Source organism: Salvia splendens, chromosome 6 (genome assembly GCF_004379255.2).
Source record: "Salvia splendens isolate huo1 chromosome 6, SspV2, whole genome shotgun sequence".
NCBI lineage: Eukaryota > Viridiplantae > Streptophyta > Magnoliopsida > Lamiales > Lamiaceae > Salvia > Salvia splendens.
Window position 1 is genome coordinate 11,052,536 of NC_056037.1, and position 54,658 is coordinate 11,107,193.

Here is a 54,658-nt window from a genome sequence, read left to right on the forward strand (position 1 = left end):
CCCGAATTCGATTATCCATTAATGGCAAAAGCCACATCAGATAGGTTCCATAGAATAAAACAAAACACGGCATGACAAATATTCATATCATTTTCACATAAAAATATACTTAGGGCATTGCCCTTATTTAAAAAGAAAGCCCACCTCAAGTTCTTAATCCGAAATTATTTCATTTCCCTTGATATCACGTCTCGCTCGCAAGGAATCACCTTTAGCATTTAAATTACACATAAATCAACACAATGAATCAAGTAAATAAATAAGATGCATGCACCCTAATTAAAACCGTTTATCTCGTTTCTCGGTTTTCGATTATTTGGCGGTCGCCTAAAGTCCCTCTGTTGGCTCCTCGTATTTCCACCACGATGTCGGAATAAATTTTCAAAATTTATTTAAGCGTATAATTAAATTATCACAACTATTTTCCTTCGCAATTATATTTATTTCATACTTCGAATTATTCCGAGAATTTAATAAATAATTCCCCACGATTAAATCATCGGCCCAAGGGTTTAATTAATCTGGCCCAAAATAATTATTTACTTAGTCCACCTTATTTCTCCACTTTAAATTTTCAAGCCCAACACAAATTAAATGGAGCCCAAACCAAACAAAACATCCCACTTAATTGCTGAGGCCCAATTTCTAAAAAAAACAAAGGCCCACTATACTCCCATCATCCCCACGCCTCTCTCTTTCTCTCTCCCTATCTCTCAAAATTCTCTGTAACTCACTTATGCAAATTACATCTCAAAACACCAAGCTCATCTCCCTCGTTCCAAAATCGTCCACCGCCGCTCCGTCGGCCAGCGCGCGCTGCCTCTGTCACGCTCGGCCTCCGTCGCCGAGCAGCCACTGTCCGTCGTTGCCATGACACTGCAATCCGGCCGCTGCCCAGCTCCTCCGTCGGCAGTGCCATTTCTCACAACCGGTAAGCTCTCTCTCTCTCCCTTTTCCCCAATCTAAATCTTCTATTAAGTTTTTTTTCTCATTTGTTTGACTCAAACGATATTTTTAGGAATTGAGATCAAAAGTAAGCATTAAAGAATTCAAGCTTTTTTTTTCAAAAGAATTTGTTCCCGTAAACTACTGTGAATATATGGGGCTATGTCATGAGATGGAATGAACATAGTTTCAGAAATTAAACGGTATACCTTTGGAAAGAAGAAGCTTACTAGCAACAGGGGAATTTGAGATCACCTCTCTTTCTCGGTTTCAACTTTGAATGGAAGAGAAGAAAAAAACTGCAATGGAATAGCGTTGAAAATTGGCTGAGATTGTAGGAAGAGATATATAATAATAAATTATGTGGAGATTTGGTTTGTTGGAAAGATTTTAGGGAAGATGGAGATATGAATAAATCTTTTGTTGATAGGTTTGGATAACTATATTTGACCAAGTCAACTAGGAAAAGATTTAATTAGATTAATTTGATTTTTTTTCTTGTTTTTTTCGGGGTGTTACAGTTCTCCTGCAAGGATGACAAATATAAATCGAGAGTAAAATCGAAGGGGCTTACCATCGGGTAGTTTCGGGTGCATCATGCATCACGGGGCGTGCAGAGCATGGGCGAGAAGGGCAAGACACCCGAGCAACAAAATTATTGACATAGCGTGTGGAGAGAGAAATGGAATTAGGCGGATTGATGTATAGTGAATTTTGGAATTATTAATAAAAGAGTGGCAATAAATTTGAAGTTACTAAAAGTTGTTGGAATTCCCGTTGCCAAAGCTGTTGAATGTACGATCACGACTTATCATAAGAAGTTGTATTTTGTGTCATGTAACATGTTACATTGATAAGATAGTAAGATAGTAGTAGTAGTAGTAGTAACTTAATTATTGAAGTCCGATTCAACAATAAGTATAAAGAGTTTGATGGCCACTTTTCATTAATTCCTTATAATCATATACCCCCCCCCCCCCTTAAATTCCTTATATTAATTCACGCTTTTTGAATAAAACTTTAAATGCTCCAGCTGAATTGGCAACTAATTTAATGGTGTCTATATTCATTTTCATTTTCATTTTTAAGTGGGGAGGTTTAAACATTTAGCGCAGCTTTAGATTTTCAGCTGTGATTCTCTAGTTTTTTTTACTGGGATGATTAAATGTGGATATTTGTAAAGATAACATGCTTAATTACAAATTACTATCGGATATGCACAAAATAAAATTAGGGAGCATTTCTTTTGTAGCTCATCCTAGCAAAAATTTAGTTTTATGCAGGAAAAAAAATCATGGGACTACATAGCTGATTTTCTGTTTTACTTGAGAAATTGGCTTTTCATAGATTTTTAGAAATAATAAATGATATGTGGGCTTAGTTTTCTCTTAAAAGGGCTACAAAGTTCTGGGCTACGTTTGATCACTTTGTTACGTGGAAATTGTGATGTTGAACTATACTCATTTGTTATATTCCTCTTTTTGTAAGCCCAATTCTTGTTAATTTATCTATGGGAGTTTCTATTTTTGCTTTTTTTCAAAGTAATAGAACTAGTTTCAGAAATAAAAGATAATAATAATAATATAAGAGGATGATTTTGTATTTTTTATTCACGCATTTATTTTTTAAGATTATTTTCACATTCAGATGTTGGTATCTTTAAGTTCAGTTTTTTATTAAATTATTGTATTAATGACAGATGACTATGAAACAAATTAACAATAGTATATTTTTAATTTGTATCATAATACTTCACCCAATTCACAATAGATCTTCCATCTATGAATTTATTTTTAATGTGCTCTCAGCTATATAACACACGCACTCCTAGAGAATGTTACTTTTCATAGATAACCATCGTTAGTTTGTTTCGTAGTAACCGTTAATTGTTGTTCATAAGTATTGATTTCTAAATGTTACTTTTCCATATATAACTATCGTTAGTTTGTTTCATAGTAACCGTTATTTGTTATTCGTAAGTATTGATTTCTATTTCAAAATAATTGTTACTTTCATTTATAACAATTTTACTTTTCTTATTTGTAGAAACAATTTCATTTATAACAAATGTCGTCATTTCAAACAATAATCACTTGTGCATGCCAAGAAACTCTTTATATTTTGATACTCTTTCCATTCTACTTATTTTAATAGGTTTTAGACATTTATTTCTATATACCAATATATAAAATGGAAATTCAATTCATTACAAAACCTCAACATAAATCATTATTCATCACTTTTTTTCTCACTCTCTCTCCAATTTTAATTATTTACATTAATATTAATTCTTTCCTATTTTATGATAAATACACTTTAAAAATAAGATACATTCTTAAATCATCTATGCCAGAACCTTGTAAATAGAGGAAAGGAAATGAATCATGCCAAAAGTGGTGTAAAAGAGTTTATACATAAGCAAGTGACCAGATTTTCAGCGTAACTGCTGCTGCTTAAACCACGTGATATGTTAACGGCTTTTACTATTCAATCTTATTTTATGACTTTATTAGGCGTATCTGTTTTCTTTCAATTCACGGAACACAACACACCAACTTCTACATCACTCTCCCACTGCCACATTGCCCAGATAATCAAATTATTTTTACTATATTTTCAATTTTCGATTTCCTTTTTTTAATTCATTTGGTCAATCAAATTAAGAAACGCAGGAATTTAAAACTGTTGTACGTTTATAGAATGAAAGGATTAAACTTTTCCTTGAATACATTTTAAATAGCTGGATATTTTTCTCAATCACGCGTTTTTTGTAAAAAGACAAAAAAATATGATATCCTTTAATAGAACGATATCATTAATTGTTTCAAAATTATTTATCCTTAAGCTTACTAAAATGACTCCACTGCTATAAAACAATAGCAGAGAGAGGGAGTACAACGTAAAAAGTAACATCTGATAAAAATATATATCCCACATTTGCGATTCATTTCTTCAACTCCTAGAATTACTCTTGGAAACTCTCTCTCCGCCGCGAATCGCAATGCAGCTCCACTACGCCGCCGCCACCCTCATATCCCTCGCCCTCCTCCTCCTCCTCCCCTCCACCACCAATGCCCAAAACATCACCCGCATCCTCGCTAAACACCCCGAATTCTCCACCTTCAACCACTACCTAACCGTGACTCTCCTCGCCCCGGAGATCAACCGCCGCAAAACAATCACCGTGTGCGCCGTCGACAACGCCGCCATGGACAGCCTCCTCTCAAAGCAACTCACCCTGGGCGCCATAAAAAACGTCCTCTCCCTCCACGTCCTCCTCGACTACTTCGACGCCAAGAAGCTCCACCAAATCACCGACGGCGCCGCCCTCGCCGCCACCATCTTCCAGTCCACCGGCACCGCCCCCGGCTCCTCCGGCTTCGTCCAGATCACCGTCCTCAAGGGCGGCAAGGTCGGCCTCTCCCCTCAGGACGCCGCCAACACCACCGCCGCCACCTTCGTCAAATCCGTCGAGGCCGCGCCCTACAACCTATCCGTGATCCAGATCTCTGCCGTGCTTCCCTCGCCCGCAGCAGAGGCCCCCGCCCCTGCTCCGAGCGAGGTCAACCTCACCTCCGCCCTGTCCGCCCGCGGCTGCAAGGCCTTTGCAGCCGCGCTGACCGACAACATAGCGGCGGAGGAGACTTTTAAAGGGAATGTGGAGAGCGGATTGACCGTCTTCTGCCCCGGCGACGCCGCGATGAAGAGCTTCATGCCCAAATTCAAAAACCTAACAGCGGAAGGGAAGCAGTCGTTGCTTGAGTATCACGGAATGCCGGTCTACGAGTCGCTATCCGGTTTGAGATCCAGCAATGGGGCGGCGAACACGCTGGCAACCGACGGATCGAAGCGGTTCAGCATCACGGTGCAGAACGACGGCAATGAAGTCACCGTCAAGACGCCGATCGTCACGGCGAAGATCGTCTCCACCGTTTTCGATAAGGATCCGTTGTCGATTTTCCAATTGGATAAGGTTTTGTTGCCGTCGGAGCTGTTCAAGTCGGATCTGGCGCCTTCTCCGGCTCCGGAAGGAGGTCATCATGCCAAGGCGCCGAAGCCGTCGAGTAGAGACGAATCGCCGCCGGCACCGGCGGGTCCGGCTGACTCACCGGTGGATGGACCCGACGGAGATGCGGCGGATCAGGATCAGCATTCCGATGGCGGTGCGCCTAGATTTGTCGGTTATGGTGTGATTTTTAGTCTTGGGTTTGCGCTGCTACAGTTGTGAGCTTTTATTTATTTTTCTTTTTTTATTTGTTTTGGTTTTCAGTTTCGTTTTGCCAATTTAGATGTGCTTTTTTTTTTCAATTTTTATTAAGGCCTAGAAAGTTGACAAGGATGCGTTACATTTAGGGTTGGAGAAAAATACCGAAATGCCGAAATACCGGCCTTATCGTACCGAAAAAATACCAAAAATACCGAATTTTCGGTATACCGTGATTTTCGATACGGTATGATACCTTTCGGTAAGGTAAAGGTATGAATTTTTATATACCGCGGCATACCGAAATTCGGTATATAACGTAATTTAAGGTATATACCGTAAAATATGAATATAATAATATATAAAGTATTTTATATATTTTTAAATTATAAAATTTATTGTAAAATATAATATAATATGAATAAAATATACTAGTATTTAATACCCCGCATTTTATTTAAATTACTATAAAATATAAATAATATTCTAAAAACTCAAATATTCAATTTTCATTGATATTGAAAGTAAGGTATACCGCAAAAGTATGGTATACCGAACTTTGGTACAGCATACCAAAAATGAAGTACGATATCGGTATGAAAATTCTCCATACCGAAAATAAGGTATACCGAAGTTCGGTATACCGAAAATTTTGGTAAGATAAATGTATGTTTTTTTCGCATACCGAATTTACAGTAAGGTATACGGTATGGTGGTTTCGGTAAGGGATACCGTACTATCTGATATGGTGGTTTCGGTAAGGGATACCGTACTATCTGAAATAGATTTGTGGACTTAGTATCTATTTATTGAGGAATTATGAGAAAAAAAATTACTGCCAGCTTTTCTTCTTCCTTTGTTGTAACTGGTGTGTTTGAACTCCTCAATTTGTATGATATTAACTGTCTGCATTAACAAATTATTCGTATCTTTGTGTATTACTACTATTTTGAAGTGCATTAGTATCAATAAAAGACCGTATTACCAATCCGAGTTCAAAAACCATTCCTTGATTAATGTAAACGATGTTTATTTTTCATTTTCCCAATTATATTGATCCAACATAAAATGTGGACATCAACTTACACAATTATGTGCTAAAATAATAGTAGTAGAATTAAAAAAAGATTCGCTGGGTAAGCCAATTTTCTGAGTCTTAGAAAGGGAAAAAAGTGATTTCATAATTTACATTACCTGTTCAATTTACAATCGGTTGGGTAGTTTTGCTCTGATAGCTTTCTCTCAACTTGCCATTTCTGGGTATGATGATTGCTCGGCTGGCATATGAAAATGACTAGCTTTGAACCTTAAAAACTTAAAACTAAAACAATAAAACTTCCTCAAAAAGGTAGGATTTGGCTTTTCATACTACTAATCTACTATAATATAAAATAGTCATATTAAGCTATAAACTTCCCCTTAAATGATAATCTAACTATTTATCTGGATCATTACATCTGAAAATGGATGATCCAAATTTATTTGCGATTTCATATCATTTTCATTTATTGTTCATTTTTGTCCATCATTAACAAAATGCAAAATCATTTTTTTTATCAAAGCATAGTACATTTTCCAAACAACAAAATATAATTTTCCCAACTATTGAATATAATTTTCATAGAAACTTCATTCTAATTTTCCCAACTACACATTCCACTATATGTTTTGAATCTCGTTCAAATAAACACTAACAATTTTTTAATCCAATGCAGCTTGAGTAATTCTTTAATAATTAGATATGTTTATAATTTTGACTAGTAATAAAAAAATAGAAATTCAAGTAGCTATAGTATATTGAATAGGAGAATAACTATACTTGAAGAAGCAATGGCTGTCCTTTTTGGTATGGGAATGGCATTCATATGCATGTCACATGGCTGTGCACATGGTCGATATATGTTCCACAATTAATACTAACAATTCTATGTTTTGACTATCAATTAATGGGTCAGCCGCATCGATGCCAATTTTCATTTATAACGACGCATCGAATTCGGAGAGACCTATTTCGAATGTACACAATCATTCATTAACCTATTAATTCCTCGATTCTATATAAACATTTACTACTATTAAACTTTTGGTCATTTCACTCCACAATAAACGTTTAGTTTGTGGGGTGATTATTTTGTTATTGGAAATTCATATTTTCACTAGCTATGTTTGGATTTTGTGGACGCAAATATTTCAACTAACAAAAAATTATAGTAACAAGCTTATAAAAAGGTTTAATTATCTCATAAAAAAGAAACGAAATGCTTATTATTCGAATTTGATGCTTTTTGTGGTTTACTAGTTTTGAATTTAATTGTGTGAATTTGGTGTATATATACTAAAAAAGGCATGCAGTTTATGTGCAAAAAAGGTACTCCTACTACTGTGAAAACATTTGGGTCTCATTTGTGTTCTATCTATGTGATGGGCTCCCAGTGGCCCATTTTGAAATTCTAACTACATCAGCATGTTTAATTTGAATCAAGGAAATTCTATTTAGGATGATTCTAAATTTCTAATAGTTCACTAACATTTTCATAAATATAGTATACTCATTATTTTTAAATAAGAAACTAAAACAAATTGTTGGAATTAGGAAATCAATTAATTGGAGAACAAGAAGGCAATAGATGAAATTATGGCAAGAATATTGAAGGAAATCAATTAAAGATTATGAAAAATCGAATATAAAGAATATTAGTATAATTATAATATATTTTCCATGTATAGCTAGAATTAGATCCTATAAAAGGTTGTGTAACCATTGAGATAATCAATTCAAGTCATTCACAATGTAGTCTTTAAAGTTCTCCCCGTCTTTTACTTTCCGCAATAATCTTATATTTTCCGCATTATATTTTCTAACATGGTATCAGAGCAGGTTCGATCACATGGATCGATCACTGTCTCTAAAGAAAAAAAAAACCATACCCCAAACTACGAATTCACCATTCGATTCCTTCAATGGAGGCTCCAGGCTCATCGAAGAAGATGATAGCGACGCAGGAAGAGATGGTTGAGGCGAAAGTCCCGCTGGCTTACAGAGACCAGTGCACCCATCTGTTCATCCCCCTCAACAAGTACCGCCAGGCAGAGCTCTACCTGCCATGGAAGTGCAGCTCAGAGCGCCACACCTACGAGAAGTGTGAGTACGAGCTCATCATGGAGCGGATGCTCCAGATGCAGAAGATCCGCGAGCGCGAGGCCCAGCTGAAGTCGCAGCCCATTCCGCTCCTCCCCAAAACCGCCAATGCTTGATTCGACATTTTGACCATGATAAATAATCTTTTTGAGGAAGAAGCTGGAAGTATTTACAGTGCCAGAATGTGGTGCTTGGTCTAACACTGGCATTGCAACCTCAGCACAATCAGAAACCCTATCAGAAAAACATCAAAGCAGGTGGAGGCTTCTGCGATTAGCAACGAGAAGTTCTTCACCAACAAAGTGACGGCATAGCAAGATTCGACGGAAACGGCGTCATAAGCAGCGGCAGCGACTGCCTCTATGGCTGGTGGCGGCGCTGTAAACGATGGTAGCGCTTGGCTGGACGGAGAACTATCCGGCCGAGGGGGATAGGTTAGCCTCAACTGGATAATTATTCGAGATGATTGGAGCAGCGCCTATGCCAGAGAAGAGAAGATATCTTCAGGCAGAAATGGTCCGGAGAAGAAGAAGCAACCGAGAAAGGAGAATCTACTGTCAAAGAGGTGGCAGCCGTGAGAGGTTGTGAACTCACGCTATAATGGATGAAGCGTTTGACTGAGGGGAGATATAACCACTGCCAAACGATTCAATCTCCGAATCAAGGAGAAACTTACCGAGGACGAAGGCGGAGCAACCAACGTATGCGCGGCGAGGGGGAGAGAACTAATGTCGCCACACAGCCGCTGTGAAGAGTTGGTGGGAATGGGATGTCGTCGAGAGGACGTTGAGAACCCATGGCCATAAGATGATGTTAAAGGAACGACCGCGGAAAAAGCCAAAGCCAATAAGAGAAGATGAGGCCTTCTTAAACTAAATGGGAGAAGATAGTGTCGCCACACAGAGATGGGGGACGCACAATGGCCGCGAAACGTCGGCTGTTGAAGAAATAGAAACTGGATTGAAGGAGTGACGGGAGAATTCTCACCGTCGAAGAGGTGGCAGCCGTGAGAGGTTGTGAACTCACATTATAATGGAAGAAGCGTTTGGCTGAGGGGAGATATAACCACTGCCAAATGATTCAATCTCCGAATCAAGGAGAAACTTACCGAGGACGAAGGCGGAGCAGCCAACGTCTGCGCGGCGAGGGGGAGAGAACTAATGTCGCCACACAGCCGTTGTGAAGAGTTGGTGGGAATGGGATGTCGTCGAGAGGACGTTTCACGACCATTGTGCGTCCCCCATCTCTGTGTGGCGACACTATCTTCTCCCATTTAGTTTAAGAAGGCCTCATCTTCTCTTATTGGCTTTGGCTTTTTCCGCGGTCGTTCCTTTAACATCATCTTATGGCAATGGGTTCTCAACGTCCTCTCGACGACATCCCATTACCACCAACTCTTCACAGCGGCTGTGTGGCGACATTAATTCTCTTGTCGAGGAGCCAAATTTGGACCATTCTCGGCCCATTCTAGCACATTGCCAATAAGAGAAGATGAGGCCTTCTTAAACTAAATGGGAGAAGATAGTGTCGCCACACAGAGATGGGGGACGCACAATGGCCGCAAAACGTCGGCTGTTGAAGAAATAGAAACTGGATTGAAGGAGTGACGGGAGAATTCTCACCGTCGAGAAACGAGCAGACTTCGGATGGACGACCAAAAGTATTGTCAGAGAATAATGACATACGGAGCAGAGGCTTCACAGAGTTCAGCGATTACTCGTCGGAGGTAGAATGGATTGAGAGTATGTCACCGAGAAAAGACCCATGAAGAAACATAAAGGAGGCTGATGGTTTCACGTCTTCATTGTTAGGGTCTTCAAAAAGGAGAAATAAATTTGGGCCTAGTAGTTATTAGGCTCAAGAAAGAAAAGAAATGAAAATAATGGACTCATAGTTTGAGTTTGGAATGGACCGAGAATGGTCTGAATTGGCTCCTAGACAAGAGCAAAAATTGTCTAGATTAGCTCTTCGACAAGAGTCAAAACTGTCTGAATTAGCTCCTCGACAAGAGTCAAAACTGTCTAAGATAGCTCCTTGATAAGAGCTTAAACTTTCAATGGAAAAAATGAAAAAAGCTACTTGAAATGAGTCTAAACTTTCAATGAAGAAAAAATAACTCCATGATATGAGTATAAACTATCATTGATGAATTGAAGAAGTTCTATGATACGAGAATAAACTGTCAATGGAAATTGAAGAACTTTTAAATACGAGTATAAACTATTTATCAAACTAAAGATCGCGCAAGTTAAGTGTCGAAAAATTCGATACTCAACTTGAGGGGGAGTGTTGAAATGAGGAAATCAATTAATTGGAGAACAAGAAGGCAAGAGATGAAGTTATGGCCAGAATATTGAAGGAAATCAATTAAAGATTATGGAAAATCATATACAAAGAATATTAGTATAATTATAATATATTTTACATGTATAACTAGAATTAGAGCCTATTGTGTAACCATTGAGATAATCAATTCAAGTCATTCACAATGTAATCTTTAAAGTTCTCCCCTCTTTTACTTTCCGCAATACTCTTTTATTTTTCGAATTATATTTTCTAACACTAATAAGTATTCTATTCACTTTATAAAACTAGTTTCCAAACATCTAAACTACGGATTTTGGTTATTTTTTCTGCTCGTCACTATTTAGTTAAAATACTTGTATACCCTCAATTTAACACCCTTTTAATTTAAGTACGAAATATTAGTGTAAGGGAAATTTAGATTTTGCATATTTTATCCATCTACTACAAGCAAAGTGCACAAGATAGAGATAATGAAAATGAACTAGTAAGATACTATATTGAATTTCTAAGCTAATTTTCAGCGAGATGATAACCAATACTTAGTTAATTCTATGCTGGATTAAAGATGCACTAATAGTTTATAGTTAGTTTTATTAAACAAATTAAATGGGTAGCTTCACACTAGAGCATAATCGTACAAATTAGGTAGTTATGGGGCCGTCTAGCTTTTCTTACTTATTTTCCTACGGCTCCATTGCATGTGATTTCAATATGCATTTTTGTTTAGATTATGACTGACCACAAGGTTTTTTTTTTAGATTAATTTTGTATAATCCAATTTAGAGTTTGATTGATAAATTATTAAAATAGAAAAATTAAATAGTGTTTGAGCATGACACATGGAATTCTGTGTGCTTGAAGAAGTCTAGTTTACAGTTTCCAAGGTTCCTGGATTTCAGTGTCTTCCTGCTTTCCAACCAATCATGCAACTCACCTCGTTGCAATTACTGATTTTCATGCTATAATAATAGGCATAAATTGTAGCATGAGCAGTGGGGCGCCGGCGCCCTAAAACCTGCCATATCCACCGCCACGTCAGCATTTTATCCTCCTACCCTTCCACCTACAGTAAGGCGCCCTAAGAGCATCTCCAGTAAAACTGGACATCAAATAGCCCTCACATAGCCTTCACACTGCCACATCATCAGCACTACAATTCTCCTGCCACATCAGCTTGCCACATCAACTGGACATCAAATAGCCCTCACATAGCCTTCACACTACCTATCCACATCACTAATAACAATTATATAATTTAATTTACAATCGTATCAACATACGGAATTTAATTTACGAGACAAATACGAGAAATTCGAATAATACTATTAAAATTTAGAAAGTACATTAATTTAAAAAAAAGTACAATAATTTTAAAAAAGTACAAAAATTAAAAAGTACAATTAAAAAAGTACAATATTTCTATATGGAAACATAAAACATTCAATGATATCTCTATAAAAGAGAGACAACCTAGAATGATTTTTGTCCCACATCGAATGTGAAACATAAAACATTCAAGGATGTCTCTATAAAAGAGATACAACCTAGAATGATTTTTGTCCCACATCGAATGTGGAACATAAAATATTCAAGGATGTCTCTATAAAAGAGATACAACCTAGAATGATTTTTGTCCCACATCGAATGTGAAACATAAAACATTCAAGGATGTCTCTATAAAAGAGAGACAACCTAGAATGATTTTTGTCCCACATCGAATGTGAAACATAAAACATTCAAGGATGTCTCTATAAAAGAGAGACTACCTAGAGTGGTTTTTGTCCCATATCGAATGTGGAACATAAAACATTCAAGGATGTCTCTATAAAAGAGAGACAACCTAGAATGGTTTCATAATTCGCAAGCCCATTAAATATATATGGGCTATTACGAATTTCTTGTATAAATTTATTTGTAAAAATTGTTTTTAAATATTAAAAACAATTTTCATAAATAAATAGTATTTTTTAATTTTTTTTTAAATTTGAATTTTTAAAATTCGAATTAAAAAAAATTAAAAATTTGACGCCGGTTTGACGCCGACCCGGGGCCTACAATGGCGCCGTGAGGATCGGCGTCAGAACCGGCGTCATCGCGCGAATCGGCATGGCCACGCCGATTTCGCCGACGCCGGTCACAATGGTTCGGCGTCAGAACCGGCGTCGGCGAAAAATCGGCGTCGCGGTTTTGACGCCGGCATTGGAGATGCTCTAAGGCGCGCCCTATATAAATGTTTTCAAATATGTAAATTGACAAACACAGATTTTGCATGTTTTTAAGGACTAGATTTGGCTTGTTTTAATTGTCAATCATGCAAAATATGTTCTTAAATTGCATATGTTATACATTTGGTATTTTTGACGTGTTTGTTGATAAATGATAGAAAAAGATAGAAAAAGGTGAAAAAAGGCCAAAGTGCAGCAGTCTCTGTTCGAGCCCATTCTTCCAGCGATTTTGAAGTCCAGCCAGTGCTTACTGCATGTCATTCTCTTCGTCTTCGAAAGAGCTTCACGTGGATATCTTGCATGTCTCAATCGGAGTTTTGTGGGGAAAGTTATGACAATTCTACGAACGTTGGGCAGTGTAGTCAAAGCTGGCGGAAATTTATGCGGAAATTCACGGAAGAAACGAAATTATTATATTGTGAAGCCAAATCTCTCCTATTTCTTGTAGGGCACGGAATTTATCAAAAATAAACCTTTTTTCCAGCCTATAAATACCTCTGAACCTAATTCATAATCTTTATCTCAAAGCCTCCAATCCTTCCCCTCTCTACACTTCTTCCATTCCATATTCCACCCTTAAATTCATCCATCTTCCATTGGAGCGAAGTTCTGCAGATCCAGGCAAGAGAAGACTGAAGATTGAAGATTCAACCTTGGGTTTTATCAACTTCTTTGACTGAAGATTGAAGATTCAACCTTGGGTTTTATCAATTTCTTTCATGTCTCGTACTTTATTTGTAGTTTTTACTTGTCTATGAGTTAAACATCAATTGTGGAATTTTTGATGAAGATATTCGATTGATTTTCCTTGTTAGCTCTTGTAGTTATTTGATTTATCCTTGCGCTTTCTATATTCAATTGATTAGCTACCTCTTGAATACATGTTAGAGTTGATTAGAGTACTCGGGAGACGAAATTGTTGACTTGGAAAATGGATAATTCACACTTTAATTCAATAGAACTCGGGAGAGTTGAGGTTTCACGTGAGGTCATTGGTCTTAACGATCTTTTAGGAGTTAGATGTTAGAGATTTAAAGGGGACTTTGATTTCAACACCTAATCTACGGATTTCTCACCTCGGGAGAGGGTTTAATCCAGTTAAGTGACCGACTTAATAACTCTAGAGACCGTAATTCAAGAAAGTCGATTGTGTTTTGGATCCTAATATTCTAATGCAAATTAATTAAAAAACACAACGATTAAATGAAAACGACAAATACTACATTGATTAAAAAAAAGTTACACGGATTAGAAATAAAAAAAGTTCTACTCTACAAAATTCCCAACTTCCGTCGCAGCTCATCGATCAACCCCTGGAGGTATTCGGCTCTGACTGGATCCGTACACTTCATGAGGGCGTTGTGCATGTCCAACAACGTCCGCGCTATCAAAGTCGTTGCCAACTCCGAGTAGGCAAGTGCCACCGGGGTCGGGGTAGGGGTCGGGATCGGGATCGGCGATGGGGAGACGGCTTGCGAGGAGGATGTCGCCTTCGCCTTCCCCTTGTTCTTCGCAGCCTTGACGCCTATGGGACGCCGGGAGGACATTGGTGTGGAGGAACTCTCTTCCTCCGTGTACGTCCGGTTGAGGTCCAAGGGATGAGTTCCGCTTTCGCTGCTCGTGTAACCACCAGCGTCGGTGGTCTTCGTCCTCTTCGTCGCACCAGTGTGCAGAATCCCGCCTTGGAACTTCTGCTTGTCCCTCAAGAGCGCCCAGATGCTGAAATGCATGAAGTCGCCGTATAGGGACTGGTACGACAACAGCGCTCTATCGCGCACATCGCTCAAGCTCTCGCCGCTTCCCTGCTCCCTTGAGCACTTCTCGTATTCTGCCGCGAACAGGTTGACTTGCTTCTTCACCTGATCCCAGTGCTTGCGGAGCTGCTCCCTATGGCGCTTATACGCGGTCGGGGGCTTCACCTCATTGTAGCGCTCGGCGATGCGCTCCCAGTACGCGAGCTGCTTTTGGTTGTTCGCGAATATCAGATCCTCCGATATATCCACCCAACACCTCGCCAAGACGAGGGTTTCATCCGGTTGGTAGTTCGTACGTCCGGGGGCGTACTCTTCATTCGTTGCCGGAGGTGGCAACTTGTACGCCCTGTACTTGGTCCGCTTCTTTCTGGCGGGGGCGGCAACGGCGAAGGGGACGGCGGTGCGACGGGAACGGGCGGCAGGGCGAGTTGGAGACGGCTCCATGTCAGAGTGACCGTACGAATTCGTACTGAAATCGGGATCGTACTGCGTGTTGGAGTCGAACGACCGATATTCGTCAGGTTGTGTATCCGGCCAACGTGCACCGTCTCCAAACATCGGGCTATTGGGACTTGAGTGTTCACCGGAATCCATTTTATAGCCTAAGTTGAGAGTGGAAAACTGAATCGAAAGGTTACAAATGAAATGTGAGGTAGGGGTATTTATATAAACACAATTTTCGAATTCTAAAAACAATAAAAAATAAAAAACGCGTTGCATCGTCCGCGTCGCCCACATCGGGCGGCCGATGGCGATGACGATGCCCTATCGTACGCGCTTCGTCCGCAGACTAAGCTTAGGGCGAGGACGACGCATCGTCCATCGTCCGCGCACCCACAGTGGCGGACGATGGCGCGCCCGAGGCATCGGGCGGCCTATCGTCCGCCCCACTGTGGATACTTAGTTTGGGAGATCAAGAATTTCTTTGTTGCTACAAATTTATACTTCCTCCGTCCCAAGGAAGATCATGAGTTCATAATCCTATCTTGGACGACATGGAATGTGGGTCCATATTATTAGTAAGAGAGAGGGAAAAAGTAAGAGAAAAGTAGTGTTAGTGGAATGTAGGATCCATATTATTAGTAAGAGATGGAAAAAAGTAAGAGAAAAGTGATTGAAAACTTTCCCTTTTTAAAATGTGCTTTATTTTTTGTGGATAATCAAAAATGACAAATGTATTATATTTTTCGTAGACGGATGGAGTACATGACTGACTGCGATAAAGGCAATATTTTTTGTTAGTGAAGGTAGAGGATGATTTGTAAACCTTCATAAAAGAGGGCGTAAAAAGCCACCATATATGTTTATTGGCAAATAACAAAACTTTTTAAAGGTTGTATTATTGTGACCTCAAATCCAAGACCTTTAGCACCATTAGGGATGTCAATGTAGCCTGTAACCCGTGGGCTGGCCCGAATAACCCGCCAAATTTATAGGGTTAGGGTTGGAAATTTCTAGCCCGATAAAATCAAAACCCGATTATCCCGCACCCGATTAACCCGCAACCCATTAGGGCCAGACCCGAAAACCCGATGGGCTGGCCCGAAAACCCGATAAAATTTCTATTATTCTATTTTTTACTCCTAATTCGACATTTCATTGATTAATACTCCCTCCGTCCCTGAAAATTTGTCACCTATTTCCTTTTCGTTCGTCCCTAAAAATTTGTCACCTTTCACTTTTACCATTTTTGGTAGTGGACCCTACATTCCACTAACTCATTCACACCCGCATTTTATTATAAACAAATATATAAAAGTAGGACCCACATGCCACCAACTTTTTCAACTCACTTTATATTATATTTCTTAAAACCCGTGCCGGGTCAAATGGTGACGAATTTTGGGGGGACGGAGGGAGTATTAACTAAAAAAATAACTTTCAATTTTATATTAAATATACAAATTATATATTGAATTTTTATTAATATAATAATTGATAAATAAATTAAAAACTTCAAATTCACAAAAAAAAATATTTAAAATTCTACGAAATATCTCAAATATTAGTATTTGATCATGTTTATGATTGAGTTTAAGCATATATCTCAAATATATCATAATTAAATGTTTTACATTGTATGAATATTAGTAATTTTAATCATTATTTATTGGATTGATCGCATGTTAATATTATCGATAGCAACCCGATTAACTCGCTGGGCTAGCCCGAAACCCGAGCTTTTAGGGTTAGGGCTGAGCTTTTATAACCCGAAAGAAATCACAACCCGATTAGCCCGCACCCGATTGACCCGCAACCCGAGTAGGGTTGGACCGAAACCCGACGGACCGGCCCGATTGACATCCCTCTGCACCATGTCTTAATTAATAACTTCTTTTACTAGTAGTACAGCTTAGGAAAATCCAAATCCATTGATTGTATCATTTCCCATTAATATATCTAAAACATATCCGCCAGTAGAGTGTGAATATGAGGATGATGAGCTAGCCAAATTAAGGCTTTGGAGTTTGGACATCTATCATTGACTCTCTGTATACTATGATTCGGTCGAATATTTCAATGCGCATAATAATTGTCTATAGTATAACGGCTTCTTTTGAATTTCTTCACTATTCTTAAATTTTCTTTCTTTACATCACCCACTCACTCTTAATTGCTTATACTACACAAGCATAACAAAATTATTTTTCTTTTAGAGAGAAACCTGATTCTAAGTTATACTACTACACTTTATACACAGCAATCACCCAAGCGAAGATCTTCTAATTTCCCCGCAAAAATAGAATTTGATACTCTACTAAACAACTCTACATTACATAATTTTACAATTTCATGTTTCTCCGTATTCATATTAAATTAATTAATCGTAAAAGTCTTTAATTTTTCCGAATAAAACATTATTTAAAATAGGAGTACTTAATTTGCAATTTTGGTTGAGTAGCAATTTTATGAGTGGAGTAGTGGACTTGGAGTAGAGACGGTGGCTATGCTAATTTTTAGACGTATTTAATTTAATTTACTTTTTATTCTCTTTCTTTTTTTTTAAGAAAATGATTACTCTGATGAATAATGAATTATTTAGGTAGGGATGTGATCAAATGAAAACCGTATATTTAATAAAAATTCAAAACTTTAATCCTAGTCACTAATTATATCAGATCGGTGGTTAATATGGCGTTCAATTCCTATGTCAACACGAGCATATATTTTGTCAACAGAGAGTAATTTTGTAACTTATTTGATCAGCTGTTTATGCGTTCCTAATTAATCTCCCACTTTCCAAACTGCAAATATTCACATCGCTGTTAATCTCCCACTTTCTAAACCTAAACCGCAAATATTCACATCTTTAGCGAGGATCTTCACCATTGTAATTGACGTCTCCTATTCTCAACAATTAAATTTTTCCAGTAAAAAAACCTGGCTAATTCCGATCATGTGTTGATTCGTCGAAAAAATTGCTAGAATTTTGCGTTGACACTGCGTCGGTGATTCCTTGTTGATGTTGAATTTTGTGTTGAAATAGCGTTAAATCTTTGTTAATGTTGAATTTCGTGTTGAATCCCTGACACTTTGTTGATGTCGAATTTTGTGTTGAAATGGCGTTGAAGCTTTGTTGATGTTGAATTTCGTGATGAATCGTTGATTCTTTTGTTTCGCTGTTGTTTTTTTGCAATGAAATTGTGTCGACTCTTTTGTTCTGCTGCTGTTGAATTTTGTGTTGAAATCGTGTTGATTCTAAGCTGATTCTAAAAACGTGAATAGTGGAAGGAGAGAGAACGATGAAATCGGAATTACATAATTATTCAATAATTAAATGATTCACTATATCATGAAAGTATCTATTATACCCTCTATTGACAGATTTATAGAAGTTATTGATATTTTCAAATGGAAACATTATAATCGTTGATTAGTAATATTTAGTAGCTAGGATTAAAATTTTGAGTTTGTATTAGATATATGATTTTCATTATATCACTATCCTATGTAGGTATGTATCAAACTGATTTCATGACAAGATGTATGCGGAAAAGGAAATTAAAATGATAAAGTTATCATCATTTAAAAAAAATTATGTTATCATCATTTCCCCAATAAACTGAGACCTACTCGTAAAACTTATTTTGATAAATGTACTACAGTAGTATAATTTTTGCAATGCAACTATGGATGATGCATGAAAAGTTAATACTTGTACTTACAACATTTTACGTTTCATAATTTAATTTTTCTTACTCTGTCTTTAGCTGTGATTATCTTTTCGTTTTTATTTAAGCATGACAATTGTTGTGCATCGCACTTCACATAGCTAGTAAAAATGAGTAATAGTACTATTAATTAAGTATGATATAAAAACGTTTCTACAAAAATAGTCTAAAATATATGGGCTTGTGATTGAACATGTTAAATTCGAATACCACCAAATCTAATATATGCCGTACCATCATTGCTCTCGATTTATCATGGAATATGATTTTAATTCCTACCTAGTAGGGATGTCAATCGGGCCAGCCCACCGGGTTTCAGGCCAACCCTATTCGAGTTGTGGGTCAATCGGGCGCGGGCTAATCGGGTTGTGATTTTTCCGGGTTATAAAAGTTCAACCATAAACCTAAAAGCTCGGGTTTCGTGCTAGCTCATCGGGTTAATCGGGTTGCTACCGATAAAATTAACATGCGATCAATCCAATAAATAATGGTGAAAATTAGTTATATTTATAAAATGTAAAATATTTAATTATGATAAATTTGAGATATATGCTTAAACTCAAACATAAATATGATCAAATACTAATATTTGAGATTTATGCAAAATAAAACATAAACATCAAGAAATTTTAAAGCATGTTTAGAAATTTAAATATATTTTTTAGTGAAAACTTAATATATAATTTATATATTTAATATATAAAATGAAAAGTTATTTTTTCAGTAATCTATATTATAAAATAATCAATGAAGTGTCGAATTAGAGTCAAACAAATAAAACAATAGAAATTTTATCGGGTTTCCGAGCCAGCCCATCGGGTTTTCGGGTCAGACCCTAATAGGTTGCGGGTTAATCGGGTGCGGGCTAATCGGACTGTAATTTTATCGGGCAGGAAATTTTCAGCCCTAACCCTATTAATTTGACGGGCTATTCGGGTCAGCTCACGGGTTGCGAGCTAAATTGACAACCCTACTTCCTTAGTAAGATAAAGATAAAAAGAAAATAATTAATTCCAACAGTTAAGAGTAGTTCGACTTATAAATAAGTGAATAAACAATTGGAATTCATACAGATTAATGGGAAATAAATTCCTCCTGATCTGACCACATCTAATAATGAAAAATTAGATAATTATGTAGTAGGGGTAGTATTATTTTAAAACGCCGCCGTTTAAGGGGAGGAGCCCACCCCAACTCCCCTCCAAATCTATATTACCGTTACAAATCTATCATAATGCAAAGTCTGCTTTCCATTAGATTCCTGTTTTATTTTTTATTTTTAAGAGAATGTTTAATTTTATCGAAATTTTTAAAGTGAAATCCTATATATCTCCTTCAACAAAACGACCACGCTCCCATTTTCCCACAACCGTTTAAACCCCATTTTCCCACCCATGAACTCCATCACAATTTCTCCACTCCTCCTCATCTCTTCTCCCACCATCAAATCCAATCAAAATCAACAATCCCACTAACCAAAAAAATTATCAATCCGAATGAATCACGCGATGAATTCAAGAAACCTCCTTGGTTCCTTGATCAGTTTCTTGATCCTCTGCAAGTGCTACGCATCGCAGAATGTGAATCTGGAATTCCCTTACTTCACCATCCGCAACCTCAGCCTCCTCGGCGACTCCTACATCCGAAACGGCGTCGTGGGGCTGACCCGCGAGCTCCAGGTCCCGTCCTCCAGCTCGGGCTCCGTCATCTTCAACGACCCCATCGCCCTCTTCGACCCCGAAACCAACGTCACCGCCTCCTTCTCCACCCGCTTCTCCTTCTCCATCCACAACCTCAATCCGGCTTCCTTTGGCGACGGCCTCACCTTCTTCCTCTCCCCCAACAACCAGACCTCCGGCAGCCCCGGCGGCTTCCTCGGCCTCGTCAACTCCTCCCAGCTCACCAAGAACCGCTTCGTCGCCGTTGAATTCGACACCAAACTCGACCTCCACTTCGACGACCCCGACGACAACCACGTCGGATTAGACGTCGACAGCTTGATCTCAATCGAGACCGCCAATCCCCTGACTTGGGCAATCGATTTGAAGAGCGGCAACGTCATCACCTCCTGGATCGATTACACCAGCCCCGCCAAGAAATTGGAGGTTTTCTTGAGCTACTCCAGCTTCAAGCCGCAGCAGCCGTTGCTCACCGTCGACATCGATCTCTCCGACTATCTAAAAGAGCTCATGTTTGTTGGATTCTCCGCCTCCACCGAGGGCAGCACGGAGCTCCACTTCATCGAGAGCTGGAGCTTCAAAACCACCGGTTTTCGCCCTTCCAAGCCAAGATTCAACCCTCACAACGTCTCCGACAGCACTGTGCCGTTGAATTCTCCGTTGCCGGTCTCAGATTCTGGGCGTAGGAGTCACAAGAGGGTTGGACTAGCTCTCGGCATTGGCTGCCCTGCTTTCTTCTCAGCAATTCTTGGAGTTTTCGTGTGGTTTTCCATTGCGAAATGGAGGCGTATCAAGGCAGAGAATGACTTAAAACCAGAGGTGATGAGGCCAAGACAGTTTGGCTACAAAGAGCTGAAATCAGCCACCAGAGGGTTTCACCAGAGCAGGATTCTTGGCCATGGCGCGTTCGGAACTGTGTATAAGGCCTGCTTCGTTGAAACCGGGGCAGTCTCTGCTGTCAAGAGGTCGAAGCACTCGCACGAAGGTAAAAGCGAGTTCCTGTCCGAGTTATCGATAATAGCATGTTTGAGGCACAAGAATCTGGTGCAGCTCCAAGGCTGGTGTGTGGAAAAGGGTGAACTGCTGCTTGTGTATGAGTTCATGCCTAATGGGAGTTTGGACAATGTGTTGTACCAAGATGCCAAAAATGGGACTGTCTTGAAATGGCAGTACAGGTACAAGATTGCTGTGGGGCTGGCTTCTGTGCTCACCTATTTGCATCAGGAATGTGAGCAGCAGGTGATCCATAGAGACGTGAAGACGAGCAACATAATGCTGGACGCCAACTACAACGCTAGGTTGGGGGATTTCGGGCTAGCTAGGCTGATGGATCATGACAAAAGCCCTGTGTCGACTCTCACGGCTGGGACCATGGGGTATCTGGCTCCCGAGTATCTTCAGTACGGGAAGGCGACTGAGAAGACCGATGTGTACAGCTTTGGGGTGGTGATACTCGAACTGGCCTGTGGGAGGAGGCCGATCGAGAGGGAGGAGGAAGGGCAAAGGATGGTGAACTTGGTGGATTGGGTGTGGAAGCTGTATAGGGAAGGGAGGATCGCTGCAGCTGCAGACGGGAGGATGAACGGGGACTTTGAAGAGGAGGAGGTGAGGAAGCTGCTGCTGGTGGGGCTGAGCTGTGCGAATCCGGATGGGGGGGAGAGGCCTACTATGAGGAGGGTGCTGCAGATTCTCAACAATGAGGCTGACCCTGTGACTGTGCCAAAGACCAAGCCCAGCCTTAGTTTCTCCAACACTATTCCTTTGAGTATTGATGAGATTGTGTCTGATTGTGGATCTCCTGGCTCATCTCATGTTGACATCATAGTTGATTGAGTTTTTTCTTGTTTTGGGAATTCTTTTTTTTCTTTCTTCATTTTTTGTGCATATATAGTGCAGTGGTGGCCTTTGTTGATTTGATAAACTCATTACACAAAATGAATAGTAGTAATGAGTTTGCAACTCATATATGTAGTTCATTCATTGTTTGCTGTTATATTTGATTGAACTTGATCATTCTACACTAAATCAGTAAATTTATGTGGATTTGTTCTATGTAAAATTTTCACATGGTCTGAACAGCTTTTGATACTCCTGAGTATATAACCTGTCAATACCTCTAGAAATCTCAAATGTTAGACGACATGCAAGAGATTATTAAAAGCTGAATCATAATAAAATTTGCCTCAAAGATCAAGTGAAAATATTAATGCTTATAAAAAGATAAATGGAAAAGGAGAAAAGTGAAATCCCGGAAATAGCTAACTGAGTGGAACATCATATTTTAATTAAAACTTGATAAAATACAATTACAGTATTTATATAAAATAAAATAGAAAAATATTTGAATAAAAAAGAGAGAAATTTGCAGAAGTATGTTGACTGTTTCCAAAGAAGAAAATCACGTTAGTCTATAACTGATTCACCCCACTATCTTCCATCTTCCCCCACTCTTCATGCAAACGCTCTCTCTCTCTCTCTCTCCCTAATATATATACTCTACACATAATCATTTACTATTTCACATTCTGCAAAACCAAAACACATTTCTCCATTCTCTCTACTATCAAATCCATCCATCGCCAACACCTCCGATCAATGGCTGCTCTCCTCCTCTTCCTCCTCGCTGCCGCCGCGGTGGCCTCAGCCCACCAGTTTGAGGTCGGAGACGAAACGGGATGGATAAAACCTACCGGAAAAGAGCGCCACTCCTACAACGACTGGGCCGCACAGAACAGATTCCATATTCACGACACACTTCGTAACTTCTACTTCCAAATTAACATCATTTCACAAAAATCATGATTTCAATTTTCACATACCTATTTTTGACTTACTAGATTTCAAGTATGTCAAAGACTCGGTGATGGAGGTGAGCTCCGCCGACTATCTAACATGCAACACGTCGAATCCCATCGCCAAGTTCGAAGACGGCAGCACTGTCTACGAATTGAGCAGGCCGGGCTTTTTCTACTTCATTAGCGGGCAGCCCCGCCACTGCAAGCTGGGCCAGAGGCTCATCGTTCGCGTCATACATCCTTTGCAGCCTGATCTTCCGCCAGCTTCGGCTCCCACTGGTGGCGATTCTGGCTGGCCGGAGTTTAGTTCGACTGCAAAACTCTCTGTTGTTCCCTACTTTGTTGCTGCTTTTGTAGCCCTTGCTGTCACCTTTTGGTTCTTCCTCTAGGATTCAATGCTTTTGTTTAGCTTTGTTTTATGTTGATTTCAATATCTCGTTTCTAATTTTTGCTTAGGTTATTAGATGATGGTAGTTGTTATGGATTTTTTTTTATTTGTTTGCTCAACCTTAGCACATCATTTTGGTTTACTTATGAAACTGCCATGTTTATTTAGTTTGGTTCACCAAAAATTATATTTAAATATCACTATTACAGTAATTAAATTAGTTGCCTGAATATTATTTGAAATCGAACTATTTTGCATTACATTTACGCTTGAATGATAGGTCAAATCTTGGGTGAAAGAACCTGACACAGTTTTTTACTACTCCTAAACTGTAAAAGCTAAGTAAATAATAGTATATCATAGTATGGATCATAACTAAGCTATTTCACATCACAAACATTTAATCATATATAAGTTAATCATGAATACCGAAAACGCAAAATAAATTTTATCTGCTCACTGAGCTGCAGAGCGGCACAAAGAATCCATAATTCGATCAGTTTGAAAATTTCTGGTTGTAACACTAGCACTACTCTGCTGCAGCTCTCGAAACGTAGGCATAGTTATTTCGCCTTCTCCCTCATGGCTGTCTTCCCCATCGACATCAACAGAAGATTGCACAAGTCTGGCTTCGCCCTTCATCCCAAGTCTCTCAGCCTGGTCCGCGAACAGCAGTTCTGAAAGAGGTGAAAGACAAACCTCTTTGTATGTCTCGTAAGTGGCAGCTCGTACACAACCTGTCTCAAGAATTCTTGACAAAGGATGCACAACAGACATTGGGTTGTTATTATCTCTATCTAAACGATCCTTCAGTTCAAGAAAGTCCGAAACCAGTTCTGCACGGCTGAACTGAACAAAGGCCGCAGTTTCATCCATTTGGTGGACTGAGGTGATAGAGCCACTCCCAAAAGCTTTGTAGAAACACTCTCTAATATCTTTTGCTTTCAGCTTCGTGGGTAGTCTCCACAACAGTATCATGTTCGAGAACGTAAATTTTGCAAGCCAGCGCCGCCTCCCAATCGCAGAACCTAAAGTGTCTGGACCACACTTCCCCGTTTTCAGATCAATAATATCTCCATTCGCCCAGCTTAGATATAAATAATTGATATACTTTTCGAGCTTCTCATTGTGTTGCAAAATCGAGCCTGGTGCAAGTGGGTTGAAATCAATTCCTAAACGGAAGCATGCCTCAGAGAAAACACATCCCGTCATAAAAGCATCGTATCCAGCTTCATGCTTAGCGCCAGAGTTCCAATTTGAGAACCTGCAGAAGTATTCTACTTGTTAGTGACAGAGGTCCCTGAAACAGGCGATCTGTTGTTCTGTTTAACGCATAAATAATATTCCTTCACTTTAAAGACATTTTAGTTCTTCTGTCAAACCTATCCATAAACAAACCATGTCATGGGAAGCATATGACATTTAATTATTTTATACTAATCTGAACGGAAAAGGGAGGAGGAGATACGACATTGCACCAGGGAAAATGCATCAATCATTTCAACTCATGTATCTATTCTAGTTCGACTTATCAAACATATTCTGAAAGGTGCAAAGTCTTTAACATTTAGAATACCTGGATAATCGATCGCTACCTTCCTGAAATAAGTTAATGACTTCACTAACATACTACATCTCCCTTCCTGAAATAAGTTAATGACTTCACTAAAATACTACAGCGCTTAATTTGATTCCACAAGCATCATAAGAATACATATACTAATGATCACAAATATATGTCTATTTATCTGTGGAGGTTACTTTCAATCTAAATCAAGATATGCAGTTGTTAATTGGCACATGTCTTCCTTGTTCTAATGATATCCTCAAGTGGTCTACAGAACTAATACCTTACTACTAAAAAAATAATTTCAAGAAGCTAATTACTTTTGACAATTTGTAAAATTATACTCAACCCATTATTGTCATTAGAAGGCTTGGCATATAAAGTGGGGTAAGAAATTTCATGCACTTGGTGATATCACTTTGCCTCCAAGATTCAAGTATGTTCAGGCCAATACTTCAGACACCCTTTTTGACAAAAAAATTACATACTCTCCTGTTGAGCTATAAATAGCAAAATTTACATACTGCACTACTTACAAACATTTGTTGTTAATTTAATAGTAAATTCAAAGCAAAGGAAATCAAACCTCTGATCATCCACTTGAACGTCCACTTTTACACGTGGTATGTCTGCCGACCCATTGTTTGTACCAGTTGGAGCAACAGGTGGCAGGCAGAGTAAGTTAAACGCATTGGAAAGTGACGTGCTGCTTTTATTCATGATATGCGATAACACATCATCTGAGTTTAGCAGCACCTTAGTATCAACTATGCTAGGGAAATATGTCTGAACAGCTGAGACAAATTCTTCAGCAGTTGAAGGGAGAGGACCAATAAATTTGCTGTAAACATGTGCAAGATCTGCTCCAGGCATTAGCAAAATGACAATTAGAACAACAGAAGATGATAACAAGTGGGATTTATTTACTATGAATCTCAATTGGTAACATGGATAATTTACCAAGAAAACAATTATGACCAACAATCAACTTTCTTTCTGATGAAAGCAGATCAATAACATGTCGGAACCCAATAGCAGATTTAATACTTATTTCTGCTGCTTTTCTTTGACAAGCTTTGACCTCCCCCTACATGATGCAAAGGTGATATTAAATCCTGATCATGGTTATTTGACAAAAGTGGTAAGCAAACTGAGAAGCTTCTTAAGATGTGTATCATTCATACTGCGAAGAATAGTAAATGCATGGTAAATTTTGAGAAAGAGAAAGATAAATGAAAATTTTGTAATATTAAAGCCTCCGTAAAAGGTGCCTTATTTTCATCTGCAGTTGCAAAGTTGAAAGATGAAACAAGGAACTTAAAATAAATAAAACAGAGATAATCCTTCCTAATAGGCATTTGTACTTAGTATCACCTTCAGAACATCCCTGTCTTTTGCAGAATCTGTATAGACTATCAGTGGTAGCCGACTAGAACTTTCACCAGCTACATGGACATAAGCAAGATCACTGAAATGTTTTTCAGTCACCTGTGTTCATAAACATGAAAATATTCAGTAATGGGTAAATTGTTTAATAAGCAAAGTGGAAACTGTAGTGTCCTGGTGGAACCAACACACACAGAAAAAGGTATAGTTATCATCTATCATACTATGTTCTTCCATAAAGGTCACTAGATGTCAAGAAGAAGGTCTTGTGAAACTATAATTTTAACAAATGGAAAACCGAAAACTTGAATGATGCTTGGATCTAGAAGGTCAGCTGTAACTGTAAGTACTCGGTGTTTTAAATTAAGGTTGCAGAGCATCTTGTCATTTAGAAGCTCGTTCTTTCCAGAAAATGTTATCAGGGTTAAGAACCTAAGAATACATATATACATACACATTTGATATTCAAAAACCTTTATATAGGAGTACATGTATACAAACATTCTTTTATGCATAAGAACGCATAATCATAGACAAAATAACATTTTATACTTAAAAAAGCTAATCTCTTTGAAAATAATATTGACCATCTGAGTCAAGATCTATTGACTAGATTGGTTTCTAGTTAGCAGAGAAAGGATATTTTCTATCCTTCACCTGAAACCAAATCTATGAAAAACATAAGATGATAAATGATCATACCATCTATTATAGTTGCACATATTGATAGAACTAAGTTCATAAGGGGGGCACTCTTAACACAATCAATCTTGACAATGGCGAGAGAGATGCTGAAACAGTTAATACTGAACAAAAGCCTATAAAAGTGCCAAAGTTGTATTACCAACTTAATTAGCTTCAGCTGGCGAGAAGTCAAGCCATTCACTGCAAGGGCGGGCCGTGTTTGGAAAAAAGTAGTCTGAAATTTCTGATTCACATCGTTTAAACTTCCTTGAGATTCTGGTCCCCAACTTCCACCCTGTAACAATCCAGCACGCCATTCACCAACTGCGTTTTTCATTCTCTCAGCAAATAGAATATCTGCCATCCTAACCAGCTGCGTATCTGAAACATTTCTCAAGTTGGAAGATACATCCAGGATCTCATCCTTGTGTATTGAATCTAAACATTTCAATGCTTCCTCCTCTTGGCTTCTGGATAAATAAGATATTCCTGAGATTTTTAAGCGTGTAAAATCTCCAAATAGTGGTGACAGAAGACACTGGGTCAAGACATGATCAGTAAATATTGGAGTTTGAAATTAAATAAAGAGTATTAGTTGCAAAATACAGTGTAAAAGTGGTTCCATGACATGCTAACAGAAGGAACTTGAACATAATTAGGCAATCTAATAATACTAGCAGAAACACGGTCACGCAATAATGGTAGTTGATATCTTAGATTATTAAAGCCCTAGCCAAACAGAAAAGACACATCACAAAATCAATTAGTGTCGCGGATCATGATAAACCAACATAAAGGCTATCAATCTGTTCGTGCAACTCCAAAAAAAATTTAGCAGTCACAACTTGCCACATACATACTTAATAGCAGACGACATAAATCACCAATTGGCGCATTATATTTAGAGAACACAAAAACATGATGCTTAATGCTACAACAGAAACCACAGATGTGATGAACACTGTCAAACGTATCATATCAATCAGACAATTCGATCAATAAAATTTCCCCCATCCACAACCTCCATAAGAAGGATAGAGTAAACGTGAAACTAAAAGTCCACCTTCATTGATGCAGGTGTTGAAATCAAACTGGTATTTAGCCAAGAATTCTAATGAGCTTGTCTGGCATAAGAACTCATACGATGAACCATCACCTGCAATTTCTTGCCTAGGAAATACATAGAAGTTGTGCCTGCAAAAAACAGTAAAACAAAGCTGATTCATCACTCCTCAATCCAAAAAAAGCCCGAATCAATTTCTCATTTCATCAATTCCACAAATGCAAAATCCAACCTTGCATAGTTCAAAGTGCAAATATACAAAGACTTCCACACACGCACACAGTGGCTTACGGATGAGCAACAAAGGAGGTGGAATGTTGGTCCCATCGAAAGGGGCAAACGCCGAATTGAACGACGGCGAATTTGTGGGCGGAATCTTTGACCTTCAAATACTGGATATCTGGGCGGTCAAATTCGAAGATCTCGCGCCACGGCGCGCTGGTGATCCCGGTCATCTCCAAGTCGATGGCGACGAAGTCTGCTTCCCTGACGTGGCGCCGCAGCTCTGCCAGCGCAGGCTCAAAATTCGCCTTCGTGACATTCTTCAGCTCCACGTCGGCAGCCGACGGCGCGGAGCAAAGGGAACGTACTGGCTGCAGTGCCCGGGTTAGGACCCGAACCATGTAGGTATTTCTCATCCTCTGCTCATTTTAGGGCTTCTTCTATTCACTGTGTTGCCTCGGCTTCCAACTGAAGATGGCGATGACGTGTGCCAAATTATTGGTTGCTATACTTCAATTCAATTTTGCTACACCAAAAACTGGTTTTTAGCATCGGCCCCACCAATGAGGCAAAAAAACGATACCAAATTTTTTATAAAAACAAACAAAAGGCATAATAGACTGAGAGAATTGCACAATTTTTTAATTTTACTACGATTTTTATAACCACTTACAAAATTTGTGAAAACAACCGTAATTCTTATAAAAATAGTTTATGATTTTTAAGACCAATAAAATGAGTTTGAAATGTATACATAAATGAAGTGTTGCATTGAATACAAAGATATATATTGATGAATTTCATGAAAACTTAGTATCTAAAGTAGTGATCACACCCGCACTTTTGCAGTTAAATGATGTAAAATCAAAAGGCATGTAGAGATAACAATATGTGAGTCCATTACAAATGAGAATGGTTTTCTACAGCAAAGAAGACAAGCTACACAAAAACAGAGCCATCAACGTACTTTTAAACGTGACAATACTAGGCAAGCTCCCCTTATCAGATCCAACAAAAGCAGCATTGTAAAGGGGCAAATTGATCAAAACCAGAACTCCACACAAAATAGCCTGCAAAACCAAGGTCGACTTCGCCTGCCCAAATCACTCTCATATCACCGTGCCAACCAAGCAAAACATATTCAGCATTGCTAGAGCTGCTAATATGGTGAAAGCTGGAGTAGTGGCTCCGAACTCCATCTTCTCTTGTTCGTATCTCTCCAATACGTCCGCATCAGACACTTTGGCTGAGATCACAAATCCTGAATCAGAATATCCCACCACCTTCAACAAGGTGTCCGTCACTGCAAACAGATACGAGCTTGTTCTCTTGTACAGCCACATCCTCTGCTTGTTCCACCACCCTAGGACCGTCCCTCCAGAACAGAGATACTCGAGAAAGCTGTACACGAGCTCAGCAGTCACCACGTAGGCGATTGGAAGAAACCACATGCTTGACACCTATTTTGTTTTTTCATAACAAATTACAAGGTTGTTTTTGATACATGCATGAAAATCTTAAGCATTGATCATAACATGTTGTGTACCTGTGGAAACGAGGGGACTCCCTTGAGTAGATAGAGAGATGGTATAATGGAGTAGAATAACGTTGCGAAGCAGTTAGCTGACCAGAAGCAATAGGTGCAATATCCCATTATTTGGCCGACGTTTATCCTTCCAAGTCCATACCATATGGGGCTGTATTTCGACAAGAGAATCTGCAGGTCTCCTTCTGACCATCTCTTGTGCTGTACAAGATTTTGATCGAGGGTCGTTGCTGCTAGACCCAAGAAAGCAGCTCTTTCAGGGTTGAAGAAAATGGATTTCCACCCTCGACATTGGATAGAAAGCCCGGTGATCACATCCTCAACCGGACAGCCATACTTCAAGCCCATCTATACAGCCATGGAACAATCAACATTGTCATATATTTGAAGAAATCACACACAGAGAGAGGGAGAGGCGGGGGGGAGAGAAACCTCGTGGCCCCATTAAGCAACCTCATGGCCATTGCCTTCGTCCAAGAAGAAGCAGAGTGCATCTCGAATGGATTGTGAATCATTAGAGTACATGTCACAGTCAACATTAAGAATTATAGGTCCATTGCTGATCTCTGATGATACTCTTATCTGCTTACAAGAAGAAGAATTACTAGTATATTAGGACTCACACATCTCCTCAAAACATAACATTTCAGGCTCACGTGTCTAAAAATGAATGATGAAGCTCACCAAAGCGTTCATAGCTCCGGCTTTGAAATTGTGAACATGGCGGGGGCGCTTCTCACGAGCCAAATACACCAAAGTTGGAAGTCTGCAGCCTTCAACGTCCGTTGCTTCTCCATCCCTGTCGATTAGTATCTGAAAAATATGAACCAGGATGTCATCGTCTAGATTCTTGAAAGAAGGAACATGTCAAATAAAATTATCACCAGCACCAAGTCATGCTTTTAGAACTGAAGGAGCAGTTACATGTAGTATAGCATCATGATCTGTTTTCGGAGTATAAGAATCCCAGCTAGAAAATCCTGTGTGCTCTATTAGTGTAGATTTGGAGACCGTCCCAAGTTTCTTTGCTAGCTCAATCCTGTTCTCCATGTCTTCATACAATTTCTGCGCATACAGTTTGCATAAATGATTAGAATATCTGGCTTTCAGTGCTTGGGGTGAAAGTAATTTACTACTCCAATATTCAAAACTATCTATGTATATATTCGATATTTTGCCAATTAAAAAAAAACACAAGTTATAATTTACCAAAAGTGCTCTATAGTGAGATAATTTACCAAAAAAAACACCCCAAAATTGCTTTGTAGATGTAGTTTGGATCTGAAATCTAAAGTGACAAGTTGGATTTATTGATAATAAAGCATGGAATAGTAGTGTACCTTGATTGATTCGAAATGTTGTCGTTGCTGCGGTTCCAAGTGGGCAGGGCAGATTAATCGTGTGGTAAAATAAAAATAGGCTTGTGGCGAGCGCGGTTCGACTCTGAAACTCTTACAATACGGCCAGCCAATGCTTACTTAGCAAAGGCAGATGCTTCCAAAAGAGCATAAAAGGTGAGGTCGGAAGCAGCATCGTCGGAGAGATACACCGCCAGTTTCTCCGGCGGATAATCATAAGCCATCACTGATAAAACAGTGTTGATCACCAGCATCGGCGGCTCTATCTCTGGATCGGCCGTGCATACGAATATGTTCACACCACCCAAATCATTCTCGCACCTATTCACAATCACAACCCCCAACCAGCTAATTCAAGTCCATTATTACACTGAATAAACTAGTACTAGTACTAGTACTAGTACATATTAAAAGTAATCCAAGTGCAGAGCCTGTCTTTGAAGGTGCGGCGATTAACGCGATTCCATCGATGGGACTGACTCAGCATCCAGTAGAACCCGAACCATATTTCTGCTCCAAACAATCCTCCCATTTTCGATTATGTGACTTGCTCTGTAAATCCAAATCAGAATCATTCCTGCAAATATCGAACTGGCGAACACCTTGTAAACTAGATCCCCCTTCGCTTTCTTCGTTTCGAACAGTGAGTTTTCGGACATGATTTGTTAGCCAAAGATAAGATGTTCATTTTTTAGCATACGGCTTCCTGGATGAATATGATTCATTCCGCCGTAATAACGAACAAAAAAGTTGACCAAAATTAGATTTTTTTATTCCTTCTGATTTGTTCTTTCAGCTGTGAACAAATTACGCTCAATATATTCATATAATAATGATGGCAAGAGAGACTCAAGAATCCATCCTCATGTATTGTTTAATTAGTGTGTCAGTAACTCATCACCAGAGAGAGAAGTTGGAGTATTAAGAAAGTGATAGAAAGATATGAAGACGTTTTTAGGTGGGCCTGCTTTAGGCCCAATGGACTGTCCCATAAAACAACGGATAAAACTATCTAAAAAATGAGCAAAACAATGGGCTCAAATGAAAAATTAAACTCCCTTTAAAAACCTAGTTTAGTTATCACTGCAGCGTTGGAAGACTGAACAACCACTGCTGCAGCAATGGGTAATTCAATTCTCGTCTCCTTCGTTCCTAATCTGATTGATTTCATACTTGTACCAAAATAATGGTGAATTTGAGATCGCAGGAGCGTACACGTACGTGTCGGAGCTGTGGAAGAAGAAGCAATCGGATGTGATGCGGTTCCTGCTTAGGGTCCGCTGCTGGGAGTACCGTCAGCTTCCCGCTGTTGTACGCGTCACCCGCCCTACCCGTCCCGACAAGGCCCGCCGCCTCGGCTACAAGGCCAAGCAGGTCTTCTTTTCTTTATTCTTATAGTGCCAAATTTTTGTTTCTGGTTCTAATCTGCCGAATTAGGGTTAGTAATTTGACACTTCACTTCTCCTAGTCAAAGTGAATCTCACATATGTCAATTTTGAGAAACTCAGCGTCATTATATTTTCTGGGTGGATTTTGGTTGTGAGCTATCTTCTTAGGATTAATTACAGTGTCGATAGGCTGAAGAGGTCTCACTGCCTGATTTTTGTGTTATCATCTGTACATTTTTGTATTGTAAATTGTTGATGCACAATTATTTATTTAGTTATTTGTTATTCTTGCAGTTATAATTTTGCATTTCGTCTGTGCATCACTGTGAAATTAATTAGTTAGATACGGTCATTATACTGACCACCATACACTAGTATACTCGAGTGTATATACTAGGGGTTCAACATACTATTAGATTTTATTTTGTTGCCAATGCTACTTTTACAAGTCGATCATCCTGAGATGTGATCTTAGAATGCATAGTAAACTATCTTAGCCGTTCAATTTTCTATTAGTTGCAAATTGCACCTTATTAAAACAGATTTTCATAATTCATATACATCTTGCTTCAGCTTGCACGAGTGCACTTTTTTGAGTTTTCTTTTTTCTATGATTACCAACTTAATTTACTTTCTAGGGTTATGTCATCTACCGTGTCCGCATAAGACGTGGTGGAAGGAAGAGGCCAGTTTCCAAGGGTATTGTTTACGGTAAGCCCACCAACCAGGGTGTTACTCAGCTGAAATTCCAGCGGAGCAAGCGATCAGTCGCAGAGGAACGAGCTGGAAGGAAACTCGGTGGCCTTAGGGTTCTGAGTTCTTACTGGATTAATGAGGTCTGTTTGTGCGTTGTCTCATTCTTTTATCTTGCTAATGAACAACTTAATCATCAGCCTTCATCTAGAAAACTCGAGAAGCAGATACTTACTCAACTAAAGTGGTTCTGATCCTAAAAGCAAAACTACTGATAATTCTTGAAAATTGCAAGATGCTCCTGAATGTGTTGATTTGGACTATCAAATTAACAGCAGGATATCAAAAAACAAGACTGGCAATTTGTGCTTTTGAACTTGAAATTAGTTGAGTTGACTTCTTTGCAATTTAATCTTAAATGCAGTGCTCTTAACTTGCTGTCTAAACTTCAGGACTCTACTTACAAGTACTTTGAGGTGATTTTGATTGATCCGGCTCATACTACTATTCGCAACGACCCAAGAATCAACTGGATCTGCAATCCAGTCCACAAACACAGGGAGCTTCGCGGACTCACTTCTGCTGGAAAGAAGTACAGGGGTCTCAGGGGCAGAGGGCATTTGCACCACAAAGCACGCCCCTCGAGAAGGGCTACCTGGAAAAGGAACCAGACCCTTTCCCTCCGTCGCTACCGCTAAGCTTCGTGATAATTTTGATGTTATCATAATAGAGGATATCTTGCTACAAGGATACTTTTGTTGGAACATGTTTTTTTTTCTTTCTATTTTCTATTTTCTATTTTCTATTTTAATGAGGATATCTTGCTACTTATGTTTTAAAGTCAACTGGCATTCTTGTTTGTGTTACCTAGGTTTATTCATGTTTGTTAATTAGAAATCTGTTGCATGAGGTTACCTTTACCAGTCAATTTCTTTACTCCATTATTCAACATGCTTCTTGGTGGGAAATACAAAAGATACAAATTTGAAATATATGCATTTTGAATTTTTGATATAATAGGATAAGAAATCAAAAGAAAGAAATATGCATGCAATAATGGGTGAATATGCATTCTATTATTCTATGTAAATTCAAGAAACAACCATATTATATCCACTCCAATACAACAATACACTACACAACAAAATCATCGAACTCTGCATTTTCAAATATTGCAGCATTACACTGACCTGATGATGGGAAGCTCAGCCCCCCAAAAGAACTGCATCGAATGATCGAATTCGAGACAATGCCAAAATTCTATGACGATCCAAGGCTTCAGCTACTAACAGTAGTGTGGTTGCGCCAAATTCAGTCACCGTTTACCTTAAGCTCGCATGATGACGAGTGGGAAAGGCCATTTTGATTCCCCAGTCTTTGAAGCTCGCATTCTATAGTTTCAGCAATTTTTACATCAGCTGGATCAGGCACTGGACAATCCACATGGAACGAACCGTGTCTCAGTGGCGTAGTGAGGCCAACTCGTGCAGCTTGCTCCTTCACATAGTTATAGAGCTGCTGATGGAAGGGGTGATTCAAGGAAAAACAATCACTAACTTCTCCATCAACTCGAGATGAGCCCGAGCCTTCTTTTCTACAAAACTGTGGGAGAGATTCATAGTCCATAATCTGCATATAGATGATAAGGCTGTCAAAAGATTATTTCGAAATTTAAGCTTTTAATATCCCTTCTCTACAGAAGAGTCAAAGCTTCGATAGATAAATCCAAGCATGATATCAGCCTACTTTTAATAATTCGTCTTGCACCTTTTTCCCTGTCCTCTCCACAGAAGGGGTTCTACATTGAATAAGTAAAATACCAATTATAAAAGTCGGGATACATATCACAAACCTTCCAACATGCTGAGAATATATATGGAGCGTTGACTATGTATTAAGTTCCCGTTTTCTCAGGGTAGCTCAGGTCATCGATGGTGGATATTGCCGACAATAACTGCATCCAAAGGTAATAAATTTGTTCCCAAGGGTTAGGTGAGATAGATAGTGTGCCGCGTTAACAAAGTGTTTTCACAAAAACACAAGATAATCCGCTGGTGCTCTCTTATAGATGAAAGTTAATTGAAACAGAAGAAGTCTCCACTCAGCCATATCACCAACTATGAAGCCACAGCATGCTTCAGTATGCATTCTCCTTTTTTGCATCTTAATATGCCATTATTAACTGGTGGAAACTCCCCCAAAGCAATCTCCATTGTTTTGTCTCCTTAATTAAAAAATGACTAGAAATCGAGGAAGTCATTCTATTTCAACCTATCCATTTACCTTAATCTAACTAGGTGAGAGCTAAAGCCAGGATGCAGGAATAGTCAAAGCTGAACAATCAGAAGTTCCAATTTTCATTCTCGCAGCTCAAAAACAATACAATAAGGGAGACAATCTCATATGAGCAAGTTCAAGAAGAAAACCACAACAGAAGAATGACAGATTGCAGATTTCCCAGCAAAGTTTCCTACTTTTTATCACCAAATTACTCCTCACATTTCCAAGAATGACAAAAAGTCTGAGATCCACTCAGTATTTAGGCTCCACATTGGCAGAAATAACACCCCAGAAAAACACAAATACAGAAAAGAAAATCTAAGTAAAAAAGAAGGATCAAAGATGGAATCTTCAAGATCAATCTTTTCCCAATCAGATTAACCCAACACTGAAAACAGATCAGCAACAGTTAGTGCCAAACCTGGAAAGGTTTCTTCAATAGCTCATCAACTGCAAACACAAACATCAAATACATTAGCAGACACAAATGCAAACAGCAACACAACGACAAAAAGACAAAAGAATTAATGCGACGGTGAAACCAATAAAACTTGAATGAAGGCCACCTTTTTCCATGAGGACTTCAAACTGTTGGATAATTTCTTCGGTTATGAGCACCAGTGTGCCTGTGATTTTCTTTCTTCTTCAGACCAACTCAAGAAAATTCGGACCCAAAATTTCGAACGCGAGCTCAAATTGTATTGAGTTCACTCTCCCTTCCCTCTGTTGGATAACAAGCAATAGAATGAAAATGAACAAGAAATGAAAAACCGAGATGAAGAAGTTTTGGAGAGTGAATATGAGAAAACTTAATCAATGGATGAATCAAGTGTTTACACTCTTTTGAATGAATCTCTACCTCAATGAACCAACTAACAAAACTATTTATACAAGCAAAGAAGAAATCAAGTGAAGAAGACTTCACTTCTACAATCGGTTACAACTAACTAATCCAACTGCTACTAGACATGCCCACCGGTTCCGGTTCCGGTTCCGGCGGTTAACCGCCGAACCGGAACCGGCGGTTAACCGCCGAACCGGAACCGGCGCAATATTCCCGAACCGGAACCGTCGCAATTCGGTTCGCGGTCCGGTTCAGGTTCAAGATATTTCGAACCGGAACCGTCACCGAACCGGCGGTTCGGGACGGTTCGGAACCGGCGGTTAACCGTGGAACCGCCGGTTCCGGCGCTTAAATCGAGGCAGAGGGATGGGGGCCGGTGCTGATCTTCCAAACCGGTCGGAACCGCCGGTTTTTCGGCGGTTAACCGGCGATTAACCGGAAAAACCGGCGGTTAACCGCCGGTTTAGTGGCTTTCGAGGCGGCGCGGAGCACGAGGCGACAATGGAGCAGCTTTTGCAGACGGTTCGTTGACCGAACCGGCGGTTTTATTTCGGAAACCGGCGGTTTTGGCCCGGAAACCGGCGGTTCCGGCGGTTCCGGCGGTTTTTCCGCCAAAACCGTCGGTTTTGTGAAATTTCAAAAAATTTTTTTTTTAAATTTCAAATTCGAATTCTTCCATTTTCCCCCTCATTTTTTTCTATAAATACCCCCCCCCTCTATCCTCATTTACATTCACCCCACTCTTGTGTTAATAAGAGTTTCTCTCTTCAATCTCTCAATTCTCTCTCTTTGTCTCCAATTTCTCATTTGTGCTATTGTGCTTCCATTTAATTACGCAAGTGCTACTCTTATTACGCATTGTTATACACTTATACAGTTATACTTGTTCCCGTAGTTCTATAAGTTGTCTTTCTTTCTCAATTACTAAAACAAAAAAAAATATATTATTCCATATTTCTACATTTCTACATACCATTCCAATATGTCTTCATCCTGAGAAGGTCGTGTTGATAAGGGAAAGGGAAAGGCCAAGAGGCCATCTCGGAGATCCGTTATTGATGAAATTTCTCAAATGAACATGGATGAGTGGCAGGTTAATATTTATTATCTACTAATTTCATTAATTTTGAATTACATTTCATTATTGTTCATAATTTTATTTTGTATTTACAATACAAATATTATTTTGTAGGCTCGAGAAGAGCAAGATGTGGCACATGCTATTGCTCTCTCTCGCTCTCAATACCAAGGCGATGCTTATGTTGGTACCGGTAGTGGTGCTCCCGGTCGCGGTGCCTATTCCCAAAAAAGTCCAACCCCTGTGAATGTTGATGAAGACGATGATGATGATGACGACGAGGAGGAGGGGGAGGAGGTAGAAGAGGTTCAAGAAATGCCACCCCCACCACCACCAAGGAGTCGGCGTGGTCGTAGTCGTGGTCGTAGTCGTGGAAGTTGCATGGTGTTTATAAAATTTTAGACATGTACTATGGTTGTTTGCACGCTTTGGATTTTTCTCAACTCCGCGAAATGGGCTTGACAAGAGGAGAATGCTTCGAACTAAGTATTCCGGATGTTGATGAAATCAAACATAGGTTAGATAGTGCACTTCGTTCTCTCTACGCGGAATATGAAATGCGGTATAACACCGCTCACCAGGTACGTGCTCCTCCTAGTCCTTCTACATTTGATTTTGGTGGAGGGGATTTTTCCAATGTCATGATCGATCCCGACGTAGTATCACAATTGCAAGATCTATACGGTACTACAACCAATAGGACTAGAGCGACTAGTGAATTAGATATATATTTGGAATCGCGCTCTATTTTTCAAGATGCAGGTCCTCCTACTCAACAAATTGACGTCCTTAATTGGTGGGGAACACATGACAAAGAGTTTCCGATACTCTCCATCATGGCTAAGGAGATATTCGCCGTTCCCGCTTCCACCGTCGCCGTTGAACAAGCTTTTAGTGTCGGCGGTTGTGTCCTAGACGACAAAAGGAGCAATCTCTCCGCCAAGAACATGGAAGCCACTATGTTACTTGACGATTGGGCAAAGGCGGACATGAGAGCACAAGAGCCGGATTTCGACTTCCGTGTAGAGAGTGATGGTGAAGAATTTTCTTCCGATGGCGATGACGAGGTCAGAAGCGATAGCACTCAACATTAGCAATGAGTCGACGGGGGCGGTGAACGGCGAGCACTGCCGACCAAAAAGGTAAGCAAGGTAAGAGAACTACGTGGGCTTTGATTCCTCAATAAAATTGTGGATACGTAGGCACCTCAACTTAAATTTGAAAAGTTTAACTTCGAAAGTTTAAGTTGAGCTCAAGCCCTTTTCAAAATTTTTTTCCCCCCTATTTCATAGATCATTCAGGATGCGGCTAAGTTGTACTTGAAGATCATTAAAATATATTCCCCATTTGATAAATATCAAATGCGGAATATATTTTAATGATCTTCAAGTACAACTTAGCCGCATCCTGAATGATCTATGAAATTTTTTCTCGGAATCAACCTTTTTTTCTTGCAAAATGTTGCCCATTTTCTAAGCAAACACATATCAGCACGCTATATACACATTGCTGCATTTCTAATAGGGGCAATTTGATCTTCCAAAGCAATCAATGCATCTCGAACACACATAGTCAGAACATTATTCAAGCATCTAGCATGAAAAAAATCAGAACAAACTATCTATTAGTACTAATTTTTTCCATGCTAGATGCTTGAATAATATTCTGACTATGTGTGTTCGAGATGCATTGATTGCTTTGGAAGATCAAATTGCCCCTATTAGAAATGCAGCAATGTGTATATAGCGTGCTGATATGTGTTTGCTTAGAAAATGGGCAACATTTTGCAAGAAAAAAGGGTTGATCCCAAGGTAAGAGAACTACGTGGGCTTTGATTCCTCAATAAAATTGTGGATACGTAGGCAACTCAACTTAAATTTGAAAAGTTTAACTTTGAAAGTTTAAGTTGATCTCAAGCCCTTTTCAATTTTTCCTTTTTCCCCCCCATTTCATTTTTTTTTAATTTACCTTCCGAGTCCGACGAGGCGACGAGCCGACGACACTTGTAAATTATATTACATTGTTGTATGTTGTTGTATTGTATACTTATGTATTGTAAATTGTAATGTATCGTTGTCCGTTACAACTCAAAATCAATAAAATTTATTTCATTTTCTCCTTATTCGTCTTATTTGTGCTTGAATTATGCATTGTCTTGTTCCGATTTGTTGTATAAAGCCAAATTTCAAATTTAAAAAAAAAATAAAAAATAATTGAACCGGCGAAACCGCCGGTTCAAAAACCGGAACCGCCAAAACCGCCGCAAAACTGGCGGTTCCGAACCGGAACCGGAACCGCCCGGTTTTCGAACCGGAACCGGAACCGTGAAATAGCCTCACGGTCCGGTTCCGGTTCCGCTTCCGCCAAAACCGGAACCGGCGGTTCCGAACCGGAACCGCCGGTTTTCGAACCGTGGGCAAGTCTAACTGCTACTAGTTCAACAACCATTTGAACTCTTTGCTTTGATGTATCATTCTCCACCTTAAGTTCCCATGCATCCGCATGCACACGGCTCCATCCTTCTGCTCCCATGCACACGCGGCTCTGCTGTGGCCAACCATAATCTCAACAATCTTCACCTTGGTTACCACAGCAGCTCGAGAACTAGAAATCAGATTTGAGCAAGTTCACAAGTCTGCAACAATAGTCGAACTCTCCTTACTCAATGCCTTGGTTAGCATGTCTGCTGGATTATGAGCTGTATCTATCTTCACCACTCTTACCCTTCCACTTTCCACTTCATCTCTGATAAAGTGCAGCCTCACATCAATGTGTTTACTACGTTCATGAAACATCTGATGTCTAGCTAAACAAATGGCTCCATTGTTATCACAATGGATTGAAACTATGTCTTGCTTCATTCCAAAGTCAGATATCAGCCCCATTAGCCACTTGCTCTCCTTCACAGCTGAAGTAAGAGCCATATACTCAGCTTCTGTGGTTGACAAAGCTACCACATTTTGTAAGCTTGACTTCCAACAAACTGTTGAACCATACAAAGTGAAAATGTATCCAGTTTGGGATCTCCTTGTGTCCAAGTTAGTTGCGTAATCTGAGTCACAAAATCCCAACAATGGCTCTTTCTCATCTCTGTTGCCTCTTGTGAACAATATTTCCAGCTTATCAGCAGCCTTCAAATACCTCATGGTCCATTTCAAAGCACTCTAGTGCTGCTTTCCATATTCTGTCATGTATCTGCTAGTGGTACTTATTGCATGGGCTATGTCTGGCCTTGTGCAGATCATCATGTACATCAGGCTCCCTACTATGTTAGAGTAAGGGATCAGCTTCATTTCCCTCTCCTCTTCATCATTTTTAGGCCTCTGCTCCTTTGAGAGTTTGAAGTGAACTGCCGGTGGAGTAGCAGCATCCCTCGTGTTGTCCGCCTTGAATTTGCTCAATGTTTTCTGAATATAATCAGTTTGAAACAGCCACATCTTCTTATTCTCTCTGTCTCTGATTATATCCATTCCTAGAATCCTTTTAGCAATTCCTAGATCCTTCATTTCAAGTGTTGAGCCTTCACCTTATTGATCTCACTGATGTCTGCTCCAGAAATCAACATATCATCTACATAGAGTAGGAGATACACATGATCCTTTCCTTGCTGTCTCTTCATAAATACACAGCTATCATATAGTGATCTTGTGAATCCCAGATTTGATAAGCTTTCTCCAAACTTCAAATACCACTGTCTGCTGCTTTGCTTTAGCCCATATAGGCCCTTTCTCAGCAAGCACACTTTTCCTTCTGAGCCTGGAACCTCAAAGCCTTGAGGCTGTGACACGTAAATTGTTTCTTCCAGATCCCCATTCATCATTGTTCTTGAGTTCTTGCAAATCCTCATTTCACCATTTTCTGAAGAGAATGAGAAACCCTTCTTCTCAAGAGTTCCTAGAGATATCAAATTCCTTTTCACTTGTGGAATGAATCTCACATCAGACAGCTTCTTTACAGATCCATTATGAACTCTCAAGAAAATACTTCCAACTCCCTTAATAGAACATGTTTGATTGTTGCCTAGCAGCACAGTACCAGAGGTCTCACTTAAGTCTTGAAACCAATCTTTGTGAGGACACATGTGAAATGAGCAGCCTGAATCCATGATCCATGAGCCCTTCTCGTCCTTCTCCATCACATTCATCAACTCATGTGTTTCATCAGCATCACCACTGACCACATTGGAGTGAGACACACCCTCTGCTCCCTGCTTCTTCTTCCATGCAAAACAATCACGTTTCAAATGCCCTGGTTTCTTACACCAATGGCAGCTCCGAGTCTCTTTGATTCCAGAATTCTCAGCCCTTGGTTCCTCACTTTTCTTCTTAAACTTCTTCTTGCTGAATCTCTTGATATTCAGATATTCTGGTTGTGAGTCTTGCCTTCGGGGTGCACCTTTCTGTAACTCTTTTGCCATTAGTGCAACATGCACCTCAGCCAAGGAGATCACCTTATCTCTCCCATACAAGATTGCATCACGCATTTGATCATATGAGTTAGGCAGAGCATTGAGGACAAGGATTGCCTTGTCCTCATCACTAATCTTGACATCGATGGCTTCAAGATCATCAACTGCTTTGGAGAAGTCCTCTAGCTGCTCCATTACGGACCTATCTTCAGAGAAGCTATCCGAATAAAGCCTCCTCTTCATGTAGAGGCGATTAGCAAGAGACTTATCCATATAAACTTTATCCTGTTTAGCCAAGATCCCAGCCACCGTAGTCTCACTCTGAACCTCCCTCAAAACCTTATCTCCGAGGCATAAGATGACGACGCTATGAGCCTTTAATTGCATCTCATCAAGCTTCGCCTGAGCCTTCTCATCAAGGGCAGGCTCCTTCCCTTTATTCGTTGTGTCTACTGGAGCAATCACAGCCGCGAGGCCCTGCTGTATCAGAACCGCTCGCATCTTCATTTTCCATAAGCCGTAGTCATTCTTGCCGGTAAATTTTTCTGCCTCCAAGCGTGCGGCCATCTTTATCAACTTCTTGATCGATTCCCACTGGACGGCGCCAATTGTTGGATAACAAGCAATAGAATGAAAATGAATAAGGAATGAAAAACTGAGATGAAGAAGTTTTGGAGAGTGAATCTGAGAAAACTTATTCAATGGATGAATCAAGTGTTTACACTCTTTTGAATGAATCTCTACCTCAATGAACCAACTAACAAAACTATTTATACAAGCAAAGAAGAAATCAAGTGAAGAAGACTTCACTTCTACAATCGATTGCAACTAACTAATCCAACGGCTAGTAGTTCAACAATCATTTGAACTCTTTGCTTTGATGTAGCATTCTCCACCTTAAGTTCCCATGCATCCGCATGCACACGGCTCCATCCTTCTACTCCCATGCACACGCGGCTCTGCTGTGGCCAACTATAATCTCAACACCCTCTTTATTTTTTTGACTTCTGTTCTTTTCGAAGAGATACAATGTCAAAAGTAAAGAGTTTTGCGATAAATGGTAAAAGAGTAAAATAGACTGCATAAGAAAATGGAATGATAATAATAGTACTAGCAAAATGCATTGATGCATAGGGATTGCACTTGTTTAATTAATCTATGTAAATAAGTGGAGCCACAGCTACTACTATTCCGTTGACTTTTATGCCAATGATTTAAGTTTTTATGAATTTCAAAACCATTTAAAACCGTGTTGTTTGTTAAGAATATAATTTTGAGGATTATAAATCTTGATAGATTATTACATTAAGGTGACGTTCGGTTGTCAGGACTAATATCATGAGACTATCCATCTAGGATTAAGTTGTGGGATTATTTTAGTTAGAAGGGGAGGCTATGACTAATTATCATGAGACTATCCATCTAGGATTAAGTTGAAGAGTTCAATCTTATGAACCAAACATGATACGTATTTAATCATGAGATTTAATCTTGCCAACCGAAAATGTTGATCTTATGCTAATTCATTAAATTCAATCATGCAATTTAAATAATAACTAAATTAATTAGTTGATGTTGGAAATCGAGATCGGAGCAAAAACGAAATGGAACAACAAGAACACGAGGATATACGTGGTTCGGCGTAAGCCTACGTCCACGGGAGAATAACGATTCGATTTACTTCAATCACGATCAAGAACTACAATCATACAACAAGATCACACACTCAAGAACAAGCTACTCTCTCTTCGCATATGAACTCATATCACACCGAAGACTATACAAGCTAATTCCTCACAAAGATAGTGTGTATCTCTCACTCTAGCTATTGGTTGTTGTTATGATCTCTCAGCTGATTTCTCTCTCTCGTTTCTTCTTAAATGAACTCCTTGGATTGCAGCAATATTTATAGGGATTGTATCATGCAGTTGAAACTGCCATGAATGTGTAACAGCTTTAATAGCCGTTGCATAACAGAGTTTTGAACTCAAACTTCTTGACCATGTGTCGCACACTCCACGCTTGGTTCCGATGCACCCTCACTCGTTGTTATCATCACAAAACTCCTAACAGTTGACGTAATAATAATTAAAACTTTTATTAGTAAAATTACATTAAGATTTTCATAATAAATTATTAATATATAATACATAATTTTTATAATTAGATTAAGATATTCTTAATAATACTTTAACATAATAATAATAATAGTAATAATATTATAATTAACACAATTTATTACTATTATTATAGTTATCTTATTAAATTATTAACTATCATCAATTTAATAATAAAAACAATCATAAATAATGTAATACATGTGGGGGTGTTCGGTTGGCAAGATTAAATCTCATGATTAAATATGTATCATGTTCGGTTCATAAGATTGAACCCTTCAACTTAATCCTAGATGGATAGTTTCATGATAATTAGTCATAGCTTCCCCCCTCCAACTAAAATAATCTCACAACTTAATCCTAGATGGATAGTCTCATGATATTAGTCATGGCAACCGAACGCTAATAGTATAACTCTTAATAGTCTAGTTATAGTTATTTACTTATTATTTTATAATTTATATTATGATACATAATTTTAACTCTATTAAGATTTTTTATTTAATAATTAATTTATAACTTAATAGTAAGTATTATTATTATTATAGTTGTATAAAATATTAAAAAAATATAAGTATTAAAAATCAAATGTGTAAGAATGCTAAAAAGTGGGAAATGGAATATTTAGAAAAAGTCGGGAATCAAAATCCTATAAAATTTTACAATTAATTTGTTTGTTTTTGGATTTCTAATTATTTTTCCAGACACATTAAAAATTACATAAACACTTGGAATTTAAAAATTATGGAATCATATTATTTTCTTAGACACATTCCTAAAAAGCATGCCCTAAAAGGACTTTTAAATTTTAATGGTAAGAAAGAGTATATACGTATGATTTAAGACAGATTATTTAGACAAAATATGAGTACTGTAAAAACATATGCACACATATTGTTGAGCACAATTTGCAGGGTATAATCTATAAGACAAAAAAACGGTTGGTGATAACTGATGAACTATTATGAGGTGGATTGGATTATGATTGACTAATTTGACTTTTGTAGTTTGAGATTCATTCAAACAGAAAAAACAGAAAGAGGAAAGTATTAATGACAAAGTTTAACTTATATTTTGAGTTATAGAAATAGGATAGTGATTAAAATCTGAATGATGAGAATAAAAATAAGGAGGTTATGAATGAGATGAATTCGTATGAACTAAAATGATCTAAAATTAATTTTTATGACTTTTTTATTTAGTTATTTAGATATGTATCTAAGATTTGGTTATTTTTTAGAGTGGACTATAAAAATGATCTCTGGACTACTAGATTTATTTTGAAATTGGTCCTTTTGATAATTTTCCACCCGAAAATACCCTTTTGGCTACTGGACAATTTTATCTTTTCATATTTTTAACTTTTTCAATCTGATATTATTTAAATGATGTTCTAAATCTGATATTATTTCAAAATTATCTTCTTCTTCCCTTTTTTCATTCTTCATTTTATTTCATTTTTTAAATATTAGATTTTATTTTATAAAATTAAATTTCAAATTAAGATTTTTAAATATTAATAAATTATTTTAATTAAAATTAATAATTTATAACTTTGATTTTCAACCTTTCTTACAATTGAATGTATAACTTTGATTTTCAACCTTTCAATTATTTGATAGTACTTTCGAAAAGTACCACTTGATTTTTTCTAGCCCTTATAATTTACACAACTTAGTAATGAAAGTTGATTGTTGTTTAACTTATTCGTATTTTCTATTTATTTATGATTAGAAAAAAGACCAAATCAAAAATTAACTATTGATGTCAATTTTTACCTTTAGTGCTAAAAATATTAATAGCTACTTAAATCACAATATTTAATCGAATTTTAGTTCGTTTCATAAAATTTAAGACAAAATAAGAATTTATAAAATATCAATTGTTTTCAATTATCTATACAAAACTAATGTCTCTAATTAGTGATGTTTTTATTAAAATAAAAGAAAGGAAAACCAAAGGAAAAAAATACTTATTATATAATTATACAACATCGATTTGAACATCACTGGAAGAAGTTTTTTTACACAGATGAGACACTTATGACAGTTATGACAAATTAAAACTCCATAATTTCATATTTTACTTTCAAAAATCGTACAAGACCACATAAATAAAACTATGCAGCTAGCTCACACAAAACTCTTTTATACTCCCTCCGTCCCACAATAATTGTCACTCTTATCGTGGGCACGGATTTTAAGAAATGTAAAAAAAGTTAGTTGGAATAAAATGTGGGTGAAGTGAGTTAGTGGAATGTGGGGTCTACTTACCATTTATGGTAAAAATGAAGTGTGACAATTACTGTGGGATCAACCGAAATGGAAAAAAGTGACAATTATTGTGGGACGGAGAGAGTAATAAAATACAGTACATTAATTAATAATTTTAAGTAAAAATAATTCATTGGCATTTAAAAATCTAAATTTTAAATTTAATTTTTTGAAATTAAATCTAATATTGAAATAAAAAAATAAAGTGAAGGTTGAAAAAAAGGAAAGAAGATAATTTTGAAATAATATCAGATTTAAAACATCATCGAAATAATATCAGATTTAAAAAGTTAAAAATGTGAAAAAGACAAAATTGTCTGGCAGCCCAAAAGGGCATTTCCGGGTGGAAAATAGCCAAAATGACCAATTTCGAAATAAACCCTTAGTCCAATGACTACTGGCGATATTTTTAAAGTTCAAGGACTATAGGCGAGATAAACCCATAGTACATGGACCATTTTTGTAGTTCACTTTTTTTATACTATCCTTTGAAATATTTAGTTATAAAACAATACGCTAGGAATGACACTGAAAATTTAATTTCCATTAATTAATTTTTATCACCCAATATAAATATGTTGTTAAATTTTCATTTATTTTTTTTCGTATTTTAAATTCCTAACCCTTTTTACTGCCGTATAGTTTAGTCCAATATATCGAAGAATAATTATAGGTTATGAATACAATAAATAAACCGTATCTTAGAATATTTTATTTATTACTATACTAATAATAATGACTGCACCGATACCAGTAAATTAAAATAAGTATGATTCATAAATATTAAATATGTATTAAAAAACAATTGCGGGGATAGCTCAGTTGGGAGAGCGTCAGACTGAAGATCTGAAGGTCACGTGTTCGATCCACGTTCACCGCATTTTTTTGTTCATATTTCTCCTAATTTCAAATAAAATCGATATTGCTTATTTTGAATTACTTTTTACTTAGCATTTCGATATGGTATCACTCACTATTTCAACTTTTGACGATAAATTTTAATAATTTTGGAGAGCATAGTAGTAACAAATTTCACCTACTTTTTACGGTTACTCATTTCTCATAATTTTCGTTTTTACTTTTCACGAGAAATTTTGTACGGAGTACTCCTTATAAGAAGAATTATATTAAGAGTCAATGAAATCAATACTTTTAACCAACTTTTTTTAACTTGGAAAGTAAAACTTCTGTTACTATTTTAATTAATTGTTTTAGTTCTAAAAGCCAAATCTAATCTCAATAATCTAGATAGTGTTAGAAGTATTATTGCAATACTTAGAGCATGGAGTATATTTCAGTCTTAGTTGATATACTATAAATATAGAATAGTTAATTATATAAACCGTGATAATTCAAATCCTTTGACTTATTGGTTGGAGGAGGTTGGAGGAGACTGTTACCAACTGAGTGGCAATTCATCATCCTCACACTAAAATTGCACTCTCCACTTGTAGTCAGCTATTAATATTAATAAAAATAAAAATTGCTTCATAATCTGAAGACGACTAGATTTTCCTTTTCAATGATACAATCATGCACTAAGTTCAAACCAATTCATTTTAAAGGTATCCGCCTGATGCATCGGGCGGGATATCGTCCTCCATTGTAGCCATGGGGACGATGCCCAACCCATCGTCCGCAGACGACGGGTCTTGGAGCACGCATCGTCCGCGGTATCATCCCCCCACTGCTGGTCACGCGGAAAATACCGCGGACGATGCAATGCGTTTTCCTTTTATTTATTTATTTTTTTATTTTTTTCGAATTTCTTATCTATTTAAACCTCATTTCTCATTCCATTTTCCACACCAAATTTTCTCTCCGGTCTCTCCCTTTCCCCACACACCAATATTTCTCTCCCAATCTTTCTCACGGAAAAAAAATGAGACCCTGCGACGACTGGAGTACCTCGGAGGGCATTACTTGGGCCTTATTCGATTGCGTTGATGAGGCTGCGGCGGAATGCTTGGCCAAAATGGAGCGCGAGCGTGAAGCGGCGGCGCAGGTCCAGGCGGAGCAGATCCCGAGGCCGATTCGACGTCAGACGTTTGTCCGCCGCGAGCACGACGTGACTCACCAACGTCTGTTCGCAGACTATTTTGCCGAGCAACCACGGTCGGGCCCGACGGTTTTTCACCGCCGTTTTAGAATGAGGCGAGATCTTTTTCTCAGCATTGTCCAAACGTTGGAGGCACGTGATGAATACTTCCAGTATCGGGAAGATGGCATCAGCAGACCCGGACTTACGCTGTTGCAGAAGTGTACGGTTGCGCTCGGGAGTTGGCCTACGACACCACGGCGGTCATGTTCGATGAGTACCTTCACGTCGGGGAGACAACTGGACGCGAGTGCCTGAAGAATTTTTGTAGGGGAGTTGTGGAGGCTTATAGCAACACATATTTGCGAAAGCCGACTGTTGTGGATTGCCAGGCCCTGATGAAGATGCACGAGACGGCGCACGGCTTTCCTGGAATGCTAGTGAGCATCGATTGTATGCACTGGGAGTGGAAGAATTGTCCGACGGCGTGGAGAGGCCAATTTACTAGTGGATACAAGGGCAGCCACCCGACGATGATCCTCGAAGCCGTCGCTGACCATCAGCTCTGGATCTGGCATGCTTACTTCGGTGTAGTGGGGTCGAACAAGGACATCAACGTCCTCAACTCATCCAACCTCTTCACCGAACAATGTAATGGCAACGGCCCGACCATCGAGTTCATTGCCAACGAACGCCAATATCATATGGGGTACTACTTGGCCGATGGCATATACCCAAGGTGGTCTGTTTTTGTGAAGACGATCAGCTGCCCAATGGGTGACAAGAGAGTTTTATTTGCGCAAAAGCAGGAGGCTGCGCGGAAGGATGTGAAGCGGGCATTTGGTAAGCTCCAAGCGCGGTGGGCAATAGTGAAAGGTCCGACGCGTTTCTGGTACAAGGAAGTCATCGCCGATGTCATGTATGCGTGCATCATCTTGCATAACATGATAGTCGAACACGAAGGTGGAAGAGTCACCGATTGGGGCGATGATGAATCTAGCTCCAGCAGGGCGACCCCGCCCCACGTTCGAGGATTACCGATGGGCTACAATAAGGTTCTATCTAGACAGGCCTCAATGCACAACCAACAAGATCATGCTCAGCTCATGAACGACATGATTGAAGAAGTTTGGGACCGTTACCGCCATTGAGAATTTGTAGTTTTTTTTATTTCGTACTGTAGTGTTTGAACTTTCAATGAAATGAAGTTTTTTTTCCAATTTTTATAGTGTTTTAAATATTCAAATAAATAAAATGCTTAGGGCGGACTATAGGGTGCCTATAGGGCATCTCACTTCAGGTGAATGGGTAGGCGGATAAAATGTTGATGTAGCAGAGCATAGGGCGGACTATAGGGCGCCTCATTATGGATGCCGTACAAAAAGAGATTCGCTGTATAATTCTATTTTTAGTAATTAATGGGTGTAAACAAAAAAATGGTACTTATGATTTTAGTGCGAATGCAACCATAAATATTGATTTTTTTAAAAACAAATCTTATTTATTATCCATCTACATTATCTTTCTGTTACCACTTTAATGCACCTCAACCTCTCCTATGCTTAAATGTTTAGCCAAATAAAATTTCTAAAAGGATTTGTTGCAATCACGTGTTAATAGACGATTTTGCCCTCTGATCGTATTCTATATATTACTACTATCAATTAAATTCCGTTTCCGTTTCCGTTTCCGTTTCCGTTTCCGTTTCCGTTTCTATCCACACAATCATTCTAATAGGAGTGCTTCTAAATTCTACTAGTATTATTTTGATCTTTGGCATTCTCAATCTTAACAGTAAATCTTGACTCAAGCCATTTCTATGATGTTACTAAACAATTGCAATGTTGCACAAATTCTACCTTAAGGTTGATGATGGTGAAAACAACGTGTTAATAATAATCCATAAATTTAAACGAGATGAAACTATTTGCTATGAATCAGAACCGTGAGGCAAACAATTTCCACATTGGATAATGAACAAGAGTTGCAAGCATATATATGAGCTACCCCAACTCCATTAGTATAAGGCCTTTTGGGGAGTACCCCAAGAGAAAAATCGTGAGGGTTTTGCCCAAAGCGGACAATATAATACTAATGTGGAGTTCAGGTGTGCACCACTGATCCTCAACAGTGGTATCAGAGCCCTGGTTCGGGGCAGGGCCTGTGTGGCTCGGAGTTTGGTGGATTGCGCTTGCAAGTTCTCCAATGTCTCTGCGTGAGCTCGAGGTGACCTGGTGACCTGTAACATGGGGTGGACATGTGGTTTTGGTCTGGTTGTCTTGGTTTGAGGGGAGGATTGTGAGGGCAAACAATTCCCACATTGGAGGATGAACAAGAGTTGTAAGCATATATATGGGCTACCCCAACTCCATTAGTATGAAGCCTTTTGGGGAGTACCCAAGAACAAAACCGTAAGGGCTTTACCCAAAACATACAATATCATACTAATATGGAGTTCGGGTGTGCACCACCGATCCTCAACAAGAACTATTAATACCTGTAAAATAATAAATCAATTTTCTTCAAAATTGAGATCTTCTATGTACCCATTATTTATTAAATTATGAGTAAAGGTCAAAACTGGTCTTGAACATATGTCCATTTTACGATTTTGGTCATATACTTTATCTTTTGAATTTTTGCATCCCGAACATTTCAACTCGGATCACAATTGGTCATACACTAACAGTTCTGTCAATTTAATAACGGTTAACGGTTTTAATCGGATTTTAACCGATTAAATCTGTTAATTATGATTTTTAACTCACTAATTATATCATTAATTATTATTCTAATTTATTATTTAATAAAACAAAATAAATATATTAAAAATAAATATACTAAAAACAAATGAAATAAAAACAAATGAAATTAACGAGAAGGATAACAAATCAAAATGAAATCAAAACAAATGAAATTAACGACACTTAAAAAAACGAATCTTCTTCTCCCTCTCCCCTCTCCCCTCTCCCTCTTGCGACGAATCACCCTCCCTCTCCCTCTCCCTCCCCCTCACTTCGATCACCGGTGAATCCCATTCCTGGATGAGGGATTAGAGTAGTTCTCGACGAAGCCTTGTACTTGACTAATACGGAGTGAAGCAAATTTCTTGCAATTGCAAGACTCGTACCGGAATCGAAGGTCACGTTAACTGCCGCCACTCCCGCCGGACCCTTTGCTGAAAGTCGAAAGCTCCATAACTAGGGTTCTTCGTTTACCCACTGAAATATGAGAGGAAGGAAGAAGAAAGTGGGAAAAACGATGAGAGGAGAGGAAGGAAGAAGAAGATGAAATAATTGGGGAACACAATTTAAATTTCGGAACCCTAATCTTAATTTAATCCATATATTTAAAATAAATAGTTAAGGATATAATTAGGGAGTAAAAAATTATAATTAATAGTTTAATTTGGTCAAAACCGGGATTAAACATGTTGACGGTTAAAAACTAACGGAACTGTTAGTGTAAGACCAATTCTGATATGAGTTGAAATGTTCAGAATGTAAAAATTAAAAAGATAAAGTATATGACCAAAATCGTAAAATATGCATATGTTCAGGATCAGTTTTAGCATTTACTCTTAAATTATATACTAGTAGTACTAATTTATCTGGAATTCATTTGATGCTGAGCCTTTTGCAAATCTAAACAATTTACATGGTCATGCATTTATCTATAATTGAGATTTTTTATAAGATATAAATTTATAATTGTTGAGAATTATCTTGCTGTTAGTTTCACTAAAAAAGTTATCTTACTGTATTGGCCCCAGAAGTTATGGATATGGCGCGTAGAGGTTGCATACATGATATGATACATTAAATTAAATGCACAATATACTCGTATTACTTGCCATGTTATATTTAGACATTAATTTCAAAATTTATTTGAATTTTTATTGTCGTTACTATCGTAAGCAATTTGTTCATCTTCTTATTTTTTCTTAAAAGAATCACTCACACAGACTTTTTCTGAAATTCAATCAAATCAAAATACGGAGTATATAATTTTTCTATTTTTCCAATAGAAAATTAACATTTAGATTAATAAAATAGACACCTGATTCTATACACCCCAAAGAATAGAGACCTTGGCTTCTCACCTATGTCCTAAACAATTGTAATGTGTAGTAGTATTAAACTTCTATTTTTGGACAAGAATCCAAGATTTGATTTTAAAGAGACATTAATATATACACATGCATGATGCATCTACACTTTAGAATCCCATAATTTGACAAGGAGAAGAAAAATACCCATCCACTATGAATGTAGCCAAAAAATGTATAAAAAATCAAAATTCAAAAATAATATCTGCAACGTTTCAGTGTGTATTTTAAGAAAAAAAAATCAATTCGAAATCTACCATTATGATTTGTACTATAGTATGTAATAAATGAAATTAATGAAAATGAGTAATTGCAGTCGAGAATAATGGTCCGAATCCTCTCCAAATTTGAGAATTGTAACATACAGTCAACTTTTGATAGAGTGAATGTAGACAATTAGCAGTAGCTCTGTTGCCGCACAAATTGTGACGCTCCCGATAGGAAGATTCATGGCTAGAGTGCTGCCTCCGACGCCGGTTAGGATTCCGATGACGCGGTGGTCCTTCAGCCTTAAAGAGCACGTGTTGATCACCATCTTCGCCAACTGCGGCGCCGGAGGTGTTTATTGTCACTATCGTCAAGGCCCTTTACCATCGCCCTCTTCACCCCCTCGCCGCCTGGCTCTTAGAGTGTCCACAATGGGGGAGCCGCGGCCCGCGGCTCGGCGCGCGGCCCCCCATTGCAAAGGCCGAGAGCCGGGGCGGTGAGGCGAGAAGCGTGGCTGAGCCACGGCCGCGGCCTTCACGCGGCTGAGCCGTGTGAGCCGCGGCCCTCCCATTGCAAGCGGCGCGAATCGCGGCTGGGCCGCGGAAATTAGTTTTTTTTTTTTTTCGAAATTTTGTTATAAATATACACTCTCACTTCCATTTTTTCACTTCATTCTACACTTCAAATCGCTTCATTTTACACTCTCAAACACTACAAAAAATGCAAGGTGGAGATGGTAATTCCCCGGGGTATGGAGACTCGGGATACGGCAACTTCCCCAATCAGACGTGGAGTCTGCACTCGCCCCAATTCCGGGTCCAGCCATCCCAGCAGAGGAACTTGGTTCGCCAACCATCGGGGTTCGGGGACTACCGACCGAATATAGACGCGATCAACAACCCATCCCAGCAATTCCAATCCTCCCAATTCCAATCCTCCCAAAAAAATTTGCATTGACTTTTGGTGGCCCTTTGAATTTGCATTGACTTTTTTACATTTGCCATTACAAAGGCCACATGGGAGCCACAATTGGTGGCCGGGCCACAAATGGTGGCCTTTGAAGGCCACCATTGTGGACACCCTTAGTCCAGACTACTCAGGTTGAAGGTTGAATCAAATGAAATTAATTATTAATTTGTTTTTATTAACAGTAATTCGTTTTATTAGATGCTTGGGTATGGATGGGTTGGGATATTTAGGCGATATCTGGTGGACTCACCGTTTATGTGGTGGCCTGGAAACATGACTTCAATCTCTCTCTTCAGGTAATTTTGTGATTTTTTTCTTTTTGAAATAGATGAAGTATAAATATTGAAGAACGTTGCACGAAGAAGATGAGAGGAAAAAGGGAGAGATGACACGGCTGCAATTCTTCGTGATGGTGTTCGTGATAAGCTTTGCATACTACGTGATCCCAGCCTACTTCTTCCCCACCATTTCGGTCCTCTGCTACATATGGAAGGACTCCATCTTGATGCAGCAGCTCGGGTCGGGCCTCCACGGGATGGGGATCGGGGTCGTTCGCCTTGGATTGGGCCACTGTCAACTTCATCGGTGACCCAATCGCCAGGTGCACCGGTGGTGGTGAGCGAGGTATGCTTATGTGATGTCGGCGACGATCAGTGCTGGGATTGCGTTCATGGCTGTTGTCATTTACTTCACGCTGCAGTCGTATGACGTTTCTATTTCTTGGTGGGGATTGGATGTTGACGATAACTGCCCTTTGGCCACGTGTCCCACCGCACCTGGCGTTGTCGTTAAAGGTTGCCCCGTCCATTGATGTCCTTTTT

At 38.7% G+C, this 54,658-nt stretch overlaps 8 protein-coding genes, 1 long non-coding RNA gene and 1 other non-coding gene across 12 annotated transcripts; 6 read left to right on the forward strand and 4 right to left on the reverse strand.

Moving 5' to 3' along the window:
- Positions 1–3,914: 3,914 nt before the first annotated feature.
- Positions 3,915–5,299, forward strand: LOC121806980 (fasciclin-like arabinogalactan protein 1). The gene has a single exon (XM_042207162.1). The coding sequence runs from the start codon at positions 3,947–3,949 to the stop codon at positions 5,171–5,173; it is 1,227 nt and encodes a 408-aa protein (XP_042063096.1). The 5' UTR covers positions 3,915–3,946; the 3' UTR covers positions 5,174–5,299.
- A 2,811-nt stretch (positions 5,300–8,110) lies between these two features.
- Positions 8,111–8,445, forward strand: LOC121807726 (NADH dehydrogenase [ubiquinone] 1 beta subcomplex subunit 7-like). Its single transcript, XM_042208011.1, has one exon. The coding sequence runs from the start codon at positions 8,111–8,113 to the stop codon at positions 8,402–8,404; it is 294 nt and encodes a 97-aa protein (XP_042063945.1). The 3' UTR covers positions 8,405–8,445.
- An 11,680-nt stretch (positions 8,446–20,125) lies between these two features.
- On the forward strand, positions 20,126–22,430 carry LOC121806700 (probable L-type lectin-domain containing receptor kinase S.7). The gene has a single exon (XM_042206823.1). It carries the CDS (start codon positions 20,243–20,245, stop codon positions 22,256–22,258), a length of 2,016 nt encoding a protein of 671 aa, XP_042062757.1. The 5' UTR covers positions 20,126–20,242; the 3' UTR covers positions 22,259–22,430.
- A 537-nt stretch (positions 22,431–22,967) lies between these two features.
- On the forward strand, positions 22,968–23,727 carry LOC121807751 (mavicyanin-like). The gene is made up of 2 exons (XM_042208060.1): positions 22,968–23,183; positions 23,263–23,727. Exons 1-2 carry the CDS (start codon positions 23,021–23,023, stop codon positions 23,607–23,609), a joined length of 510 nt encoding a protein of 169 aa, XP_042063994.1. The 5' UTR covers positions 22,968–23,020; the 3' UTR covers positions 23,610–23,727.
- A 238-nt stretch (positions 23,728–23,965) lies between these two features.
- Positions 23,966–29,084, reverse strand: LOC121809770 (poly(A)-specific ribonuclease PARN-like). 3 transcript variants are annotated; one of them, XM_042210567.1, is made up of 8 exons: positions 28,600–29,084; positions 28,309–28,439; positions 27,616–27,734; positions 27,406–27,540; positions 26,550–26,663; positions 26,136–26,262; positions 25,762–26,035; positions 23,966–24,872 (listed from the first exon to the last, which is right to left on the reverse strand). In XM_042210567.1, the coding sequence occupies exons 1-8, from the start codon at positions 28,944–28,946 to the stop codon at positions 24,065–24,067; spliced, it is 2,055 nt and encodes a 684-aa protein (XP_042066501.1). In that variant the 5' UTR covers positions 28,947–29,084; the 3' UTR covers positions 23,966–24,064. The 3 variants fall into 3 exon arrangements, with proteins under 3 accessions (XP_042066501.1, XP_042066500.1, XP_042066502.1); XM_042210566.1 differs by having other exon boundaries at positions 27,406–27,734; positions 28,600–29,083; XM_042210568.1 differs by having other exon boundaries at positions 27,406–27,783; positions 28,600–28,617.
- A 310-nt stretch (positions 29,085–29,394) lies between these two features.
- On the reverse strand, positions 29,395–32,120 carry LOC121807228 (cellulose synthase-like protein E1). Its single transcript, XM_042207445.1, has 6 exons — positions 31,417–32,120; positions 31,001–31,141; positions 30,761–30,889; positions 30,509–30,658; positions 30,077–30,424; positions 29,395–29,990 (listed from the first exon to the last, which is right to left on the reverse strand). The coding sequence occupies exons 5-6, from the start codon at positions 30,422–30,424 to the stop codon at positions 29,640–29,642; spliced, it is 699 nt and encodes a 232-aa protein (XP_042063379.1). The 5' UTR covers positions 30,509–30,658; positions 30,761–30,889; positions 31,001–31,141; positions 31,417–32,120; the 3' UTR covers positions 29,395–29,639.
- LOC121808778 (cellulose synthase-like protein E2) lies at positions 30,521–31,966 on the reverse strand. The gene is made up of 6 exons (XM_042209357.1): positions 31,839–31,966; positions 31,555–31,755; positions 31,286–31,295; positions 31,001–31,141; positions 30,761–30,889; positions 30,521–30,658 (listed from the first exon to the last, which is right to left on the reverse strand). The coding sequence occupies exons 1-6, from the start codon at positions 31,964–31,966 to the stop codon at positions 30,521–30,523; spliced, it is 747 nt and encodes a 248-aa protein (XP_042065291.1).
- Positions 32,121–32,477: 357 nt separating the features above from the next.
- LOC121810049 (60S ribosomal protein L15) lies at positions 32,478–34,381 on the forward strand. The gene is made up of 4 exons (XM_042210942.1): positions 32,478–32,559; positions 32,642–32,808; positions 33,461–33,658; positions 33,968–34,381. Exons 1-4 carry the CDS (start codon positions 32,556–32,558, stop codon positions 34,211–34,213), a joined length of 615 nt encoding a protein of 204 aa, XP_042066876.1. The 5' UTR covers positions 32,478–32,555; the 3' UTR covers positions 34,214–34,381.
- A 235-nt stretch (positions 34,382–34,616) lies between these two features.
- LOC121807577 lies at positions 34,617–36,619 on the reverse strand. Its single transcript, XR_006051840.1, has 4 exons — positions 36,362–36,619; positions 36,217–36,245; positions 35,368–35,469; positions 34,617–35,144 (listed from the first exon to the last, which is right to left on the reverse strand). It is a non-coding gene; the product is annotated as an uncharacterized LOC121807577 (long non-coding RNA).
- A 10,703-nt stretch (positions 36,620–47,322) lies between these two features.
- TRNAF-GAA lies at positions 47,323–47,395 on the forward strand. The gene has a single exon. It is a non-coding gene; the product is annotated as a tRNA-Phe (tRNA).
- Positions 47,396–54,658: the final 7,263 nt, after the last annotated feature.

Coding starts and splice junctions, on each gene's coding strand:
- LOC121806980 (XM_042207162.1), top strand. CDS start 3,947: ATGCAGCTCCACTACGCCGCCGCCACCCTCATATCCCTCGCCCTCCTC.
- LOC121810049 (XM_042210942.1), top strand. Junction 32,809..33,460: donor TCGGCTACAAGGCCAAGCAG/GTCTTCTTTTCT, acceptor TTTACTTTCTAG/GGTTATGTCATCTACCGTGT. Junction 33,659..33,967: donor GTTCTTACTGGATTAATGAG/GTCTGTTTGTGC, acceptor TCTAAACTTCAG/GACTCTACTTACAAGTACTT.
- LOC121807751 (XM_042208060.1), top strand. CDS start 23,021: ATGGCTGCTCTCCTCCTCTTCCTCCTCGCTGCCGCCGCGGTGGCCTCA. Junction 23,184..23,262: donor CCATATTCACGACACACTTC/GTAACTTCTACT, acceptor TTGACTTACTAG/ATTTCAAGTATGTCAAAGAC.
- LOC121807726 (XM_042208011.1), top strand. CDS start 8,111: ATGGAGGCTCCAGGCTCATCGAAGAAGATGATAGCGACGCAGGAAGAG.
- LOC121808778 (XM_042209357.1), bottom strand. CDS start 31,966: ATGGGAGGATTGTTTGGAGCAGAAATATGGTTCGGGTTCTACTGGATG. Junction 31,756..31,838: donor ACTTGGATTACTTTTAATAT/GTACTAGTACTA, acceptor GATTGTGAATAG/GTGCGAGAATGATTTGGGTG. Junction 30,890..31,000: donor ATCATGATGCTATACTACAT/GTAACTGCTCCT, acceptor CATATTTTTCAG/ATACTAATCGACAGGGATGG.
- LOC121809770 (XM_042210566.1), bottom strand. CDS start 28,946: ATGAGAAATACCTACATGGTTCGGGTCCTAACCCGGGCACTGCAGCCA. Junction 27,735..28,308: donor CAACACCTGCATCAATGAAG/GTGGACTTTTAG, acceptor TAAAAATCTCAG/GAATATCTTATTTATCCAGA. Junction 26,036..26,135: donor TGGTCATAATTGTTTTCTTG/GTAAATTATCCA, acceptor TGCCTGGAGCAG/ATCTTGCACATGTTTACAGC.
- LOC121806700 (XM_042206823.1), top strand. CDS start 20,243: ATGAATCACGCGATGAATTCAAGAAACCTCCTTGGTTCCTTGATCAGT.
- LOC121807228 (XM_042207445.1), bottom strand. CDS start 30,424: ATGGGCTTGAAGTATGGCTGTCCGGTTGAGGATGTGATCACCGGGCTT. Junction 29,991..30,076: donor GAGTCCCCTCGTTTCCACAG/GTACACAACATG, acceptor AAAACAAAATAG/GTGTCAAGCATGTGGTTTCT.